The sequence below is a fragment of the Arachis hypogaea genome, chromosome 11 (genome assembly GCF_003086295.3).
Source record: "Arachis hypogaea cultivar Tifrunner chromosome 11, arahy.Tifrunner.gnm2.J5K5, whole genome shotgun sequence".
Taxonomy (NCBI): Eukaryota; Viridiplantae; Streptophyta; class Magnoliopsida; order Fabales; family Fabaceae; genus Arachis; species Arachis hypogaea.
Genome location: NC_092046.1, coordinates 139,524,652 through 139,595,557, shown reverse-complemented (window position 1 = coordinate 139,595,557; position 70,906 = coordinate 139,524,652). Strand labels below are relative to the sequence as shown.

Sequence of the window (70,906 nt, the reverse complement as noted above, 5' to 3'; positions counted from 1 at the left end):
AAATAGTTTTATCATATATTATCAAAGTTTATATAACCAAAAATTTAGAATTTGATTCTTATTGAATTTAAAATAAAGAATTTAAGTATAAGATAAATAAAAAAGATTATGTAAAAGAATTCAAACACAGCAACCTCAAAATGGTCTCTTACTTGAGAGAGATATAATAACATTGTATGTATATTCTTCTATTAGTTTAAATTTAAAAAAAACAATATTATGACATAAGATATAAAATTTAAAATAAATAAAATAATTTAAAAAAATTAACTAATGTTGACTTGGAAAAATAAACTCTTTTCTAATATTATTCTTTGAGATAAAACGTGTTTTAAAATATGGTTTCGTTTTTAATGTGTTCATAATTTATTTGTGTTCAAGTATATTATTTTGTATGTATTGTAGATATTTGATGTAGTATTTTAAATATGCTTTTAGGACCTATTCAAAATAACAAAAAATAAATATAACGGTTTCAAAACACATTTAAAATTCATCTTTTGTTCACACAATCTTGCATGAAAATGTCCAGAAATAACATTCATAATTAAATGAAATAAATAAACACATTCAATATTAAGTATTGACACATTTAAATTATATTATTATTACAAATTCCAAATCAAATAAAATAGTGCAAAAATAATATCAACACAAATACATCTTAAAAAAATACCACAAAAACATCCAATTATATTATGTATAGATTAGAAAGATTAAACTTTTTACTAAACAAAAAAAAAATAGATGAGAGACTAAGAACTCTAATAACACAAAATTTGAAGGAGGTAACAAATTCCAAATCAAACAGAGTAGTTCAAACGAAAATTATCAATACATACACATTTAAAAAAAAAACTTGAAACCCATCCAAAATTAAACATATATATTAGAAAGATAACATCTTTTATAAAATCAGAAAAAACAAAAGAATGGGAGATAAAAAACTCTACTAATCTAAAAAACGTTAAGAATGTGACATTTTACGAGATGGAAAGAGATACGCAAAGAAGGCGAACAAGAGGAATAGTGTATTATTGTGAGGCATTTTCGGTGCAGAGAAAGCGGAAAGAGAAAGACCATGTTAATGAGAAGTTGACGGAGGATGCAGTGAAGATGAGAAGCACGCTAACAGAGGAGTGCAGCGCAGAGCAGGAGCACGAAGCGGGCGAGAAGCGTGATGATTGGCGGAGGAGCGCGATGACAAAGACTCATTTCAGACGATAATGTAGCTGCTAGGTTTTATGGGATCGATTTTATGGATATTTAGAAGTTTGTTTTGACATTTTAAGAATGTTTTAATATTTAGAAGGGTTAAAATTGATTTGATAATCTTAAAATTGAATTTTAATATTTTAATTTTAGTTAAACCATATTTTAAATTTATATTTTAAATTAAAAAATATTAAATTTATTTGAATATGTTTATTTTATTTTTTTAAAATTAATATATTAAAATACCGATTAAAAAAATAATTTTAAAAAAAATACTTAATTGAGTTGATTTATTACTAGCAACAAAAATATTATGACAATAAAGATAGATGTATCTACTTTATGTTGTGATAAAGATGGATGACCAGGTATGGCTTAGGTGGATATCATTCTCAAGATTGAATAAATCACTTTACAAGACAAAATCTAATAAATGAAGGTTGAAAATGGAGTCACTTTATATGTATAAATAGAATGCATCATCAGATGCATTTTACACACACAATAATAATAAAACACTCTTTTCTTCTTCCATACATTATAATAATAATTTTCTCTTTCTCTATCTATTCGAAGGTCTTAAGTTTATAATATATTAGTGATATAATAATCATCTCGATTATATTAAGATAGTAATTGTGGTGAATACTATTACTAGAGTTCTATATTTATATTTCTCTATCTTATATTTATATCTTCCTTATTCTTTTATTTATTTTACAACACATTATCAGCACGAGACTCTAATCAAATTTTTAGGAAGACTCGGGTAACAAATTTTTATTATGTCGAAACTCTCTCATCTTGAATTCAATGCTCTTAATATATCTGGAAACAATTATTTATCATGGATATTAGATGCTGAAATCCATCTTGATTCAATGGATCTTGGAGATACCATTAAGGCTGAAAATAATGCATCCCAGAAGGATAAAGCCAAAGCCATGATTTTCTTTCGTCGTCATCTTGATGAAGGATTGAAAATGAATATCTCACATTAAAAGATCCTGCAGATCTATAGAAAGACCTTAAAGAAATGTATAATAATCAAAAGACGGTGATACTTCCTCAAGTCCGATATGTTAGAGAAAACTTTCTCAGCCTTCTATGTCTTGAATGTGCTCCTGCAGCAGCAGTATGGAGAAAAATGATTTAAAAAAAATATTTTGAGTTAATTTCTTGCCTTCTTGTTGCTGAACGTAACAATGAATTGCTTTTAAGGAATCATGAAGTGCGCCCAGCTGGTGCCGCCCCATTTCTTGAAGAAAATGCGGCAAATTATAACCCCAGAAGAGGTAAATGGCAAGATTTTGATAACAAGAAAAATTATAGAAGGAAGAAGAATTATATTTATAAGAAAGGATCTCACCAGAAGTGAGATAAAGAAAGAAACAATGGGCAAAATAAATCAATTGAGGATAAATGTTTTCGTTGTGGTGGAAAGGGTCATTGGTCGCGTACCTGTCGTACACCAAGGCACCTAGACGATCTTTATCAAATATCTTTGAAAAAAGACGACAAAGAAAAGGAAACAAATTTTGTTTCAAATGATGTTGAAAATTTCCTTACTCATTATAATGTATCTAATTTCTTTGAGGACCCTAAAGGAAATATTGGTCATTTGATCAATGATGGAATAGTTTAATATGTGGGATTGTTAAGTATCCATGTAAATAAATAATGTAAAGAACTTATTGTTAAGTTTTATTTTCTATGTATTTAAGTTTTAAATATGATGTATATAAATAATGAAATATTAATGTTTATGAATTTTGAAATTATTAAATGTGTCAAGTTTTAAAATAAAATTTTAGTATATGACATTATTTTTATGTATAGTGTTTCTTAGAAAAATAATTCCGATCAAGCATTCAATTTAACTGTGCATACTACTCATTTTATTATTATTTGTCTTTGAAGAAAATGGCAAGGATATATAATGAAGATATATGCCTTACGGATAGTGCAAGTTCGCACACTATTCTCAAAAGTGATATATATTTTACCCATCTGGTGTCAAAAGAAGAATGTGTTAATACTATTATTGGCTCAAGCAATGTGATAGAAGGCTCCGGAAGAGCTATAATTTTGTTTCCTGGAGGAACAAAATTTATAATAAATAATGCACTATTATCTACCAAGTCTCTGAGGAACTTGTTGAGTTTCAAAGATATTCGCCGAAATGGATATCATATTGAGATAATGAATGAGGAAAATCATGAGTATTTATATATCACAACTCATGATTCAAATAAGAAATTTATATTAGAAAAATTACCCTCACGCTCATCTGGGTTATATTACACCAAGATTAGTGCAATTGAATCACATGCCATTGTAAATCAGAAGTTTACTAGGCCAAATGAATTAATAACTTAGCACGACCGATTGGGTCATTTGGGAACAACCATGATGAGGAGAATTATTGAAAACTCCCATTGACATTCACTAAAGAACCAGAAGATTCTTAAATCTAGTGAATTTTGTTGTGCTGCATGTTCTCAAGGGAAGTTAATTTTAAGGCCATCACCAGTAAAGATTGGATTTGAGTCCCCTGAATTCCTAGAAAGGATTCAAGGCGATATATGTGGACCTATTCATCCACCATGTGGATCTTTTAGATATTTTATGGTCCTAATAGACGCATCTTCGAGATGGTCGCACATGTGCTTACTGTCTTCTCGCAACCTTGCGTTTGCGAGATTATTGGCTCAAATTATTCGATTAAAAGCACAATTTTCAGAAAATCCAATCAGAGCAATTCGTCTTGATAATGCTGGTGAATTTACTTCCCAAGCTTTTGATGCTTATTGTATAGCTAATGGAATAAGTGTTGAACATCCAGTAGCTTATGTTCACACACAAAATGGGTTAGCAGAATCACTTATTAAACGCCTCCAATTAATTGCTAGACCCTTACTTATGAGAACAAATCTCCCAACCTCAATCTGGGGATATGCTATTTTACATGCCGCAACACTTATTCGTTTGAGGCCAATGAGTTACCATCAGTTCTCTCCTATGCAATTAGCTTTTGGCCAGCAGCCAAATGTTTCCCATTTAAGAATATTCGGGTGTGCGATATATGTTCTCATTGCGCCACCTAATCGCACCAAAATGGGATCCCAAAGAAAATTGGGGATATATGTTGGATATGATTCTCCCTCTATCGTGAGGTATCTTGAGATACAAACTGGAGATATATTTAAAGACCGGTTTGCGAATTTTCATTTTGATGAATCAAAATTTCCAACATTAGGGGGAGAGAATAAGCTTCCTGAAAAGGAACTTAATTGAAATGCATCATCCTTGATGCATTTAGATCCTCGATCAGGGCAATGTGAACTAGAAGTTCAAAAGATTATACATTTGCAAAGAATAGCAAATGAATTGCCTGATACATTTTCTGATACAAAGAGGATAACCAAATCTTATATACCAACGAAAAATGTCCCAATTCGAATTGATGTCCCAGTAGGACAAGTAGCCACTGAAGCAAATTCACGCCAGAAGCGTGGCAGACTTATCGGTTCCAAAGACAAAAATCTTCGAAAGCGAAAAGAGGTAAATACTATTCCTGTTGAAAAAGACATAGGAGAGACACCTGCAGTTGTCCAAAATTCTGATATAATTTTAATGCCAGAAGACGTTCAGGTACCTGAAAATTGTGAAAATGACGAGATTTCGATAAATTATGTCTTTATAGGAGAGAAATGGGACTGAAATAAGACAATTATCAATAAAATATTTGCATATAATGTGACATTAAATATCATGCATGAAAGTAAGGATCTTGAGCCAAGATCAGTCGAAGAATGTCGACAAAAAAATGATTGGCTAAAATGGAAAGAAGTCATGAAGGTTGAGTTAGACTCACTTGCAAAACGTGAAGTCTTTGGACCTGTAGTCCGTACACCTGAAGATGTAAAACCTGTTGAATACCGATGGGTATTTGTGAGAAAACGAAATGAGAAAAATGAAATTATACGCTACAAAGCTCGACTTGTAGCACAAGGTTTTTCTCAGAGGTCAGGTATAGATTATGAAGAAACGTATTCTCCTGTAGTGGATGCGATAACATTGCGTTATTTGGTCAGTTTATCTGCATATCATAAACTGCATATGCATTTAATGGATGTGGTAACAGTCTATTTATACGGCTTATTAGATCGGGATGTCTATATGAAAGTCCTTGAAGGACTAAAGATATCTAAATCATCCGATGAATATTCGCAAGGGTTATACTCAGTCAAATTGCAAAGATCTTTATATGGTCTGAAGCAATCTGGACGAATGTGGTATAATCGTCTTACTGAGTATCTGGCCAAAAATAGATTCAAGAATGATGATATCTGTCTATGTGTTTTCATAAAAAAATCCACATCTGGATTCATTATAATTGCTGTGTACGTTGATGATTTAAATATCATTGGGACTCCTGAAGAGATTCCAACAATTATAAAAACTCTAAAAGAAGAGTTTGAGATGAAAGATCTTAGAAGGACTAAATTTTGTCTTGACCTGCAGATCGAGCATATAAAAAATGAGATCTTTATTCATCAAACAACATACACAGAGAAGATCTTGAAAAGATTTTATATGGATAAGTCACATCCCTTGAGTACCCCAATGATCGTAAGATCTTTGGATGTGGAGAAGGATCAATTCCGTCCTAAAGAAAAGAATGAAGATATCCTTGGTCCTGAAATACCATATCTTAGTGCCATTGGAGCGCTAATGTATCTTGCTAATAATACACAACCCGATATATCATTTGCTGTGAATTTACTAGCAAGGTATAGTTCCTCTCCAACCAGAAGACATTGGAATGGAATCAAGCAAATCTTTCGATATATTCATGGGACAGTTGATATGGGATTGTTTTATCCCTATGGATCCAAGTCATAATTAGTTGGCTATACAGATGCTGGATACTTGTCTGATCCACATAAAGGGAGATCTCAAACAGGATATCTGTTCACATATGAGGGTACAGCTATATCATGGAGGTCCACGAAACAGACGATTGCTGCAACATCCTCTAATCATGCCGAAATACTAGCGATTCATGAAGCTAGTCGCGAGTGTTTTTGGCTCAGAATTCTGATCCAATATATTCTGTCATCATGTGGACTGATTGATCATAAGATATCTCCAACTGTCCTGTTTGAAGATAATACAACATGCATTGCTCAACTTAAAGGTGGATACATCAAAGGTGATAGAACGAATCATATTTCTCCCAAATTCTTCTTCACTCATGATCTTCAAAATCAAGGGACAATTGATATCCAACAGATCCACTCAAGTGATAATCTGACAGATTTATTTACAAAGTCACTCCCAAAATCCTCCTTTGAAAGACTGGTACATGAGATTGGGATGCGCCGATTTCAAGACATTAAATGATGTCGGCAAGAGGGGGAGACTGTACTCTTTTTCCCTTGATCAGGTTTTTTTCCAATGGGTTTTTCTTGACAAGGTTTTTAATGAGGCAGTCCCCATCACTAAAGGATATTGTACTCTTTTTCTTCACTAAAGTTTTTTTTTCACTGGGTATTTCTTTAGTAAGGTTTTAACGAGACAATAATCCTAAATGATCATCATATCCAAGGAAGAGTGTTGTGATAAAGATGGATGACCACGTATGGCTTAGGTGGATATCATTCTCAAGATTGAATGAATCACTTTACAAGACAAAATCCAATAAATGAAGGTTAAAAATGGAGTCACTTTATATGTATAAATAGAATGCATCATCAGATACATTTTACACACACAATAATAATAAAATACTCTTTCTTTCTTCTATCTATTATAATAATAATTTTCTCTTTCTCTATCTATCTGAAGGTCTTAAGTTTATAATATATTAGTAATATAATAATCATCTCGATTATATTAAGATAATAATTATGGTGAATATTATTACTAGAGTTCTATATTTATATTTTTCTATCTTATATTTATATCTTCCTTATTCTTTTATTTATTTTACAACACTTTTGTTATTGTTATTTTTCTTTCAAAATCTTGTGGGCGCAACTGCGCAAGTGCCCCCTTCCCCAATACATGTGGTCCCATTGGTCCGTGCCTGAGTATTAGCAAAGTCTGTTTTGATATTTTCTTTCTTTTGGCAGTTGGGTCAACATATGATGGTGATACACATTTAATTGTTAAATTATATATGTTGTTAAAAAATTATAAGAAATGAAATTTTAGTTAATTAACATTAATTAATTTTTAATTAAAAATTATTTTTTAGAAGATTTAGAATTCAAAAATAAAATTAATAATTTAGAATTTAAGATAAAAAATATATATATAAGAAATAAACTTTTATTTATTAATATTAGTCTATTTGTTTTTCTAATTTAAAAAAAAAATTTTTTTTGAGAATTTAACATTTATAATTTAGAATTTAGAATTTAGAATTAACAGTGTATGATTTAAGATGTGAGATATATATTGTTTATGTGTATAAGAGAAATAATTTTATGATATATTATCAAAGTTTATATGACCAAAAAATTTAGAATTTGATTCTTATTGAATTAAAAAAAAAATAAGCATAAGACAAATTCAAACACACCTAAAAATCTCTTGTTAGAGAGAGTAAATAAGAGATATAATAATAAGGCAACAATTAATATAGCATTTATTAAATGTTTGTAACCAAAGAAAATCAGCCAAAAACAGCCATAACTTGTCTTATTTAGCATTCATTAATTGTTGCGACAATTAATTAATACTAAATAAAGCAAGTCCTGTTTTTTTTGTCTACCTAGCATTACCCCATTCATTAAATGAATTAGGGATGTTCACAGGTACAAATAATTCGACTTCTTGTTTAAAATTGATCTGATTCGATTATATTGGCTGTGGACTTGATGGGTAATAGAGTACAATCGGATCAAACCCAATTAAACCCGATCTTAATTGATTCAGGTATTGGTTATGGGATCACAGAATTTGAACTAATCTGATTAACGTTGATTAGTTTAATATTAATTAAAAAATAAATAAAATCTAATAATATATATACAAATTTATCTCTTAATCTTAAAATCTTTTAAATTATAATAATTATTTACTTATTTAAGTTTGAATCGATAACGGATTATTTTTTTAGTATTATTATTATATATTTATAGTATTTAAATAATTTTTTATTTTTTTTAAATTTTTTTAAATTTTATTTTCAATCGAGTGCCCATTATTCAAACCGATTTAATATGATTTTTTTTTTGGTGACTCGATTTAATAGAATTTAATCTATTTGAATTGGCTCCGATCTATTTACTAAATATTACAAATTCAAACCAATTAAAATTTAATCGATTCGATTCACATTTTTCTCTAAATTTAAACCACGAGACCTGTGAAAAAAAAAGTCGAAACGCGAAGGAATCTGCGAATCACCATTCACCGGCATAAATTCTTACATCACAGACTCACAAGTTGTTACCGTAGGAGCACAATAATTAGTTTAAAAAAAAAATATTATAAACATTTTTTTATTTGTCAATCTATGAAAAAAAAAATGAACTAAATGTTAAGGGAAAGAGATTACTGGTTTCCTTTAACATTAACGTACCACGTGATCTCGAATATAGAAACAAAATTTTAATATTGGCATTCAAAAATATTAATCTGGAATTATTTGAGAACTAAGATGCGCGAATCAAATTGCTTGTTGCTTAAATGACCATTTAATCAAGTCAATTATAAGCAACTGTTTGCTTGAAGCGTGACCTTAAATTCCCATTGGCCACTGGGCTGACACTTGAGAACTTCTCTTGCTCATGCGATTATTATTGCATGAAAATTAGAAAAAAAAAAAAAAAGATGTTTAAGATACTAGTAATATCTTTTGTACAAATTATATATTTATTCCAACCGGTTACTGTTTTATATATTTTTGTTATTACAGGACAATGCTATCTAGCTAATAAAATTTATTAATTTTAATTAATATATAAACAATAAAAATGTTTTTATATATAATATCCTAAGAATATAATATTGTCTGAATTCTAAATTTTAAATAATAAATTTAAAATTTTAATAATATAAAATAAAGAATTTACTAATATTGATAAAAGGTATTATCCTAACATTTTTCATTACTATATAATAAATAATGGATCAAATTTTAAGGCGAGAATTAGACTACATAATAATAATAATAATAATAATAATAATAATAATAATAATACATCTTCCTAATTATATTATTATTAGCATTGTATTCTTCAATCTCCTTTTATTAATCATTATCACATTTTTTCAAGATGCTTCTAGATACTATTTTTAGAAAAATACACATTTTGAAAAGGTATATATACAAATAGCTAGCAAGCTCCAAAAAAGTAAAATAACATATCAATACTCAATGAAGAATTATAATATTATTTAAGGCCAGGACAAACATAAACTAACAGGCTATAAGACATAATACCATAGCATAATAATAGAAGGATATGACAACAAGGAGAACGTGTATATAATCTTAGGGGCTCTCCATGAGTTTCTCAATGCGAAAATAAATAATGATAATAAGAAGATCTGTGTATCTTTATTGATTGTAGAGAATATATATATAAAAATATTATCTCTAATATAATTGGTTCAAATTATTGGCAATAAAATAATAAAAATCATAGGCAGAAGGTGGATATATTAAGGGGTTTAGGGGGAGCTTTCATTCCACAAACACAGCTAGGGTTTGAGCTATTATTCAATCAAACATGGGTTCCAGCATGAAGCTCATTCTCCTCTTAGTGTTGGCCTTCCTCTACTTCGAAGCAGTGGTATCAGCAGTGACGCCACTGCAATTCCAACACCCACTTGACCCTCTAACCAAAGAAGAAATAACTACAGTCCAAACCATAGTCCGAACCAAGTACCCAACCTCCAAGAACAGCCTTACCTTCCACTACATTGGCCTTGATGACCCTGACAAAACTTCTGTTCTCACATGGGAACACTCGATGCTTGGAGCCATAACCATCGCTCGCAAATCCTTCGCGATTGTCATTATCAACGGTGAGACCCACGAGATCCTTATTGATCTGAGGCTGAAGATCATCCTCTCCGACAAGATTCACACTGGCCATGGCTTCCCAACGCTGAGCGTTGAGGATCAGAGTGCCGCCATACTGCTTCCGCTGAGTCACGAGCCCTTCAAAGAGTCGATCAAGAAGAGAGGACTCAACCTCTCTGAGGTGGTCTGCTCTACCTTCACCGTCGGATGGTACGGCGAGGCCAACAGCAAGAGATCCCTCAGGGTCGATTGCTTCATGAAGGAAACCACCGTCAACATATATGTCCGCCCTATCAGCGAGCTCTATATACTCGTTGACCTTGACCTCATGAAGATCGTTGAGTACCATGACAGAGCCACTCGCCCTGTTCCCACCGCCGACAACACCGATTATCGCTTCTCTAACCAGCAACCACCCTTCGGTCCCAAGCAACATAGCCTTGCCTCCCATCAACCTCAAGGTCCTGGCTTCCAGATCAAGGGTCACTCTATTAGGTATTCATTTTCTCATTACATATTGCACTCTAAACCTAACTAATAGTCATATTAATACACATAGGTTTTGATTCACGCGCAGGAGTAGTGTTGTCGCTGGCATCGATCTACGATTTGGAGAAGCACAAGTCAAGGAGAGTGATGTACAGAGGGTTCATCTCAGAGCTGTTTGTGCCCTACCAAGACCCATCGGAGGATTGGTACTTCAAGACATTCTTCGACGCTGGCGAGTTTGGGTTCGGACTGTCAACAGTGTCCATGCAGCCCAACCGTGACTGCCCTTCTCATGCTCAGTTCTTGGATGTGTTCGTCCACACAAATGACGGCAGCCCAAGCTTGTTGAATAACGCTATCTGTGTTTTTGAACAATACGGCGACATCATGTGGCGTCACACTGAAACTGGCATCCCTAATGAAACAGTATGTAATTTAATTAAATTTTTTATGATAACCGTGCAAGTTTGGGCTGTTAATATCTATAGGAAATTAATTAACTTTAAAAACATTTGTGTTGAACATCAGATCCTAGAATCCAGGAGTGAGGTGAACTTGATTGTAAGAAGCGTGGTCACTGTGGGTAACTACGACAACATCATTGATTGGCAGTTCAAAGCCAGTGGCTCCATCAAACCTGCGGTATGTGTCTCATTTCATGCTCAGATTAATTATTATCAGTTTATCACTTTCTTTATTTATTATTAATAATTTTTAACATGTACCACATGAATCATATTAAAATATTTTTTAATAACATAAATGAAAAGAATTTGCATGGGCATTTGCTTCACGTGGTTTTCTTGCAGACCCCAAGAAAAGTTCAGTCCGCATACTAGCTTCTCATATTAGAACACCTTAAATAAAAGGATTAAGCCGTACAAAATTCAAAAGTAGAGATTTTAAATTGGTTTTTTTTTTTTAAATATATTATTGGTTGTTAGATCACATGATTTAATATTAGATGAAGACAAAAAAAAGAAAAAAAAATACAGCCTTTTGGCTTTTTTTGGTATATTCAAGTTAAAATATACACAGCTTGCTTAACATAATATGAACTTTTTGTAAGTTTTTTGTATAAAAAGACACATCAAAAAAATACATCTATAAAAACATTTCTATTAAATTCAATCATAAAAAAGATATTTTTAATAGACACATCTACAAAAATACTTCTATTAGCGGGATCGTTAATTAATTAGTTACATTGTTAATGTATGCAGATAGCACTATCGGGTATATTGGAAATCAAGCCAGTGGAGGCTAAGCACAAGAGCGAGATTAAGATAGACGAACACGGAACATTGGTGTCAGCAAACAGCGTGGGAATATACCACGATCACTTCTACATTTACCATCTTGACCTTGACATCGACGGCGTGGAGAACTCTTTTGAGCAGACCAACTTGAAGACGGTTAGAGTAACAGACGGAAGCTCCAAGAGAAAGAGTTATTGGACCGTTGAGACCAAAACTGCCAACACCGAATCGGACGGCAAGATCACCATCGGTATGGCCCCTGCTGAGCTGGCAATTGTGAACCCTAACAAGAAGACGGCAGTCGGAAATGACGTGGGGTACCGTCTGATTCCGGGAGCGACAGCTCATCCCCTTCTGACGGAGGATGACTACCCACAAATCAGAGGCGCTTTCACAAACCACAATGTTTGGGTCACTCCCTACAACATATCCCAGAAGTGGGCCGGTGGACTCTACGTTGACCAGAGCCGTGGAGAGGACACCTTGGCTGTTTGGACCCAAAAGTATATAAGCCTTTTCATTATCATTTTATTCTTAATTTCTCAGTATGAATCGATAATCTTACTCCTACTCTGTTCTTTAATTGCAGGAATAGAAATATTAAGAACACGGACATTGTGTTGTGGCACGTAGTGGGAATTCATCACGTTCCGGCTCAAGAAGACTTCCCAATAATGCCATTGTTGAGCACTGGATTTGAGTTGAGGCCAACCAATTTCTTTGAGAGGAATCCGGTTCTTAAGACCCTCTCTCCCAACGATCTTACATGGCCTGGCTGCCCCAAGTAGATGAACAAGCACACGCCAATTGAAGACCTCAATTACCCTGCTGGATACATATATTTATTTTGTTGTAACCGCATTGTTACGTTATTGGGGATTGGAAAGTGTGAGAATTGAGATGTCGTTTTATTATATTGGATTCTCCTTGCCACTTGCCAGTATTGGCTTATTCAATCAAAATCTGAATAATTTATTGGCTTATTGCAAGTTTGCAACCTCTTTTACTTGCTTATCATCATTTAATTTGCTCACATACCCTTCGTGTTTTTTCTTCCCCAGAATTAGTTAGCAACTATATCTTCGTTCTAACTTTATTATAAAACCTAAGTAACAGTGGATTTGGAAGAGGAGGAGAAGAACCTATGCAAATTTGGAAGAAGAAGAAGAAAGACGAAAAAGAGGAGAAAGAGAAGGAGAAAGAATGCGTGATTTGAAGAGTCGTTGTAACAACTTGGATAAATTTAGAGAAGTATTTTACTTGGATACAGCACTTTGTTTATTATTTTTAGCTTAAATTATAATTTTTAAATTTTAATTTTAAATCTTAATTACTATAATAAACTTTAAATTTCCCCAAAATAAAAAATAAAAAATATAATTTTATAATAACAATTAATTAATATTAATTGATTAAAAATTAATTTTGATTCTATATTAACTTTTTTTTTAAAAAAAAAATTGCTATTAGACCTGGAATATATCTATTTGCACCTTTATATATGCCATTGAAAGTATTCTTTAGGTGGAGGTATGATTGATAGTTTCTGTCACTTCAATTAACAACAATGCTTTATGGGAATTTCTGAAAGCAAATTCTAGATTGGATCTTCCCCATCTATATTGATTCGTCTTTTGCTTATAGAAATTTTGGAAGGTAATCCAGTCCCGTGATTCCAACTTGCCATTGTCTTCATTAGAAGAGGTAAATGAAATCTGAAAGGTCGCTGTATGGGGCTCCATACATATTTCTTTGAACACTGACATAAGAAGATAAGGATTTGGTAATCATCCACTCTCAGTTAAAAACATAAAATTCAAGATGAAAATTCAGCTGCCGTTTAAAACATATAAATCGAATTTCACATGAAAAACGACTGCATGTGAAGATTGCAAGATAGGCTCACTACATAGAAAGAAGAAGAGTGCTAAAGAAGGAACACATTTTGTTCTCATGTTTCCGTGTATATAGAGATGTTCACGGTACGGTTTGATTCAATTTTTGAGAGAAAAATCATTCGATCCAATCGTTTAATTAAATTGCGGTTTGATTTAGTTCGATTTTTTATCGAAGTCATCCAAATCAAATCAAATTTATTAAAATCGGTTTGGTTTGGTTCGGTTTATTTGGCTTTTTTAATCAATTCGAAAAAATACTACCATACTATTTCACAAAGTCATAACATTGAAATCAACAAACACAAATACACAATAGCTAACAAAATCTTGATCAAATGAAATTTAACGACAAAAGGAATTTAAATACGACAATTAAAGAAGTTTAAAAGTTCAATAGTCAACACAACTGAAAATAAATATAAATTTCCATAAAAAGATAGCCAAGTTATAGTGTCTTCTCCAACATAATAGCTAAACTTCTTTAGGCAAACCAACCTGGGAAGAAGGTTTCGACGGCGTTGCCAAGTGGTGGGAGGAAGGACTTCGAGCTCGAGACTGAGAGTGCGAGAATGCAAGACTGAGAGAATAGACCTAGGTTTACGTTTGGAGCAATTGGGGATTTGGGGCTGGGGAGATTAGGTCACGAGGCATCACGTTGGGCGCGGGGGGATTTGGTCTTTTAAAGTTTTGAATATACAGGTTCGATTCAGTTTGGTTGAGGTTTTTTTTGGTCAAAATCAAAAACCGAATCGAACCGTAATAAAAACAACAAAACACCTTTTTTCGATTTTTTCGGTTATTAATTTGTTCGATTTTCAATTTATTCGATTCTGTTAATCGGTTTAAGTCGGTTCAAATCGGTTTTGAACACCACTAATGTATATATAGAGCAGTTACCTATTCTGCATTCAAGTGCACCAAAATTACTATACACTACTACTGATAGTAAATAAAGACTAGAGCATAATGAAGAAGAATAAGAAGCTGTTTTTTCTTTGATCCGTTTTAAGTGCGTCTCCAAATCATGGCTCTCTCTAATCTCCACACCCAAGTTTGCTATATCACATTTTGAGTTAGCAGCCGAATGCACCAACAGAATTATTTTTCTAGAATCTTCTTCTAATGAAGCTCTATCCATAGACTTAGATGCATTGCTTCATGATCACTCTGCGTCAACAACAACAATAACGCTTACTTTTCCACTTCCCTTACCATATCCTCAAATTCCAATTATAAATTCTTGTAGAGGGTTTCTTCTACTTTGGGATCTTGGTTCAGATATCTACCTGTGGAATCCATCCACAGGTGTTCACAAGAAGCTACCTCTCTCACTTATTGCTTCAAACATAAATGGGGATGTTTGGCCATATCTCTATGGTTTTGGTTATGACTCATCAATTGATGATTACTTGGTGGTTCTAGAATCTTGTGATGTAAATACAGATGATGTGGCAACACATGTTGAGCTTTTATCTCTTAGAGCGAATTCATGGAACAATCTTGAGGGTACTCATATATACTCACTTTCTTTATATGAATTGTTCTGATGACGCGAGAATGGGAACGTTCTTCAACGGGGCTATTCATTGGTTGGCCTTTCGCCATGACGTGAACATGAATGTGATTGTTGCCTTTGATCTAGCGGAAAGGGCCATCTCGGAGGTACCTTTGCCAATTGATTTGAAACTGACTTCAACTTCTCTGAATTATGGGTTCATGGAGAATCTGAGTCTACATATCAGAGAGGCACATATGAGGTTGAGATATGGGTGATGGAAGAATAATATGGAATGCAATGTTCTTGGACCAAGTCCATTTCTGTTGAGCATAATAATAGTCCTACAAGATACATTTCTCCAATTTGATCCACCAAAAGTGGTGATATATTGGTGAAATGCAATGTGAAAGAACACAAGACAGAGCATCGTTCATATCATGCAAGCAAAAGTGAAGAAGGGTTCACTTATGCAGCGGTGTATACAGAATCAACAACAATTAGTTTGTGGAATATATCCAGCAATTTATTCAATATTTCTTAATCTTTGTCCATATATTAAAATGAAAAGACCATTTTCAAACGGGCATTTGGTCTAGTGGTATGATTCTCGCTTTGGGTGCGAGAGGTCCCGAGTTCGATTCTCGGAATGCCCCAATTTATATTTTTCCGTCACACTTTTAATTACTTGAAAGAACATCCTTATGCTTTTCCACTACGAATGCTTTTGCTTTTTCGAATTTTACATAATTACAATTTTACATGACAAGTAAAACAAGCGAATTCACAAAAACCTCGTACTTTCAATACAAATGATGCATTTACATATGCTTGGTGAAATAAATAAAGAAAACAATATGAATATTAACATTAAGATATGAAATAAACAAAACAAAACAACTTCAGATAAAAGTACAAAGAGAATCACGCATTCATATATGACATAAAGAATTCATATATGGCACCAGGCCACCAGTGAATCTGAAACTCATACTCTTCCATCTCTATATGAAATGATTTCTGAGACTCCAATATGGATAATACCCGTGTTTAGCAGTTGGGTTCCACTTACAATTATGGTGATTATTTCCAAGGTACGCTGGGAAAAAAAAAAAGAAGAAGAAAAAAAGTGATTATTAACTTTATGGGCACCTAAATGTTTGACACTTTTTTCCAATGATTGAAATTATTATATCAGAATCCAGAAATAAAGGTTACCAGGTTTGAGTCTGTCCAGCCAAGTTGAATCTCTTTGCATGCAAATCTGCAAGAAAAGAAAAGAAGCATTTAGTCAGCAATGTTTATGAACAATTCAATTAGAAATATGAAAGCAGAGAAGGGTGACCAACCCCATGGCTAGTAAAGTGAGTGCCCATGTTGCCATTGAGGACATGGCTGCTGCATACAAGTTTGAAGCATTCCATTTGGAAATGTTGTGCAATCCAGTGAGTGAGGTTGTGAACCCCACAACGCCGGCAATGAGAGCGAAGATTATGAAGAAACCAGTCGCCATGTTTCCCATTGGGAAGTATATCGGAAACAGGTGTGCCGGAGTGGACAGAACAGATGCTGCAAATTAAAGCAAGATCTAAACCACATGAGTTTGTCTCTAGTTTGTTTTTTGCTTTCATCATCTCATAAAGTAAACCAAATTTACCTGTTTCACGTGTTCTTTGAATCGCATGATTCACTGCCCATGAAGCAATCACAAGCACAATGAAGTACAGAACAAGATTCAGTACCGAGAGGAGGAGAGCTGCTGATTTGGAAGCCATGGCGCGCCTCGAAGCTCAAAAACTGAAAATCAAACTCTGTAATTGCTATGTTCTTGTCTAGCTTGGGAGGTCAACATATATACAAGGAGGTAGTCCAGTTGCATGGTTCTTCTTTGCTGTCACCAATTAAAAAGAACTTTCTTCAATGCAAAGAAATGGCTCGTATTCTTTGATCAATATATGGTTTTCCTCCCTAAGAGGAAAGGAACTTTTTCATATATTTTAACTTAGTATCCCAATGAGCATAATTAATTTTGCAGCATAGAAGGGAAAAGAAACCATGTCTATACAAATCATCATTTCATCATATTGGTTTGTGCTTAGTGACAGCACAAAGAAAATGCCGCAAAATTGAACCTTTTCTTGCCAGAATTTTCTAAAGTTACATATAACATGCGCTATAGATGTTAGCACGTGTACAATAGTTATAGATTCATAAGCTTATTTGTTAAGCCATCCTTTAAAAGTGTAAAACTTCTTTTACATTATCATTCATAAGATTTTTAAGATAGTACAAACATGAGGCTAGTTTACAATTAGTAGAAGGTTTTGATACAAACAGGACTAATAAGGTTTTGATACTCCAGCTTCATGCTTGATTTATTCCTAGACAATTTTGGGTCGATGCGAAAAGGCGATGGCATCACGAAACAAAGATTTATTTTAGACCTTTAAGGCTTGTGTTCTGAGCCGCAAGAGCTTCAGCCTCAAGAGTAGGTTCCCATAATATGGAAGTTTCTGCCAGTAATGCTGTCACAACATATGGATCCATGTTTGAAGCCGGGCGCCGGTCCTCCATGTAACCTATGATGACCAAGAAAATGTAAATGGTAAATATATGACCTTGCTATTACATTGCTTGTTTTGAAAAATCTTTGGAATAAGATTAAGGATTCAAAACGTTTCCACTATTCATCATTCAGTTAGACTTATCAAACACCTGCAAACAAAAAGTATTGTTTGTAATGCACTAATCCTACCTTTCCCATTCTTCTCTGTGTCTCTTCCAACACGGATTGAACAACCACGGTTAGCCACCCCCTGCAAGTTCAATCTTTTTAGTACAGTTCATCACAGTTTCAATCTTCAATCAGAATAGGCATTCATGATTTTGATGCATAGTTTAATACCCAAGAAAAAGTATCAATGTTGGTTGTTTCATGCTTTCCTGTCAACCTTCTCTCATTTCCTTCTCCATATGCACTAATGTGTTCCTTGTGACGAAGCGATAGGTTGATGATCGCCTTCTTTATTACCTCATAACCATCATCTTCTCTCATGCTCTTGGTACTATAATGCAAAAGATAGTTCATCAACTTACTTATTCAGGATAGCTATGATGATTAATGATAAAAGCAAGTCCAAAAACCTGAAATTGGTGTGGCATCCTGCACCATTCCAGTCACCCTACAGGGGAAAAATAAAATTCCATAGCATATCTATAAAGATGGCATAGTTATTGTAGTTGAAATGATACCTCTATTGGTTTTGGATCAAATGAGAGAACAACCCCAGCTTGTTCAGTGATTCTCTGTCATAATACAGAAGAAGTTACATAACAAGTACAATAAGTCATACACAGAATCCAAAGTCCATAAGACATGAAACAGAACCAGAAATCTGTAGTGTAACGAATTAAGTTGTCTTAGCATATCTATAACTGATTATTTTAGAAGCCAGATATAATAAATTACAATTACCTCAAGGATGTACCTTGAGCACCAAATATGATCAGCGGCTTCAATACCTACACAAGGGCCAACTTGATACTCCCACTGCAATGTTCATGGAAGTGATACTGTGAAAAACCGAGTTCTTGTATTTATAACCTCTAAACAGAATCCTAATGTTGAGATCAGAACCTGCCCAGGCATAACCTCTCCATTGGTGCCACTGATATTAATTCCAGCATACAAGCAAGCCTTGTAATGAGCATCTGCTATGTCGCGCCCAAACGACTTATCTGCCCCAGTACCACAATAATAAGGGCCCTAACACATGAAGGCATATTTAAGTATTTAGCTAGTTACTCATCATGAACCTCACAAATTCATGTGAATTGTGAATGATATCTGAACAGAAAATACCAGCATTGATATTACCTGTGGACCAGGATAGCCTCCTAGTGGCCAACCTAAAGGCCATTTTACATTCTTTTGAAGTAAGGTGTACTCTTGCTCTATTCCAAACCTTAGAACAATCAGTGTAGAATATAGCATCAGATTGTTATAGTTATATTTGTGAGTCTGCATTTTAAAAAGACATGGAGAAGGGCTTATAATAGATACCATGGAACTTCAGCTACAACCTTGGGATGACTAAAGATCTCTGCAGCTCTGCGTCGCTTGTTTGTAGGGATAGGTTCACCTTCTTGTGTGTATGAATCACAGATAACCTTCACAAACCATATCAAATTCAATCAACATGCCATTTCCATCAGATTTCTTAGATATATAAGTCCATAAGAGATCTTACCAAGATATTATCACCACCCCGGAAAGGATCTTTGAAAATTGCTTGAGGACTAAACAAATTAAGAAACTAAAATTAACCTGTAGGTCTGTAACTCCAATAGTATATAGCAAAAGTAATGGAAATATTAGTTTGAATTCTTACTACAGGTATACTTCACTATCTACACCTGTTGTTTGTCCAGTGCTAGATCCATCATAGTTCCACTTAGGGATCTCAGAGGGATGTTCAACAGGACTAGGAATTGTCTGAGAAGATCAAGAAAAATTGGATTGCTCATGAACAGCAATGGACTGCATAAATCAAATGCCAAATAATGGTTGTGAATCACATACCCTTGATTTACTCCTCATATCAATTCCTGTCCCTCCAATCCTGTTTTATATAACATAGAGGGTTAGATTACTCAGTATAGAAACAAAACCTGGAGAAGTGAAATAGTTCATACTTCATACCAAATGTACTCAGCAATTATTTTATTGGTGTATGGAGTGATGTCCAAGTTAAGTAGATTCTCAAGCCGGTTGATGGTACTGTTTTCCGATTTGATCGCCAGCACCTGAAACTTATTAGAGCTGGTGGGTGCACCTTTCTTGTTTTGTCTCAACAATAAAGAACTCATTTTTGAGGTAGTGGGGGTATTATAGGTAGAGTAGATTTCTGCTATTTTCATCTTCCATTGTGTAGAGGGTGCCAAAATCTGTGCCATGTTCTGTTTTGCAATAAGTAGAAAGATAAAATCAGGTTACAAGAGAGTTAGCATTCATGTAAATAATAATTAAAAAACATAAAAGCCATGGATGGGCATGCATGGACAAGTTATAGGGGCCATGCCATGCATGCATGTTCCTTAATCCTTACCAGTGTGTCAAGCAAGAAGAGGAAATTGTACTACATGTACTTATTAGATTTCTAATGCCAGCATCCAATAAGAAACTCATCAAGAAATGTGTGTGAAAATGGATATATATCCGAAACCGAAGAACTTGAACTGGTTTTGGTTTAGAATGGCACCCTGTTTTGGGTGGTGTGTGTCAGTGTCACAGACATGAGCCAGGAGGAACTTTAATAGTGTGACTGCATGGAAGCCTCGTGTAAAACAAGCCTCAACTTCAAATTTATTTTGGATTCTCAACATGCATGTATTGTTTTTTGAATTTTTGTATCTTGTATTTTGGGATAGGTGTCACGGTAAATTTTAGAAAATTAAATTTAACAGTGTTTGTATAATTTATTAGAGTGATTGAAAATGCTCTAGATGGTTTCGGAACGTTTTAAAATATTCTAAAAGGTTCTAAAAGGTCCCGAAATACTTTAAGAGGTTCTAGAAGACTCTAAAAGATTGTAGAATATTCTAGAAGAGTGTGGATGTATATAAGAGTATGAAGAATAGTATGGAACAATCTAGAAGTATTTAGAAAAATATTGTAAGATAGATATTTGTAGTGAAAGTTCTAGATGATCAATCTAGACCGTTCATTAGATTTAATCCTAACCAACCATTGAGGAGGTAGATGACTATAAATAGGGAATGAGAGTTAGAATTTGGGTGTGTGAGTCATGTGTGAATCATTTATAACAAACACTTGAGTAATAAAGTATTCTTTCTACCAAAGTTTCCTTTCTCTTGTGTTCTCTTGTGTTCTTAGCTTTCTTGCTAAGTATTGAGGGTTAGGCTGACTTGGTCTTAGCTCAAGAGGTTGAGTAAGTCCGAGTGTCGCCACGGTAGCGTTGGAGAGTGTCCAGGGCTGTGACAATTTGGTATCAGAGCAAGGTTCGAGAAGGAGCACAAGTGGTTTGTGGGTATGACTTCTAGTATCACCATGGAACATGCTGAGTCTGAAAAGGAAAAGGATGCTATTCCTTCTCAATGGGGAGGCAAGAAGACCCGTTCTTCAAGCGAGCCTAGAGGTAAGGACTCTAACTTCTTAGAAGAGAGAGTTTCTATGTTGGAGAATGTTCTATCCTCTATGGATGAGCGTTTTCAAAGGATAGAACATGATAAGGAGACCTTCGAGGCTCACGTGTTAGGAGAACTAGATACTTTCAAAAAAAATATGCTCCAAATCAAAGAGAAGCATGAGAATTCCTTGAAACTATTTGAGGAAGTTCGAGTTTGGTTCGAAGAGGAGAAATCTCGACCAACCATTATAAGGGAGATGACAAAGATTGATCTCCCCAAGTCAAAGGTGTTCAAGGACGTGAGGGACGCTCGAGAGGTGGAGAACTTCCTATGGCGAATGGAGAGGTACTTTGAAGGCTAAGGAGTAGTCGAAGAAGCAATAAAGGTACGCACTACAGCCATCTACCTTTCTGATAATGCTATTTTGTGGTGGAGGAGAAAGTGCGTAGATATGAAAAATGGTACTTACAATATAGCCACATGGGAAGATTTCAAAAGGGAGCTGAAAAGACAATTCTTCCCTAAGAATGTGGTTTATGAAGTAAGGAAGAAGTTGAGGGAGTTGAAGCACAAGAGTACGATTAGCGATTACGTAAGAGAGTTCACTACTCTTATGCTTCAAATCCCAAACTTAGCATCAGAGGATGCATTATTCTTCTTCATTGATGGACTCCAACCTTGGGCAAAATAAGAACTACAAAGAAGGAATGTTAAGGATGTCGATGAGGCTATCGTGGTGGCCGAATCACTTACTAAGTATCATAGGAGAGATTCTAAACCCAAGTCTTCCACCAAGCCTAGTTCTATTAAAGGTGGAGGAGACAAGAGAAAGAGTTTCTCAACTAAGAAGGAAGGAAAATACTCTTCAAAGAAAGAGTACAAAGAAATTAAAAGAAGAAGGCTTTTGTGCCCAAAGGAGGATGCTTCGTGTGCAAGGGACCACACCAAATGAAAGATTGTCCCAAGTTAGGGACTCTGGCATCTATCGCCGAGGAACGAGAGGCTCAATCTCAAGTAACCGAGTGTGTTGGATCTATCCAACTCATGAATGCTGTGAAAGACAAAGAGACAAGCATTGCAGAAAAGAAAGGCTTGAAGTATGTAAAAGCCTTTATCAATGAAAAATCCGTCATGGCTATGATCGACACTGGTGCTACACACAACTTCATCACACCTGATGAAACAAAGAGGCTTGAGTTGAAGATCATTGAAAAGAATGGTTGGTTCAAACCCGTGAATACCAAGTGTGAACCCCTTAAGGAAGTAGCAAAAGGGGTTGAGATGACTCTTGATTCTTAGAAGGGTCTTGTAGATTTCTCAGTAGCACCCATGGACGATTTTAAAATAGTCATCGGGCTCAATTTGGAAAGGAAAGCAAATATAATACCTATGCCATACTACGACATAGTATGTGTCATGGAGAAAGGGTCTCCATGCATGGTCCCTACAATCTCTAAAGTTGGAGGACCATCGATGCTCTCTGCTATGCAACTCAAAAAAGGGTTCAAGAAGGGAGAGATTACATATTTGTCTCTATTACAAGAGGAGTCAACACTTGAAAGAGAAGACGTTCCTCCTGAAATCAAGGAAGTCCTTGAAGAAAATAAGAATGTGATGCCTCCCGAGTTGTCAAAACAACTACCACTTAGGAAGAAGATGGACCACAAGATTGAATTGGAGTCAAGAGCAAAGCCGCCTGCCTCAACACCTTACAGGATGGCACCGCCAGAACTTGAGGAGTTGAAGAAGCAACTCAAGGATTTGCTAGATGTTGGGTTCATCCGTCCATCGAAGGCACCTTATGGCGCACCAGTCTTATTCCAAAAGAAGCATGATAGTTCGTTGAGACTATGCATCAATTATCGAGCATTTAACAAGGTAACCATCAAGAACAAATACCATATTCCTTTGATAGCTGATTTGTTTGATCAACTTGGTAGAGGTAAGTGGTTCTCAAAACTGGATTTGAGGTCAGGATATCACCAAGTGAGGATTGCTGATGGTGATGAGCCTAAAACCACATGTGTCACGAGGTATGGATCGTATCAGTGGTTAGTGATGCCTTTTGGTTTGACCAATGCTCCTGCGACCTTCTGTACCTTGATGAACGAGATCTTTTGACCTTACCTTGATCGGTTTGTAGTGGTCTACTTGGTTGATATTGTTGTCTATAGCAATACTTTGGAAAAACATGTAGAACATTTATGAACCGTGTTTAAGATCTTGCGAGAGAATAACTTATATGTGAAGAAGGAAAAGTGTTCCTTTGCAAGGGACGAAGTCCACTTCTTGGGACACATAATTAGAGATGGAACTCTCTGTATGGATCAAGGAAAGGTGAAAGCTATCAAAGAATGGGAGCCGCCAAATAAGGTATTTGAATTGAGATTATTTCTTGGGTTGGCTAATTACTATCGGAGTTTTATTAAGGAATACTCCGCCAAGGCTGCACCATTAACTGATCTTCTCAAGAAGAATCACTTTTGGAAATGGTCAAAGGAATGTCAAAAAGCCTTTGATGAGTTGAAGGCTGCTATCACAGAAGGACCAGTACTAGCACTACTCGACTACTCAAAGATATTTGAAGTACACACTAATGCTTCTGACTACGCTATTGGAGGGGTTCTGATACAAAAAGGACATCCGATTGCCTTTGAGAGTCGCAAGTTGAATGATACAGAGAGGCGATACACCGTCCAATAGAAGGAGATGACCGCGGTAGTGCATTGTCTGAGAACTTGGCGTCACTACTTGCTTGGTTCACACTTCATCGTCAAGATAGACAATGTGGCTACAAGCTACTTCCAAACTCAGAAGAAATTAAGCCCCAAACAAGCTAGGCGGCAAGATTTTTTAGCTGAGTTTGATTTCGAATTTGAATACAAGTCAGGCAAGACTAATATAGTAGTAGATGCGCTGAGCCGCAAAGCTGAGTTGGTAGCCATTTTCATGGTCGAAGGAGATATTGTGCATACCATCAAGGAATGGTTACATCATGATCCATTAGCCAAGAAGTTGGTGAAGTTGGCTACAGAAGGTAAGACCAAAAGATTTTGGTTAGAAAACGACCTTCTCTACATTTAAGGGAGAAGACTATACGTCCCTAAATAGAAAAATCTAAGAAGAAAGTTAGTGAGAGAATGCCACGACACCAAGTAGGCTGGTCATCAAGGTCGCGAAGGACCTTGGCACTCATTGAATCTTCTTATTATTGGCCTCAAATGAGAAATGAAGTGGAGAGCTATGTGAAGACTTATCTTGTGTGCCAACAAGATAAGATTGAAAACGAGACACCAAGTGGGTTGTTGGAACCTCTGCCTCCATTAGAGCGATCGTGGAAAAGTGTCTGTCTAGATTTCATCTATGCCTTACCGAAGTCCGAGGGGTTTGGATCTATTCTCGTGGTAGTAGATCGATTTTCAAAGTATGCTACTTTTATAGCTCCCCCTACTGACTGCACTGCAAAGGAAGAAGTACGACTATTCTTCAAGAATGTGGTGAAGTACTGGGGATTGCCTAAGAGCATCATTAGTGATCGAAATCCACGCTTCACATGACGACTATGGATAGAGCTGTTCAAACTCCTTGGGTCGGAGCTTCATTTTTCAATAAGCTTTCATTCTCAAACCGATGGGAAGATTGAGAGAGTGAATACCTTACTCGAGTGTTACTTGAGGCATTTTGTAAGCGCTAATAAGAAGGATTGGACAAAACTCCTCGACATTGCTCAGTTCTCATACAATTTGCAAAGGAGTGAGTCCACAGAGAAAAATTCATTCGAGATTGTGATCGGATAACAGCCGCTTACACCACACTCTCTTTCTTCCTCTTACTCAGGAAAAAGCCCAGGAGCTTGTCATATGATTAAGTCATGGAAAGAACAAGCAGATATCACTCGTTCTTACCTCAACAAAGCTGCAAAGAGGATGAAGAAATGGGCAGATAAGAAGAGGAGGCATGCAAGCTATCAAGTGGGAGACAAGGTAATGATTAAACTTCTTTCACAACAATTCAATGCATTTTGCAAGGTTCATAAGGGCTTAATCCGCAAATACGAAGGGTCATTTAAGATCATTGGACGTGTTAGGGAGGTTGCCCGGTCTTCCATGTGAGTATGCTTAAACTATATCATGAAGACCAAGATGAACCGAGTAGAGGTGACTCGAGTCGTGCTCCGCCTATGGTGATTAGATCCTTTGATAAAGAAATCGAAGAGATCTTAGCTAATCGCGTCGTACGACGAAGAGGAGTACTACCAAGTATCCAATACTTGATCGAGTAGAAAGGACTCTCGATAACCGAAGCTAGCTGGGAAGCTCGTGAAGATCTGTGGCAATTCCAAGAACACCTAGAGCGCTATCATGAACAGAACACGACGAGGACGTCTGCGCATTAGGTGGAGAGAATGTCACGGTAAATTTTAGAAAGTTATATTTAATAGTGTTTGTATAATTTTCTGGGGTGTTTGATAATGCTTTAGATGGTTCCAGAACGTTCTAGAATGTCCTAGAAGGTCCCGGAATACTTTAGGAGGTTTTAGAAGACTCTAAAAGGTTGTAGAGTATTCTAGAAGAGTGTGGGTGTATATAGGAGTATGAAGAATAGTATGGAACAATCTAGAAGTATTTAGAAAAATATGGTAAGATAGATATTTGTAGTGTAGGTTCTAGATGATCAATTTAGACCGTTCATTAGATTTAATTCTAACCATCCACTGAGAAGGTGGATGGCTATAAATAGGGAATGAGAGTTAGAGTTTGGGTGTGTGAGTCATATGTGAATCATTTGTAACAAACACTTGAATAATAAAGTGTTCTTTCTACCAAAGCTTCTTTTTTCTTGTGTTCTCATGTGTTCTTAGCTTTCTTGCTAAGTATTGAGGGTTAGACTGACTTGGTCTTAATTCAAGAGGTTGAATAAGTCTGAGTACCGGCACGGTAACATTGGAGTGTGTCCAAGGCCGTGACATAGGGATGACAATAGGGCTGATATTTTTAACACCTACATATGTCTCGAATATTAATTATTTTTTATTTTGTAGATATTTTATTTATTTAAAATATTATTTATATATTAAAATTAGTTATTAATGTATTTATGTATAAATATATATGTTGTTTAATTTATTTTAATATATGTTTATATTTTAATATGTATTTTTTATTAATAACTGATTTTAATATATATCTCATTTTATTATTCTTTTATGATATTTTTTTTGGAATATAATTTATGATTTATAAAAATAAAATATAAAATATTAAAAAACATGTAAGTTTTAATTATAATTAAAATTATTATATTATAATTTCTAAATTAATCTTAAATATTTAATTGTATATATTCAAGATGAATACATTAGTTTAATCATTTTGTCGGTCCTATAGTTTTACTAAATTTTCAATTAGGTCTCTATATTTTTTTTCTTTTAAATTGAATTCCTATACCATATCAGATTTTGTAATCAAATCCCTCTCGTGACAAAATGCTAGAATTTTTTTTTGAATAAAGGGAACTCAACACAATAAAGTGGAGCATAAAGGAACACAGTACAACAAAATACAAGACATAAATATAGATAAAATGGTCGCATCCGTTGTCATCTCTAGCATTGCCATCAACAACCAAACGGATCAATTCCACACCATTCCCTGTAACTCAAGAAGGACCTAATCTTTACTCCTTCAACACTTGTCCCTACGCTCTGGAATACTCTGCTATTATGCTCCAACCGAATGTTCTAAACAACCGCACAGAATCATATCAGCCATTTCTTTTACTCAGACTTGTCACCTAGTACTCCGGTCCAACTCTCAAAGAACTCTTTACCGATCTCCAGAATGACTCATGCTCTATCAAAACAAAATATTTTATTGAATATTCTGTATAATTTAACAGAATATTCTATTAATTTTAACATTTTTGTCATGATAAAAATCTAATTAAAAAATAAAAATAAAAATTTAATTAAAAATTTAGTAAAATTATAAAAACCAACTAATAATTAAACCTAAATACATTGGAAGTACATGATGAAACCATGAAACCATTACTATTCAATATTCATACATGTCTCATATCCAAACAATTATTATGGGGTATTATTAGTATCCGACCAAAATTCAATCAACAATTTTGCCAACCCTGTGTACTGAGCGTGTAGGAAAGGAAAATAAGGGGTAGAGGTGGGAAGATACAATAACAATGTGGGGTCATAAACGAAAAGGAATACAAAATAGGGGTGCTTTTCTAATATTGCAAAACTCAACAAGGGTCAAGGGATACTTTTTGTAATTATTAGTTTTCAAATATGAGCTGAAAAAGCTGGGAGGAGCTGCACCCAAGACATGACAATTACTGGTCGGACTGACAAACCTGTGGTCCGTATGGTGCTTTTATTATTATGCCCTCGAATGTTTATTATGTTCTATTCCTATTTACTATAAATTGGTCATGCATGTGGGACACTCGTAATTAATTACCATCACAATGATTTTACTTTCTAGAGAGCAATGTTATGCAACAGTGCGAGGATGCTGCTATTACCTAGTATAATCAATTTTGTCTCGTTGATCTTAAACCCAAAAATGCAAGTAGCTTGTGTGGTTCGTTTCTCAGGAATAGGATTCTTGAATGGTAGGTATCACTGAATAACACACCATGGTCACATCAACTTTAGTCATAAGAAAGGTCTCTAGTCAAAATATTTAACTCTAAATTCTAATTACTTATTTTATATATAAATAATTACAAATTTAACTAAATAAATTTTAAATTTTATTTTACTATACTTTATATAAATAATTATTTATTTTTTATCTTAAATTTTTTAAAACATAATAAAATTTAATCAATAAATTATAAATTAAATAACATAGTCTCTCCATACTTACCTAAAAAATTAGGTGTTTAAGTTTTCCTACTTATAGGTAAAAAAAAAACGTAGTAGAATTTAATTTTAATAGTTGAAGGTTCATTAGTCGTTATTGGATTGCAAAGTGAAGATGGGGACGTGTGAGGGCGGTCCACTCCGTCGCGAACACAAGCGCCACCACCACCATTGTCCATTTGCAAGTTGCAAGAGCCACCTCAGACTCAGACACTGACCACCAACCGGGTCACGACGAACCACCCCTCGTTGGCACCAACCCATTGGCGTTATCAATTATCATTTGCCCTTTTCTGTTCCTTTTATTCCCCGTGTTTAGAAACAATTAATACAAGAGTAAAGCTAGGAACCAAAAGCATATCAGCTAAAATCCAGCTAAATATCTTTGGATGAATTTAAAATTTCTATGAACTAATATATATGGATGTTTCTTCTACTAAATATCAGAATGTTTCTTTTTCATATTAAATAGATGTTCTTTTATATATTTTTTAAATTTGTGATGTTGGAAGTGGATAGATTAATGTGAGAAAAAAGAAAAAGGTTTTTATAAGTTTTAATTAGATTTACTTAATCAATTTAAAATTTTTTAAATTTTAAATTTGAAAAAATTAAAATTAATTAATTATTAATATAAATTAATATAGTTTTGTTTAATTTTTGGCTGATAAACTTTTGGTTCCTTATACTTTTCCTTAATACAATCATTAGTTTAACAATCATTTTTTCCTTAAAATATATAACTATTTGAATTTAAAAAATGTATAAAATATTAAAATAACATAATTTGTCCTTGCGTTAATAATTTCATTTAATTATTGGGAAACTTGAAAAGATACATGTGTTAGAAAAAGATTAGAAAATATTAACGACGTGCAAGCAAGATTTTGAAGAAAGTTCAACACAAAACACAACACACAAGAGAGACCCACTAAAACAAAAAGACGCTCTTTCTCTCTCTGTTTTTTTTCTCTCTTTCTTTTACTTATTTGTCTGAAAAAAGCTTCATACCACCTTCACCGTCTCCTTGTTCCACTTCTCTCACGCTCTCTCCCGTTACCCACTTCGATTTTAACTTCCATTTATTTTTCTAATTTTCCTATCGATATGTGTTGAAGACATATTTGCTTATAGGACTCAAAGATATCATCTTGATCCAATTCTAATCCATGGAGCAGCTTGTCAACTTCATCATCCGGCCACCAAGGTATCAAATTTTCTATTTGCTTCTCTCACTATCTCTCTTTTCGGACACCCCTTTCAATCAAAATATTCTCTTTCTTCTAAATTCCCCAGATTCGGACACCAACGTATGTATGCTTTATGCTTATGCTTCGTATTGTTCTGCTGGAATAAGACGGAATTCAATTTGAAGTTTTGATTTTTTTTTTGTTTAGTCTTTCCAAATCCCCAGTTCTGCTAGGTCTAATTTAATCTTTAGTTGAATTGTGAATCCTTTAGGCTCTTCTTTTTTCAATAGGGAGGAACCAGAGCAGATTTTAGTAGATTCAAAACCTGATTTCCTCGGCATCTTCATAGAAATCATATTGTTTGTGGGTGCTATGCTATCACATCATATTTACTTTTGTTTACTGTCTCTTTTCTTTTGGGAATTTGAGATCTATTTTTAAGCTGCCTTGGGGAACTTCTTCCTTCTTAGTTTCCTGATTTTTCAGGTATTAGTTTTTCACTTTCCTTTTAAAATATATAAATAACAATAATAAAAAAGAATCTCTTACACACTATTATTTTGTGCTAGTGATCTATTCTTCTGTGTTGTGGATAACTAGATCATGCAATTTTATAAGTCCTGCTCTCATTTAGACAATCTTATGAGGCATGCCGTTTCTTCCTTTTGTGAATGAATATCTGAAATTTAGTCACCATCTGATTTGTTTTTACCCAGTATTCAATTTCTTATTGCTTTCAATTTTATGAAAGTGAGATCTATAGTTTTATATAATGGATAATGGAATAATCTGTAACAAGCAGATCCTAAATTTTGATAACTCTAGTCTTTAGGTATTTGTCGTTTTATCTCTGAGTGGTTGAGTATTATATTGGTATAAATGGAGACATTGGGTTAAAGAAAAGGCTTTTCCAGGCCATAATGCTAAGACATATCCTCTTGAGATGTTGGCCTTGTGACCAAATTATGCATATTATGCACTTGTCTTCTGTATAATTTTCAGAAAGCTGTATTGACTTGTATTACTAGGGTGCTTCCCTTGCTAATTTGCTCTATTTTCATTTTCATTGACGGGGTGCAGAGCTGAATATGATCCTAAGAGCGACTTATTGGATCAAGAGTTCATGCTGAGAGGGAAATGGTATCAACGGAAGGATGTAGAGGTAAACATGAAAAAGTAGATTTCATAATTTCAGTAAAGCTTTTTAATGTTAGCTATGTGAGAATGTAAATCTGTTTCTTCTTTTGTGTAATTTCCCATGAACATAAAAAGTCGTGGCAAAAGAGTGAAATATTAGGCAGCCAATTGTTGGCTTAAATGTGGATCATGAACCTATAAACTTAGTCTAGAGCTAATAAATTTCAGTGTAGATTGGATATTATAACTCGTAAGACATTAGGACCTGTAGATATATGCTTGAACATGATAGTTATTGTGGAGTTATGGCTTTATGCTAAAAGATATACAGTTTTGTAACTTGCTTTTTCATCTCTTGAAATTATATTTGGATGCCACACAATGTGTTCCTTACCTAGAATGTCAGCATGAAACAATTACTTAGTTATTAAGTTTTAAAAAATAAAGCTATAGTAGGATGACACAAATGCTCACATTTAAATTCCAATAGAAGATTTTTTTTTTGTTGGATTTGTATCTTTAAAATGACTGGTGATCCATTTTGTGTACAATACTTCTAGTTAATTTTCTTACCCTTTCTACTTTTCTATTCCGGTTCAACTGAGAACTTCTCTTGTTGATTTTACTCCACTCCCCCCAACAATTAAACCGTAGTCTGTTTTGTTCATATTGGCAACCTGTCATCTTGTCATGTAATATTTGATATTCTGCAGATAAAAAATAGTCGAGGTGATGTTCTTAAATGCAGTCATTATGTGCCTATAATCAGTCCAGAAGGAAAGCCTCTGCCATGTGTAATATATTGCCATGGAAACAGGTGACTCTGGGGATTCTTTTAATTCACGGGCAATTTGACATTAGAGAATGACCCATGGAACATTGTTTTCCAATTGATGTTGCTTAGTTTTTAATTATATATAATCATACTGACTGGTTGACATCTTCATGACAGTGGATGTAGGGCTGATGCAAGTGAAGCTGCTATAATTTTACTTCCTTCAAATATTACAGTTTTTGCTCTGGATTTCTCAGGGTCTGGACTTTCTGGAGGGGAGCATGTCACTCTCGGGTGGAATGAAGTAAGTGCTTGCCCAACTTGCTTCTAAAGGATATTATATCTGCCTGTATCATTATTGACATAGTGTTGTTACTGTATCATTATTGACTTTTCTCAGAAGGATGATCTGAAGGCTGTGGTCAACTATCTGCGAGAGGATGGAAATGTGTCTTTGATTGGCTTGTGGGGTCGCTCAATGGGAGCTGTAACTAGGTAGGCTTTTATCATTCACTTTCTACCTTCGACCTTTTTCTTTGGAAGGAGGGTTAGAAATGGCTTGCTAAGCAACAATGGGTTTGTAGGGGAAAAAAACTTGGGTTTGGTTCACAGTTAATGCATTGTCATAATTAGTTGCCACCGAAGAGATCTCATTAATTTGTTAAATACTTCCTCCATTAAGATTTTGTGGTTATTTGTAAGGAACTAAGGATCATATGAAACGTAAAGGGATTACAGTCCATTATATGGTGGCTGAAATGGCTTGTGAAAGAGGGTGTTTCCATCATTGTGATTCTTGAGAAGTAGATTTTTATATCTCTGTAGCACTAAGGATTTCATATTATATTCATGAGCAGAAATTATTTTAGGTAATTTTATTTGTTGAATTGGAAACTCATGTATGTTTTTGTTCCAATGTGAATCAATTTTTTCTCCTTGTTAAGTGCATGTAATGGTTCAACTTATCATTTTGACTGGTATATCATGCCATTAATTATGTGACTCTCTTCAGCCTTATGTATGGAGCTGAGGATCCGTCAATTGCAGGGATGGTTTTAGATAGTCCATTCTCTGATTTGGTTGATTTGATGATGGAACTTGTAGATACATATAAAGTTCGTCTTCCAAAGTTCACTGTGAGTATATATAGTTGTTTTTATACTTATAACTAATGCTGAATCATGATTTTGTAACAGTTATACTGTTGTTAAGCTGATTTTGTTTGATTTCTAATGTTATAGGTAAAGTTTGCAATCCAATACATGCGAAGAGCAATTCAAAAGAAGGCAAAATTTGACATAACGGACCTAAATACCATTAAGGTTATTTCTCCTTTGTTAGTACTACTGTTTTAACGATCTATCCTTTTATTACTGATAAATTTGTGCTGAAATTCTTTTAAAGTGATGTGGTTTTTTGTACATTTATTGGGTTTTACTCTGAATTGAGATGGGAAATTTATTGGAGACATTTGGGGAAAACTAATAAAACTATATTTCTTTTGGTTTTACACATTATTTATGTTCTCCATCATATTCATTCATTATTTGTTTTGCATTACAGGTGGCAAAATCTTGTTTTGTTCCTGCTTTATTGGGGCATGCCATTGACGATGACTTTATACACCCCCATCACTCAGATAGAATATTTGAGGCTTACATGGTGAGTGTGCCACTAGATGGGTTAGGCTTTTAGGTAGCATTTGTTTTCAGAGACTAGGGACTGAGACTCAATATTATGTTTGGTGGTTAAAGATTGGAACTAAAATTTCAGTCTCAGGATTCAAAATTTCAATCCCTTCAGTACCTCCAGAAAGTGGAGACAAAGGGAACTGAAATTTTTTGTGACTGAAACTGAAACTTTAATAATATTTCTTCTCAAAAATACCTTCATTTAACTTTTCAAATTTCAAATCCACTCCTCAATCTCCATATTTATCTTAAATTAAACATAATACTGAGACATAACTCTGTCCAGTATATTTTATACCAAACACAATACAAAGACTTAATTTAGTCTCAGTCTCTCAGTCTCCGTCTTCCAGTCTTAGTCTCCCAGTCTCCGTCTCCCTTCCAAACGCAATATTAGTGTTTAGAGCATGCTTGATGCTTTTGGAGTTGTAAAATATGCCTTCTAGATATGGATTCCCTATCATGTAATAATCTTTATATAGAATTCATCTGCCTTAGTTTTATCTTACTGGATTGTTTTCTTGCCCTGCCATTTTGATCTCGATAACATGGCTGCCTATGCACTGCAGGGAGATAAAAACATAATTAAATTTGAGGGAGATCACAATTCACCACGTCCTCAGTTTTACTTTGACTCCATAAACATCTTTTTTCACAATGTTTTGCAACCTCCAGAGGATGAGGTTGGGGAATCATTTTATGACAACGTAAATGATTACTTCGGTAAGGTAAAATCAGCAATGCATCTCATCCGTACTATTTTTATCAAATTGCAGTGTTCTGTTGCCAAGTCTTCGAAAATTGATTGTGTTTACATTCAGGATGTTTGGAGATCTGTTCATGAAGTAGCCTACAGCAATGAATCATCTTCTATGAACAAAGGTACTACTCTGTACATATTTTCTCTTAAATATTGCTCCTGTACTAATTAACTTCTTTTTGAGCAAATCTCTTACTTTGTTTTTGTGTGAGTTGCAGAACCATCCTCAAGCAGTACGATAGATGCCATTAGGCAAGTCCGTTCAAGACGACCGATGAGTAGGATGGAGGTTTGTATTTATTAGCTGACTTAGTTTATTATCTGAACAGCATTCCAACACAATGGCTGAGCAAATAATTCTTTTGCCCCAGAGTACTATGTGATGAATGTTAAGCTTTGATAGGCGCATAGCGAAAACATTAAGTGTTTTTTGTGTAATTTGCTAAAATCCTTTGTATTATTATACATGTGAAAATTTGGCTGTTTGAGCAATGTGACTTTTATAGTGTTTTTTTAAGTGATATGTTTTGTACGATTTTTTTCCAGGTTCCCTCTGATATTTCTTCAAAAGATGAACATTGTGATCATGAGGTATCTCTATTTTCTTCCTTATCCTTTCTTCTGTTGTATGCATTGTAACACGAACAATAGGCCAAGTATTGCTGTGGTACATTTGAAATGCAGGATTCGATTCTTAATAATGATAGATTGAGTTGAATATTGTAGTAACTCAATCATCTATGTGTATGTGTATGTGGAATGCCCTTCTTTATCCTTGATAATATGTAGAGTGAAGAGGGCATCAAGATAGATATTAATCGAGAGCCTTACATATTGTATGATATTCTTGCAAATCAGGAAGAGAAGGGTGGTGATCTCTCCCCATCATCATCATCGATGATAAGCTTTGAACTATCTAATGGTAATTCCTATGGTCCCCAAGTTCCGGCCGCATTGGACGATGATCAGTTTGTGGAATATCCACTTGAAGACCTTGCAGGCTTTCCATCTAGTGCAGAGGAGGAAGAAAGAGTGAGTTAACTCAACGGCTTTGTCTAAACACCGATTGACATAAATGCAGAGATTAATTATTGGTTTTTATTCATTATTGACTTGTCCATACTATTCAGATGTTCATGGAAGCTGTGATCCAGTCATTGAAGGACATGGAAGTGAAAAAGCCAGAGACAGAACAAGCACCAGCAGCTGGTAATGTTGGCACCGCATCTTCAGAGCCATCAGATAAAGACGACTCGCATCTTTCTTCGCAGGAGGTTTCTAGATCAAAGGAGACAGAACCCTCTCTAGACAAACCCAGCACAGATTCGAAATCTAAAATGGTCTTCACCTCTTCTGAAGATTGTATACCAATGAAAGCCGAGTCGAATCCCAGTTCAGCGAACCATTCTCAAAGTTTGGCGTCTGTAGGATCAGGTATTTCACTAGAAGTAGCACCAACGCCGTCACAACCAGCACCGGACATTCCATCAGTCAGTGAGTCCAGCAATGCAAATGCCAGTGGTTCCTCTCAAAGTGATAGTTCTACAAGTGTACAAAGTTCATCAGACACTGATGTATCACATAACACCAAAGCCACAGTAACTGTTGTTAAGAATCCAGCGGCCGGCCATGTGATGGACGGCCTAATGCGTCGATGGGATCTTTTCCGAAATAGTAACAATCGATAAGATGTTACCTTCCCTACATATGGTTGGTTATACATTGTTTTGTAACTAAGAAATCATAGTTTGTAACATGTTTGACCAAAAAGAAATAGGTTTCCCGTGTGTAAAGTTAGCATGTTTAGAATTCTCATTTATCAAATCACCTAATATTCTTTGTCGGTGGGAATTTTCATATTTAGTTCTGTTTCTCTTGCTTTTCTTTTCTTGTTTTTCGTTCTGGAAATTCTTGTCTTCAATTTTTAGTATTCTTATATGTTTATTTATGAAGTGTATACAAAAAAGATGTATATGTAGGGTGTTGTAACTAGTTCATATAATCATATTCATCAACTGCAGTTAATGTGAAAGAGACTACGTAACGTGTAAACCAAGCTACCATTTTGTTATTTCTTCTTTTGATTCAAGTCAATTAGTTACATGTATAAAATGGTTGGAGAGTAGTGTGTTTTGATCTTTTAACTAAGTTCCAGTTGTAGCAGTTTCAGTGCTGTTTCTACGAGTGATTGAACTGATAGATTGTGCCTATTGTGTCCAACAGTGCCAGAGAATACTTTGAAGCTTTCAAGCTCTGATGTAGTTTCCAGTACCCTCTCCAACACCTCCTCCATTCCCAGATCCTTGTACGTCTTTATGTTTTCTGATTTGTCATTCATCATCCAAATGGCTAGCTCTATCACGAACCTCCTCATTCTTGGCACCTTTGTTTCTGGACATTCGTATCTCTTGAGAATCTTGATCAACTTCTTTGCGAGTTCACTCTCCGTTATTCCGGCTTCCTCCGAAACGATCCTCAATTCGTCACAACTCAGGTATCTTAAAACATTTGTTGCTAGTCCAATCATTACTTCTTGAATCTTGTTTTCTTCCCACATGATCGCCTTGAGTATCTGCTCAGTGACGAAAGATTTCGTTACAAAATTTGATAAAGATAGAAACACAAAAGTGAACTGTAATAGCGGAATAATACTTACTACGGGAGCTGCAGCTTTTATTCCCTTCAGCTGGTTGTAGCACTCTGAATCACTGTATGTGCATAAATTTCCTAGGATTCTTGCCGCGTTGACGCGAAGTAATGGATCTTCCAATGCTTCAATAAGCCTTTGAAACACTTTCAATTTCAAAATTCGATGACAGTTACTCCTGCTTTCTAGTGCCAGCATTGCTAGGGCCTCACCAGCAATGATCCTTACATGCTTATGTCTTTCTGAAATGCTGCCATTGAAAAATATGTTAAACAATTCCTTAAGCACTCCACCTGTGCCTCCAATCCTCTCAGTTGCTTCCTCTTCCAATGCCAAACTAGTTAGAATTTCTATGCTCAGTTTCTGAAGCGGGGGATGCTTCTCTCCATGCCTTAAGATATCTCTAATATTGCTGATTGTGAAAACTATCTCTGAAATCTCAAGGCGGAGATGCTTCCCGGTGGTGCCTATTGTGCTGGCTAGCATCTTCACCAGCTGCAGTGATCTCTTCACTGTTAGGATTTGTGATGGAGCAACATTTTCATTCTTCAGCAACCATTCTTGGGCGTGTGTGAAATCTATGATCTTTGGGAGAAGGCCTCTTGTGTTTCCAATCTTTCCACAGTTGTCATGATCACGTGCTAGCTTCTTCAGTATGAGTAGTCCTAAATGGTTGAATGTCCAAAACCTGTAATTCTGATGATCAAACATGAGTTTCTTTTCGCCAATCTCATCTGCCGCAGGAATATGATTCCTATTGGTTTGAAGCAGAGATGAAATTGATTCCATAGCTCCTGGTATTCCGGCTATTCGGACCGAATTCTGTTTCTTTCCTGCGAGTTTGGACAAAATCTCTGCGGCCGAGAGCCTAGTTTCTTCTTCATTGTGATCTGTCCAATTCAGCATCTCAACTAGCCTCCCCACCATAGATATGTCAGTCCCAATCTTTTGCAGTGTATCATCCGAAAAGCGCTGGCTGATCGAAAATTGCCGCAGAATTCTTGCTCCAATTAACTGCTCATCAGGTGAATGGGAAGCCAATAAATCCATAGAAAAACTAACCATGTCCATATTCAGTCCATCAAAAATGCATCCATTGACACACCTCGAGTATGCATCATAGAAGAATCTTGTAACGGAAGGCAATTCAAATTTCCCCAACTCACACTCCATGTTAACCTTTTCCAACAATTTGCAGTAACTAACTTGCCACTCCCAATAAGCTTTCTCCATTAAAAACACCAAAGCTTCTGCCAAAGCCAATGCATAGAAGATAGTGAGAGCGGATTGCCGGTTTCTCTCTTGTGAATGTACCTTCGATATTGCTACATAATCATGCTTGATGAGCTTTATCAGTGACAGAACCACACAAGCTGTTGCAGAGAGAATCTGAAGCCAGTAGAGGATCCTACTGACATGCCTTGAGATGAAGAACCACTTGGTATATGGAAGAAGAGGAACATCTGAAGTGATCCACATCCTAGTTTGTGTTCTTGGTGTACCACTACTCGCACTGGCCTCTTTTGTATCTTTCTTGAAACTGTTGCTTGTAGAATCAGTGATGGACCATGTAGCATGGTGCTGCCACTCAAGCTCATGACTCCTGCTGAAGATTCTAGTCCCTTCCACCAAGAGTATTATGGTGATGAACCAGAAATCTGTTTTGTCCAAGGTTATTGCAAAACCGCCCAGGAGGACAACAGTTGCCCAAATAAAACCAAGAGTTCCCAGACCTGTTGCTGCTTTCTCCAGCACTGCTAGCTGCAGAGCAAAGAGGGTGAGGCTCTTCTCCGGTGCCCGAACGGTGGCGTTGCTTGTTGGGGAGACAGAGTTGGAAGTAGTGCTGCTAAGGCCGTGGCCAAGAGGCTCGAATATTGTGATGTCTAGGCTGCATGTGTGGCTTAAATTTTGGAGTTCATCACCTTTTAGATTAATGCTTCCATTTGCATCTCCTTCCATAGAATGCTTATGATCCATGGCAATAGTATATATGTAATGAACTAAGTTTGAGCTTTGAAGACAATATGTAATGATGAGGTTAAAACTGAAAAGTGGGTTATTCCTATATATAGAAGAATGAATGAGAAATGAAAGTTTAGGGGAAGAGGCACGCGTTTTATGTGGCTGACATGTTGGGAGAAGAGTAACGTCAATTTTCCTAAGAAGTTGGTTTATGCTTTTGCAGTACATACCTACTAATACTACTAATTTGTTAATTAACTTGTTCCATCTCTTTAGGCTATGCAGAAACTAGTTTCTTGTTTGAATGAAGCTGCGTGTAGTTCCTACTAAGTAACCCTCTATTTTTTAAGTTCTTATCATTATCCCCATCCCATATAAACAAATATATAACTGTTTGTGAACCATTCAAAACTTGGATAATGCTGCTGCCAAGACATGTGAATTGTTTAGCTTTATGGAACAAGAATGGAAATTTGGCAAGAGATGAAATATGTACATGACTGTTTATTTACGTTTCTTCTAATCCATACACCATTGACTTTGTTTAACTATAAAAGAAATTGGTACATGAGCTTACATAAATAAATGACGGAGCAAACTACTGTACAGATTGAAGTGATATAGAGAAAGAATATAATTCTTTTTATAGTTATTTTTTATTATTTTATTATTATTTAAAATGTGAGTCCTACCTTTATTAATTTCTCTTTCATTCTATTAAAAGAAAAATCTGTAACCTTATATCTTTATCATATAACTCACCATAAATGACACCTAACATAAACAAATTGTGTTGGTCTAATGATTAGCTCACTAGTCTACTTAAGCAAGTGTCGGGGGTTCGAATCCCACCTTGTGCATACAGCAATCCATTGGCTAGCGGCAAATCTTTAAACGGAATTTCGATCTGCGACGGATTAGTCCTTGACCTCCCAGGTTGGATGGGAAACAAAAAAAATAACACCTAACATCCTTGTATTGAACAAGGAGTGATAACTTATTGCCATTACTATGATCATATTATTGACCGGCAAAACATTACTCTAATACCTGTTTCTTTGCACCACAATCTTAAAGTAACTACTAAATAAGCATTTTACTCTTTCTTGCATTTGTAGAACTTACTTGTGTCTATTCTTTTCAAGAAAACCGATCTAATGTGCACGCCTAGCAATTTATTGACATAGTTTATGCATTAGACACAAAGAATGAGGTTGTCCTCTGGGATTGGGATGGGACCACTGTATCTTAGAAGTTCCTGTGCACGCCACATATATCTACACTTTTTGGTGATTGATTTTGAGTAATACACTAATACTTGAGGATACAAGGTGTTTAATATTTCCTCAAGTGTTCCTCTGATGCGTGGGCAGAAGAAATAGAAATGGATAAGGAGGACTTTACAATATTAATTGCAATTAATAAAAAAAAAAATCAATTTTTGTCTACTTTGAACGAGTGCGTGCAACAATGCATGCCCTTACAAAGTATAAACAGCATGAGAATTTATAACTTCTTTATCTGTGAATCCCACAAACTTGATTTAAGTATGATTAAGCTTCTACTTTCTTACTTAAGAAGAATTTAGTGTGCAGCAATCTTAAGTATGATTAAACTTTCACTTTCTCACTTTAAGAGAGTTTGAATACTTCCTAAAAGTCTTAAGCTAAAGCTAACTTAGTTTTAACCAAATTGGGTAGTACTAATTGTAATAAACCGCGCAACAAGTGGTAGTGGACAATTATGGTGATTAAGCATTTCCAAGTTCGCTTAGTTTTATGACCATTCATTCAGCTTATAGAGAATAGAAGACATTTCAAGGGAGAACGATTATTCTGACCAAAAGCAGGAAAGTTAAACGGCTACAATATATCATTGTTACGATGCCCAAAATTTCAAGGCTAATACACTTTATAATTTATATATCTATTCAGTAGAGAACACCACAAATTTGTGGGCAGCAACTGCACTGCTTCCATTTCATGCTTCGTATTCTCTTTTATTAATCAAGTGTAGAGCAACAAACTCATCATAATAGAAACCCCCCTTCCAAACCTCATATTGGTGAAGCATCGTGCTTTAAGATCTGAGAATACTTCTGCCAGTGATTTCAGTACCACCCAGATTCAGTTCAAGGTTTTGCCAATCAAACCTTTTGTTCAATCAAGATGATTGATCTTGGTTCAGGAATGGGACAAGAACCCGGATATCAGCTCGCATGGCATAAGGCAGTGGTTGGCCACAAATTACACGTAAAACCTCTACCAATGACCACCAGCTCCACCTTGAGCGGCTGCAACTTTTCGTGCCATGTATTGAGGCTTCGGTTGAAGTCCGTTAGAACCTTCAATACCATTGTCTTCTGGTCTTTCGGTTTTACAGCTCGGGTTTCTTCTAGGATATGAACAGCTAGAAGCAGCATATTGTGTCGATACAGGTGGATTTCTAACCATCCTCCGCTGAGCAGCCTCTGCTGTCACTGCTACCCCACAGTTGTTGTAATTCAACGCCGAACCAGCAACTCTCCCAGACCGGGCAGCTATGCCTGGAGTGGATCATGGAAGCGAATTTCAAATACTCAATAGAAGAATCCATTAATAAATTTCATATCCAAACACAAGAAATGTTGACGAACAAATAATGCCTGCTGCTATGCATGTAAGAGAAGCAATAAGGAAGAAAGTGTAGGAAGATGTAGAAAAAGAAAAATGAATGCTAAAGCTAGCATCCCACCTTGAATATTTTGAGGAGCATGTAAAGGAGGCTTGGTCAACGGGATAACACCATTCCTATCTATGGCTGGCTTCTCACTTTCTTTGATGCTACACTTGGAGAGATCTTCTGCAACCTCACATACATTCGGTTTCGACTTATCTGAATATAGTACACATGGCCTGCACTTACAGGCTTTAATCACTATGGCTGATAATACAGATGCAGATAAATGGATATCTTGACAACAAAAAAGAATAGTAATCAAAGAAGGAAGTCGATTTCCAGAAATATAACACTGATTACAATACCTGGGTAATGATGCATGTTGCCTTTCAGGTGGAGTAACAGTTCCACCTTTTCCGTAATGCTCCTCGAGATATGCAAATTGCTTCTTGAAGTGGTCAACAGCACTAATAATAGGAAAAAGAAGGGGAAAAATAATCAAGGGCTGATCGGAATTCTGACATACTACACAAATTAAAAATTTAGACATACAAATTTACAAGCAAAGCAAATCATGAAATTGCAGTATAAGTTGCATTGTAACAAATAAAAAACATAGTCCAAGTTTTCAAAAGGATTTATTAACAACATAAAACACCAAGTATTCAAAGGAATGCTTAAGTTTCTGGAAGACATATTCAAACCATGCTAAGAAAACGAAAGTGTAACACATTAGTCAGGTTTGGAAAATACCTCGGATACATGAAACCTGTTGGCTCTGCTCCCTCTAGATGTTCCTTTAACATTTTTGGATGGTACTCCAAAGCCTCTCGGTATATGAGTTCTCGTACATCTTCCTTTGTTATCCTGCGTCTCTCAAATTCAAATTCCATCTTGGTAACTGGCTGAGCAGAAGGCTCTCTCTCAACCTTGGCCAAGCCTTTGAAATATGGATCAGCTAGAGCCTAAAAATATTATACAAAGTATTGCCTATTAAAACCAACCAAGTATGATGGTGAAAAGTGAACTGTAGATGGGTGGAAATTCAACCTCATCAGCAGTAGGTCGATCCTTAGGCTCAAATGCCAGCATTCTTTCTAACAAACGAAGGGCAAGGGGGTCTGCATTAGGAAACTTCTGGGAGAAAGGAACTGGTTTCTTCCTACGCATGCTGCTCAAGTATCTCCGAGCTTTCTCGTTCCTTACCTGTTGATATACTACCCTGGTTATATTACATAATAACATAAAGAACAGAAAAGTACTAAAAGCATGATAAATCAAACAACACACCCTAGCTATGGCTTCATGAGATGGTGTCCCGAGAAAATCAGTCATGAGGTCCAATTGATGGACAACATTCTTCCCAGGGAAAAGAGGTTTTCCAGTTAATAGTTCTGCAAAAATGCAGCCAATGCTCCATATGTCTATTGCTGGTGTATACTGAAAGACAAAATTCATATTCACATACATCAATCAAATGAAGGATAATAATATTGGTAACAAACATGAAATATAACCATCATCATTTCACAGAGATGTGCAACCTACTATTTTAATTGAGCAGTAGAAACTAAATAGTACAAAAACAATATGCATTTCTGGAAGGGGGAAAAATGCTAGTAGAATATTTTTAAAAAAATTATTCATAATTGTAGAGAACACTGAAGACCAACATATTTCTGTCAAAATTGTTTGAGAAAAAAACATTCAAGGGGAAATGTCAGAAAAAGCGATCAATTTTTAATGATCGATTGTAGATAAAAGGTGATAATAGATATTACACCTTGGAGAAAAAGGATCCGCACAACTCAGGAGCTCTATACCACCTTGTAGCAACATAATCCTGAAAGGCAAACAAATTTGCATTAGCATTATGACAAGAGAAGGAGACATGTTTTAAGGTGATTATTTCGGGAGAAAGAGAATTTCTTACAGTCCAGAATATAGCAGTTGGTGTATCGTTGAAAGCCACTCTAGCAAGACCAAAGTCACAAATCTTCAATTTGCAGTCGGCATTTGCTAAAATGTTTTTCGGCTTTAGATCTCGGTGAAAAACATTTGCTGAAAATCCATGAAGAAGTTTAAAATCAGCCAAAAATGTTCGTATAATTTAGCAACTGTTTTAGAAAATAAACCTTAATTCTGAAATGCTGCACTAGGAAATCTGTGTATGTGCAAGTATAACCTGTGTGTATATACTTCAAGCCTCGAAGAAGCTGATAAAGAAAAAACTGGTAATGTTCTCGAGTCAAATCATCATTTGCTTTGATGACCTGATGTAAATCAGATTCCATTAGTTCAAAAACAACATATATATCCTTGAATTCCCTTCTAGAAGGAGGTAACAAAATATGCTTAATCTCCACAATATCAGGATGGCGTAAGAGTCTAAGAAGCTTGATCTCCCGAAGAATGCGAGTAGCATCAGAGACATGTTCAAATATATCATTTATCTTCTTTATTGCAACCTTTTCTCCAGTATGTGTATCATATGCAGAGCAAACAACACCATAACTTCCTTTGCCAATTACTTCCTCTATTTTGTATCTACTCCCTTCACCATACTCTGTAAAGAAATCTACATCTACAGAGGACTGCATAAATACAAAACAATAAACTTGGTGAACAACTGAACATCCTAAACCAAAAAAAAAAAAAAAAATTCCTTATGTTTCAAATATCCAAGGCATATATTAACTCAGGAACACAGAACAAGGTTTCATACATGTTGGATTATGGTCAGGGAAGCACAGACATAGACATAAACATAATTTCCTCTGCATCAGACATGGCGAGAAGTCCACAACGAAATCAAAATAGAAACAGATAGAAACAAATGAAGACAATGAGAAACCTTACCTTTTTTCTATGATCATGCATCATCTTTGAAGCCAAGCATAAAACCAGTCAATGATTTAAGCTAAAAGATAAATTCAGATCACTGTACTCCACTTCTACTCCGAAAATCCAGGGATCAAAAGGGGCTGATCAAAGTGCCACCAACAAGAAAGAGAAATAGACAAAAGAGAGAACTTTTCAATTCAAAGTTGAAGACAGCCGAATATGAGAACAGACCCAACAAAGTTTGGCACTTTGGCGGCTAAAAAGACAAGTGCAATTGAAACAAATGAACATAAAAGTGTGGAAACAAGAACAAGATAAACCAAGACAATTTGGCGGTAGTACCAAAAATGTAGCTGAAAATGCCAATGTTACAGATCACGTGGAAGAACCATTTTTTTGTTATAAGCAATTCAGCCGAGAATCAGCAGAGAGGAAGAAAAAAATTGAAGGATCTATCAACTGTGGCGATGATCACTAACGCCGCTTATAGGAATGAATAAAACAAAATATAATAATACAAAGAAAAAAAGAGGCACAGAAAAAAGCGAAATGCTTGGAATTTCGGAGCAGAGTAAGATTCGATTTTCTTGTGCTGCAGAAAGTGGAAAAGTTGAAGAAGAACACTATAGAGATTGAAACGAAAAATTGGGACTGAAGAAAAACTAAAAAATCGAACTTTCGAATGAGAGAGAGAGAGAGAAAGAGAAAGAGACCGTGTACTTGAAGCTGAAGAAGGCTCTATGGTGTTTGAGTTCTGAAACAGAGAGAGAGACACATAAAGCGAATGAAAATGAAAAATATATATTAATAAATAAATAATAAATTACGAAAATTTAGTTCGATTTTAAAATGGCAGGTATTGTAAAATGACATTTTTACCCACCTGATAGTCAAATTTCATAAATTCTTTTTTGTTTCCCTTTTTTGGGGGTAATTAAAACTGGTCTTGGATAAGGTTGTGTGTGTGAATGTGTGGTGTTATGTGGTACAGAATAGAGTCAATGCAAAGTTACTATAACAATTGGATCTTAGTACATTACTCATTTCTGTTTTGTGATTTAATTTCTACTAATAAAGGAAGCAGAGGAGAAGAAGATAATCCAAAAATGTCAAAAAGCAATTGGGAAATTGAAACTGCATTGCTACTTTTTGTTTTTTCAAGTGCTTTTCTATCGTGCTATTCACTATACATAAATAAAGATAGATAATCGGAAATAAAGGTATCATATTGATTAAATTAAGTGATTAATTTGATTGCTTAAAAGTATAAAAAATTTATATTACTATTTAATTATATTTATATATTTAGAAATAATAAATTTTAAAAATTAATTTTTTATTAATATAATAATATATAATTAAATATTTATGTAAAACATTTTATATTAAATAGTGTATAAAAAGAAATCTTTAAATTAAAATGAAAAGGTTTCTTTGTCATGTGCAAATGTGCAATCTTGTTTGGAACTTTATGTTTTCTTTTTTTTTTTTTTTGAAAGGTTGCTTAGAACTTTATGTTGAGATCGTTTATATAGGTTTTCTTCTTCTTCTCTATAATAGTTTAGTTTATTTTTTATTTGATTCAGATGGATCAACGTTAAGTTCGGTTTTGGCTATGGATAATTCTAACATAATTGGGGGTCGGTGTACTGATCTGCAACCACGAAAGCAAAAACAGAGAGAAATGAATAACAAAGGATAGGGACAAGAATATACGGCACAAAAATAAAAGGAACAAGTTACGAGAAATTTTTTTTTTTTTTATCAAAAATAGAAAAATTAGAATTTGTAATTTTTTAGATAAGTACGAAGAAATTATGTTATTTGAGCTATAATTTATTGATAAAAATTATTATTATTATTATTATTTTTTTATCAAAGATAGAAAGATTTAAACTCGCAATCTTTTAAATGAGTATGAAAAAATTATGTCATTTAACTTATAATTTATTGATAAAAATTATTTTTTTTTTATCTGTTAGAAGATAAATACTTATATTTTATATAAAATTGATAGTCAAATATATTAAATATATATTTAATTATTTTTAATTAATACATGATAATTATAAGTTAATTTTTACGTTTTTACGTAAAATTAATAGTTAAATATATTAAATATGTATTTAATTATTTTTAATTAATACATGAAGATAATTATAAGTTAGTTTTTACGTAATTCAGACCAGATTTTCTGCGAGTAACTATGCGTATACAATTAAGCCGTTGTTTAAACTAGAAAATCCAACTGAGAAAGTTGATGAAGTGAAACTAATGTAATTTTTTATTTAAATGGCATGTGCGTCACATGGATTGTGAAAACTGGTGTATGAAATTTTATTTTTATAATGAAACAATCATTTATATTACAATGACTATGAGTAATAGCTCAAATGGCATAAACTCTCCATATTCATTTAAGAGATTGCAGATTTGAGTCTTCATATTTTTAGTAAAAAAAAATCATTTATATTACAATATTGGATAATATTTTATACTTCAAAATAATTAATAAATACATCATAATTATAATAAAATCATTTAAAAGTTTTTTATATTTTTCATTTATTTATCTTAAACTAATTATACTTCTTTTTATGAGTTTCCAAAACTGTCATGATATTCCACGCGCTTTCTTAATGATTTGTCATTTGTGTGTGTTAAACACTAAACAGAAAGAAAACAGCTTAATAGCTTACAGCTAGAGAACAGAGTAGTTAAAGCCTTAAAGGGCCCACCAATCTCTAAGTCTCTAACCACAAAGCCACACGCGTCTTGCAACTGTAGTGCGTGTCTTAAACATGCTTCCATCAACGCGTCCTATCCAATCCTACTTCGTTGATAATAAAGTAAACCACCATTTTTATCTATGAAAATTGAAAATACTGATATATTTATTCATAAAAGATAGAAATTACTATTTGTATTCATACAAAATGATTTTTGCAAGTAAAATTATTTAAATTTTAAAAAATTAAATAAAAATTTTAAATTATCCTACTCTCCATCACTACTATCATAGTCTCACTCCTCCTCCTCTTTCTTAATATCTTAACTACTCTAATCCCAAATTCTGCCACCACTTACTTCCCTAACTACCACCATTACGATTGTCATTACCATCACCACCCTTCCTCCTCCCTTCACCTCTTCGATTCCAATCTCAACCGCAGGTTCCGCTTCCTCTTCATCTTCCACCTCTTCCGAAACTTCAACTCCGTCGCCTCCTCTCCTACCAGCTTTGAAAGGAGTTGGGAGAGCTTGAAGGAAACCATTAACCAGCAAAGATCCAGCCACTGCAAACTTCAAGCAATTTGTATAAGAAGAAGACCCATCACCCTTCTTATCCACCTCGTCATCATTCACATTCACATTTCCATTACCACAAACTGAGTTTTGTGAGAAAATACACAAGAAAGTCTTCAAGAAAATTTTCATTAACTCTCTCTTCTTCTTCATATCGCAGATATGAAATTCACCACCTTGCTTCACCTGAGCAATCAAATAAACACCTTTCGTGCCCTTATTCTTGTGCCCTAACAGGAAGCAGCGCTCAAGATCCTTTGCAACTTTTTGAATACCCACTTCCAAAGGGGATAGCGATTCCTTCACAACCTGAATGGAATTGAAGAAGGACTTAACTGGGTCGTTCCCAGATACCATTTTTCGATCAACCCTTGAAAAAGTCGTAACCTTTGAGCGTGTGTGCAGATCCGAATCCGATTCTTTAGAATCCGATCCGAATCGTCGAATGGTGGAAGCAAAGATGCGTAATGCAGAAGCCTCTTCACGTGCTCTATAAATTCCGTTAAGGTGTTGAATTCTAAGGCCAGACAGTTAAGCTTGACGGTGATGGAAGGTGGCGAGGATGATGATGTTAACGGTAAGGACGGTTTACTCATCCCAACGGATCGCTCACACTGCTCACAGCGTCCTTAGATCTAGAGGCTGAGCTTGCGTTAGATGATTATGCTGGTGATGGTGGTGCTGGTGCTGTTGAGTCGCGACCGACACCGATGGGGGAGTGTGTGGCGAAGGGGTTAAGGTGACGGTTGAGTAGGAGGGCGAGACAGTGGTACTGAGTGGTGATGTGGTCGATGTTGGGATTAGGTCACTGAGAACATTGAGAGAGAGAGAGAGAGGGGGAGACGATGATAGTAGTAGTGGAGAGAAGGATAGTTTAAAAATTTTATTTAATTTTTAAGGGTTTGGATAGTTTTGCTTGCAAAAGCTATTTTTTATGGGTACAAATGGTAATTTTCGTCTTTTATGAGTTGATATGTCAGCGTTTTCAACTTTTATGGATAGAAATGGTAGTTTACTCTTGATAATATATGAAGTACGAATACTTTTTTTATTTGTTGTGTTAACAGATGATAATTATTAACATTCATCCAACACATGTATTTTTTGTATTTTATAGTGTCTTAATAAAAAATAAAGAGTAATAATTCAAATAGGTCCCCCAAAAATTTATAATTTATCCCCAAAAATATTTAAATAGAATTTTAGGCCTAATTTTTTTATTATACGTCAGATACGTTCTCAGTCCAATTTGAACCGATTAAAACTAACGGCAGTTAACTCGCTGACGTATCACGTGCAGGACAGTTTGATCCCTGGCCACGTGGACAAAACGACATCGTATCATATGAGAACAGAACGACGTTGTTTTGAAACGAACAAATTAATCCCTAGTTTGGAAGCCAAAACAGCAAAACGGCATCGTTTTGAAGGAAGGACCAACTCCTTCAACGAAAAGCCCATCATGACAGCGAGAAAGACAGTAACTACGGTAGAGATCTTAGTCCTGAAGGGGTGGTTGGCACCAAGTTCATTTTCCATCCGAGTGGCGACTGCGAACCCTAAAGAGGAAGGGAACACATAGACGAAGGAAGTGGGTTGGATGAGCATGTGGGATGGTGGAGGCCAGAGAATCAGACACATCCGACGAGGGCGAGGAGGATGGAGAGGTTACAGGTGATGGAGGCAGCGACAACACCAGCAACACGGAGGCACATGACGAGGATGTAGTTAAAGGGGAGGTGGAGGAGCGTGTCAATGAAGGAGGCTTGCGTGAGAGGGTGGGTGATGCTCTGCACGCAAAGATAAATGCGGATTGGATAGAGGAATGAGTTTGTTACGAGATCCGAGAGAGAGAAGATGAGGTAGATGTGTGCCATGGTGGCGATGTCAAGGTGCTGGTGGAGGGAGCGGATGATGGCGAAGATGTTGAGCTAGAAGAGGGAGATTATTAAGGAGGAGAAGAGGAGGAAGATGATGCAGCGATGGAGTGTTGGCCACTCTAGGGACTAATTTGTCCACTTCGAAAAGGCCAGGGACCAAATTGTCCTACGAGTGACACGTCTCACTTAACCAGACACGTCAGCAAGTTAACTGACACATAGGACGTCGCCATTAGTCTTAACCGATTTAAACTGGGTTGGGAACGTATCTGGTGTATAATGAAAAAAGTCAGGCCCAAAAATCTCGTTAAATTTTTTTGGGAACAAATCTGTCAGATCATGAATTCTTTGAAACCTATTTGGGGTATACTCAAAAATAAAAAAAAAATCTTTTCCATATACACTTGGACATAACTAAATACTATCACGTATCAGCATGTCCAATTTTATTCTTAACATGTATTTTTGAAATGAGTTTAGAAATAATATATATTATTAATTATTAAAATAAAAACTATTTTAAATACTTTATATAATTAAAAATATTAAAAATAATTACAAAATTAATTTATATTTTAATATCAAATAAAATATCAAGATATCATTATAATTTATCTAAAAAATTCTTTATATTTTATATATATATCGTGTTTCTATATTTTATAAAAATTTTAAATTCGTGTGTTTATATATCCCATACTCATATTATGTCGTGTTTGTATCAGTGTCAGTATCCGTGTATCATATTTAATAATTGACCACACACTTCAACAATATGAAAATATTATTGTTTGATCTAATATATGTATTGTTAGTGTAAGAAATTTGTACGCAATCATCTAATAATCTATTATCACATAAGCAAAATTCTAAAAGCTTTATAGATACAATCATCTAATTATTATAATGCATGCTATGTTGTTAATGGTAGGTTACTTGCTTTCTATCTTTTAGCTTTTGGGGTCGTATTATGGTGGGTCTCTTTTACTTGGCCGTCGAAGCATGTAATGGTAGGTTTCATTTTCTTTTTCTTCCACCTTAATTGGTTTTGATAGATCTCAGGTTTAGTCTATTGGTTTATTCAAATCATATTATCATATTAGTCTAAATAATTGACTTCTGATGGGTCCCCCTCTGATTTGGATCTTTATGTTATTAATCATTCTCAAACCAAAATTAAAAGGATTGTAACATGTGTTCAACTGATGGACTTCAATTATTTTGTCTAGTCTTTGTTCATCTTCCATAAATGAAGGTGAAATGTATTTAAATCTCATTATATAATGATCAAATAATACTTCACTGTTACTGTGTTGTGTTGGTTAATCAAGCAATAATTCATGGTATCATATTGTTTTTCTTTTATGAAGACAAATATGTCACAGTCACTATTTTCAACTAGTACTGCATGCTTGTATCTCTCTCAGTAAGTTTATAACCAAATTTATATTATTTTATTTTTGACTGAAAATCGATTTCTCTTGCTAATTATATAATATAGTGGGCCAAGACAATACTTGGTAATGGATAACTGAAAGACGGTTACAGAGTACTTCAATCATCAGCTATAAAGAGGCTGTTATATTGCTCTAAATGATTGATCTAGTTTTTAGTTGAAATAGCTTAAAAAATGTTTACATTGAGGTCTCTCGTTAAATTATGTATGTTCCATTTCAATCTTGTTTACCTTACTAGGAACCTCATGAATTCGTGTTGATTACAATTTTATATTTTCTTGTAGAAATGTATGATATTAATTATCATCACAAGGTTAGAATTATTTATGCAGCATACCATTATGAATTATGATAGAGTCCCCACACATGCTAAAATTCTTGTATTTGTTTCCTTTATTGACGATGACAACCACACACTTGCATGTGTATTCATTTTCAACCGAACATTAAGATGATCGCTGTCCCGTGCACTATGAAAACTATACTTCTTTAAGTTCCCACCTTGGAGGAAATATAACTGCAGCTTTTACTCAAGGCTAGGCTAGAAGAAAATAAAGGGTAATGAGCCCAAAGTTGAAACTTCAAACCGCAAATTTTGTTTCATCCGTTTGTTGTCTTTGTACAAAGCCAAACTACATTGTCAAGACAGCATATTTGAGCTGTGGATGCAATACCAACATTTTTTTTCCCACATAGACAAATAGTGGTGGACAAATTCTCACGTGACGCTTTCCAACCATCCTTATTTTTCTCCTCCTTTTAAGATATTAAGAAAGCAGTTTTGTATTCTTATCTTCTTTTTCAATTGAAAGCTATATACATATGGGTGGCTGCAATGCAAGAGCTAAACTACCTTTTTAATTAAGAATCCAGCGTTACATCCATTCAACATTCATCCACATTCATATACAGGTGACGAATGGAATGGATTTGTTCAAGATTAAAAGGAAATATAAACAAGGTTGCAAAGTTTAATTACGACCAAGGGATAGAAGAACAAAATTGAATATACTCAAGACCGTAGAGTTTAATCTTGTTCTTGTTCATACATGAGAGCATGAGTTTAATCTATTTTCTTTGTTTCAAATAATTCTTGTTCGACAAATTTGGTTACAACTTTAATTTCCAGTCTTACAAATTTGATGCTAAGAAAATCTCCCACCCGTACTAAACCAATTCGGTCAAATTAGATTAGTAGTATTCAAAATAGCTCAAAGTCCATAAGGCAACGTTTGGTTTTAAAGACAATGCACATGCTAATACATATCCATTGTTTGTTTGTTGAGACTTGAGACACATCTTAGATGGACTCCTTAGCACATAAATGCATACAAAATAGATGTATTTAGTGTTCCTCCAAAATATTTAAACAAGACACAATCAATTTGACACAATTTTTTACACTTTTATATCCTTTATTAGTTTTTACACATTTAATTTTTACACTTTTATTCCTTATTAATTTTTTAAACTTTTATCCCTTATCAACTTTTTATATTTTTATCCTTTATTAATTTTTACAAAATATGGATTTTTTTAATGTCAATGTCTCTGTGTCGTCTCTGTCTCAAAAAAATACAAACCAATCGCGGCCTAAAAGAACAGCCTTGGGCAAAGTAGACATAGATTAATCGATTATGGCATTTAAACATCAATTTCTTTTCTGAAAACCACAAAACCACTCACTTGAGAATTTATGCAAAATATCAAACATCGCTAATGCTCCCATTTTGTAATCCAAGTCTTCAAAGTTTAAAACATAAAACAATCCTGGAGTACATTTTGGTATAAGGAAAATAATGATAAAGAAGCCATACTAAGCAAACAAAGTGCACACGAAAAACACCTCTCAGCTATCATACTACCATGAAAGTAAAAGAATATCATCCACTCCAGCCGGTGAGCCTCATCTCAAAATTGAAATTCAGGGCAACAGTTTATCAAAAACAAAAATACTCGCCTAGTAGAAAAACCCAAGAACTTTACCACCAGCATTCTTTCTCCTGGCCTCTTCGTGATCCATGATGCCGGCAGAGGTAGTCAACACAATATATCCAAACTGTACAAATTGAGGGATCAATTTCAGAAGTTATGCAAACAACATGCATTCAATAGAATGGAGTAATGGATCTCATAAGGTTCAATGATACAAAGTTTAAACCTACTACCTAAGCAACCCAAGTTTTGACTTTTGACTAATCTAGTTCACACATTCATAAGTCTTGAACAATATCACAATATGCAAACACAAAACTATGGAAACATTGCTGACCTGTCTTGAGGGGAGGAGTCTAGCAGTCCAACTTTCGATCTCTTTAACGCCGACATCGAATCGGGGACTGATTACACCACACTTGTTAAGCCTGCCGTTCAATTCAACTACGATTTTGCCAGCCCTATGGTCATCAACATACTCAAATTCTCCAATGTAACCTACATCAATTAATTAATTAATTAATTACAAAGCACTGCACAATAAGATTTACCAAAATGTCACACAGTACAACACAATTAAGAAAGTGACAGATTAAAGAGTGTATCAAAGTTACCGTGCTTCTGCATGACAAGAAGGAACTTGATAATGACTTTGGAGGATGGCCTAATCATAACTTGGCGCTTCCCTCTTTTCTCAGCATTGTACATGCTCTTCAGAGCATCGTTCAAAACACTAACCCTAACCATATTCGCTGAACCACACACACAATTAAATCAATCAATCAATCAATTAAGAATTGAGCATAAATTGATAGGTTAGAAACCAATTATATGTTCCCTATATATTATAAGCAACAATTAGAATGGTAGTACTAAGCGAGCAACAGGGAGGATCGTGAATACAAAGGGAATAAAAGATCTCACTCTTACCAACAGAAAGAGAAGCTTCGAGGGTTTGCGCAGCTGCAGAAAGCTTCTCCCTTTGTGAGGAGAAGAATACGCAAATAAAGAGGCTTAGGGTTTAGAACAACGGCACCTGGGAATGGACCTTTATTTCTCACCCACTGGGCCCAAACACGTTCTCCTAACATGGGCTTTTTTCTTTAATTTCACCCTTTAGCATTTTCCATAAAGAAAAAAAAAATAAAGGGTGGAAAAATTGAGCTCTCCAACCAAATTAAATTGGTTGAGTGGTTAGCTCTTTCGTCCGTTTAAACAAGTGTCAGGAGTTCGAATTGCGCTTTGTGCATGTTATAACCCATTGACCAGTGATGAACCCTTAAATGGAGCTTAAATCCACAACCAATTAGTCATCGAATCTGAGACTTTTAGATGAAAATAAATAGATTATGTCATTTGAGTTATAACTCGTTGGTATATAAGCATCACTGTTGATGCTGTATTTGACTAATTGTACTATTGTAGTGGTTAGTTATGGCTAAACTGATGTGGCTAATTGTTATTAGTATAGTGGGCTATTTTTGGTAAATTACATCCTTGCCCAATTTGTAACCCAAAATCAGAAGGAAAATAACCATTTAAAGAAAAAGAAAAAGAAAAAGAATTCAAAGACCAATATGGAGTAAGCTAAGGGTGAGATGAAAAATCAAAGGGGATCTCTGTTGCCAACAGAGAACATGAACTCTAATAATAATAATAATAATAATAATAATAATAATTCACACCCGTCACATTTTCTTTCTCTGGATGTTCTCGTAATTACTATATAATCTCTAAACTATAATTTTTTAAAACAAAAATACAGTTTGGAGTACTGCCACAAAAAGAAATATTGCCAGTGAATTTGTTACAACAAAAGTCACGGTTGAATTTAGGTGAAAACATGAATCCAAACCAAACAAATAAACAACAACAACCAGGTAATGTTGTAACATTGCATGAGTTACAATTATATAGCTTTAACAGGTTTAGGGAATAACAAACCTCAAGGAGAGATCGATTTGACTATGCATGTGGTAATTTTCTAATGTATGGTTGATGTAAATAGATGAAAGTATTATTGGATTTTATTAACATATAGTCATATACTTGGATTATTATAATTTCTATTGACAAGTATTTGAGTTAATTAATATATTTGTTTACTTATTTATTATATTAATGGTAAGTAAGAATGGTAAACGGGCCTAAACTTACCGGGCAACCAGTTAAAAAAGGCGGGTTGGGTTGAAAAATTGAGACAGCTAAATAGCAAAAGTCCGCCTAATCCGCACCACTTAAACCGTGGGTTTTGGTGGGGCAGGGCGGGCTTTTCCGCTGGGCTTAGTATTTTTTTGACAATGGGTATTTTTACAATTTTTTTTTGCCAAAATCCAACTTCCTGCGACCCAACTTACAAGAGAATGAAGATAAAAATTGAGTGTTTTGGATTATGTTTATTTTGTTTTAGAGACAATATTTATAATTATGTTTTGGATTATGTTTATTTTGCTTTGGGAACAATATTTATAATTACAAAGATTTTAATGTTTGTGAATATAAAATTATAATTTGTTTATACTTTTAGAAATTATAATAGTTAAAAGTTAAAAACAATAGAGATTTTTTATACCTTTATATATATTATTTAATAGTTAAAAGTAAAAAAAAAAAAGAGGATATTTGGTGGGCTTAGTCCGCCGGCCCGCCAGTTTGCCGGTAGGCGAGGCAGGACGGGCCAGCCCACCAAAAGGTGGACTTCTGGCGGGGCGGGGTGGGGCGGACTTCCCCGCTTGCCACCTCTAATGGTAAGGATTATTGGTTAGGTGCAGACCGCAGTAAGACTCTTACTTTTAGTTTATTAAAATTAAGAGTAATTGCCCAAATCAGTCCCCAAGGATTTTAGAATCAGACATTTTAGTCCCCAAAAAAAATTAATACACAGATCAATCCCCAAGGTTTTACTCCGACAGACAAATCAGTCCCTAGTTCATTTTTCGGTAGAGTAATTACCCAAATCAGTCCCCAAAGATTTTAAAAACGGACATTTTAGTCCCTAAGAAAAACTAATGTACAAATCAATCCCCAAAATTTCTCTCTGTTAGACATAGGGATGTGCATGGACCGGGTGAAATCAGGTTTGATGTGACCCAGACCCAACCCGAAATATATACCGGGCCTATTTATTAGACCCGAACCCGACCATAGACCCGATGAAACCTATACACTTTCAGGCCATGATTATACCGGGTGAAAATCGGGCCGTTAACATTACATTACCTTGATACCTTCTTATAAGCTAGCATGTGAAAATATCCAAATTTCCAAGACTCCAACTATTATTTGACATGGTAAAATTCACTTAGAAAAATATAACAAGAACCAACTCTTCTCTAAAATTAAAGCATAACCATAATCAATACTAATATTGTCTAATAACACCAAATATTTAAATCAATATAAATAACACAATATTATGCATTAGTCTAAAATCTTATGCATTTTAAACATAAAACATTAACTTATAGTCTTATAATAACTAATAACACAAAATATTAAGGTTTACAATACTTAAATTCCACATAAGAATAGCCATCATCCATCACTAATAACACAAAATATTAATTGTGTATGATGACCGGGCCACCGGGCCGACTTCGGGTGACCCGAGTCATAGCCCAGACCTAACCCGAAATAATGACCGGGTCTATTTTTGAGACCCTTACCCGACTCTAGACCCGGTAAAATCACACAAAAATAGCCCCTAAAGTGTTCCGAGCCGGGATGGGTCTTCAGGTCAGGCCGGGCCATGCACACCCCTAGTTAGACATAATAGTCCTCCATCCAAAAATAAAATAAAATAAAATAATTATTATTATTAATTACACAATAATATTGTACTATATTTTTTGTATTTTTTGGACAAAAATAATAATAAATTTATTCATTAAATTCTTATATATATATATATATAGTCACTCAATAATAATAATAATAATAATAATAATAATAATAATAAAGATTATTTTACAAAAAATTTAAAGTTAAAACCATTTAATATTTTTGTATTTAATATAATCAAAAGATGTCCTATGTAAAAAAATATATATATATTTGTATTAAAAAATATGTGTCCAAAAAATATTTTAATTTGGATTTATATTAAATATATATTTTTTTAATACAAACATATTTTTTAAAATAGTACATCTTTTCATTATATTAAATACAAAAATATCAAATAATTTTAACCTTGAATTTTTTGTAAAATAATCTCTAATAATTTTATTTATTATTATTATTATTATTATTAATTACATAATAATATTGTACCATAATTTTTTGTATTTTTTAGATAAAAATAATAATAAATTTATTTATTAGATTCTTTTATATATATATATATATATAGTCACTCAATAATAATAATAATAATAATAATAATAATAATAAAATTATTAGAGATTATTTTATAAGAATTTAAGATTAAAATTATTTGATATTTTGTATTTAATATAATCAAAATATGTACTATTTTAAAAAAATATGTTTGTATTAAAAAATATATATTTAATATAAATCCAAATTAAAATATTTTCTTTTAATACATATTTTTTAATATAAACATATTTTTTTTTACATAGCACATCTTTTAATTATATTAAATATAAAAATATCAAATGATTTTAATCTTGAATTTTTTGTAGAATAATCTCTAATAATTTTATTATTATTATTATTATTATTATTATTATTATTATTATTATTATTTATTATTATTATTATTATTATTATTATTATTATTATTATTATTATTAGACGGAGGACTGTTATGTCTAACAGAGAAAAATGTTGGGATTGATTTGTACATTAATTTTTTTTGGAGACTAAAATGTCTATTTTTAAAATCTTTGGGGACTGATCTGAGTAATTACTTTGCCAGAAAATGAACTAGGGACTGATTTGTCTGTCGGAGTAAAACTTTGGGGATTGATTTGTGTATTAATTTTTCTTAGGGACTAAGATGTCCGATTTTAAAATTCTTGGGGACTGATTTGGGTAATTACTCTAAAATTAATTTTTAAATATAATTTTTTAAAAATTATAGCATATGGTAAATTAAAACAAGACATGATTTAATAAAGATTTTTGAGAAGATATTTGTACTTGTAAATACATCATTTTTATACTTGATAAATTAAAAACGATTGTGTATATGTATCTGTAGTTTTAAAAAAGAAGAATGTTAGGGGCAGCAATTTTTGTGATTTGTAACTATCAAGTAGCCATTAATGATATTTTTAATGGTGTGAAATTTTATTCAATAGTGTGGGATTACCCATTTTTTTTGCGAGTAATTCTTGGCATACAAGCGATTAAGGCTTGTAAGCCTTACAAGTTCAATTAAAACTAACGCTCAAAACACGCTTCGAACCATTCTTCTTCCTCTTCGTCTTCTCCTTCTTCTTTTCTTTCGTTTCTTGCCTTCTCTTTCTCCTTCTTCTTCTTCTTGCTGCACGTTCTTCTTCCTCTTACTCTTCTTCTTCTCCTTTTCTTTCGTTTCTGCACCTTCTTCATCGTCTTCCTCTTCTTCTTCATTTACGTTCTTTCTCTCTGTTTTATCTTTTTTTTTTTCGATTTTTCATGGTGAAATCGTTTTTGAAGAAGAAGAAGCAGTAGAAGATGAGGAGGAGAAAGAGAAAGAGTTCTGAATTATGCATAAGATGTATTTTAACAAATTTTGGGTGTATTTCTTTAAATCCTTTGGGTGTATTTTCTGTAATCCTTTGGGTGTATTTCTATAATCGTTTGGGTAAATTCCTGTAACCGTTTGGGTGTATTTCTGTAATTCTTTGGGTGTATTTCTGTAATCATTTTGGGTGTACTTCTGTAATCGTTTGGGTGTATTTCTGAAGTTCCATTATCTTCAAAAGGATTACAGAAATACACCCAAAGGATTACGAAAAATACACCTAAAGTATTTAAGAAATACACCCAAAATTCGTTGCATAATTCAGAACTCTTTCTCTTTCTCCTCATCTTCTGCTGCTGCTTCTTCTTCAAAACGATTTCAAAGCTTGATTTCAGAAACTATGAAAATCGAAAAAAAACGAAGAGGAAGAAGAAGAAGAAGAAGAAGAAGAAGGAAAACCGTTATGAGTGTAGCGCTTTGAAAATAGGAAACGTTGAATAACGCATTAAAAGGCCTAGTAACTTGTAAGACTTGTAAGTCAAAAAGACTGGTTATATGCTGGTCAGAATTTAATAAAGTTGCTGGTCCTAGACTTTTTCTTTAAAAAATTAAAAGTTTTTGAAAGTACGTAAGAAAATTTTTTAAAAAGTAGTTTATAATTATTCAAAATATTAAAAAGTCTAAAATATATAATAAATATTTAAATGTAAAGCTCCGTTGAGAATCAAAATTTTCTCTCATTTTATGATTATTATGGTCATTATATATTAAAAATTATTTTATTAAGTATAACTATTGTTGTTTGTGTTTATTAAAAAGTTATTTTTAAGATCAGTTTATTAGTAAGCATTGTTTTTAATATAAATATCTTGTTTTATATTTAATAAATAAAAAAATATAAAAATATTATTTATATACTAAAATTAGCCACTAAAATTAAATGGCGAATATTTTATCTTGGAGATCTTTTATATTCAAGGCAGGTTGTTCCATTGGATTCAATAGAAGGGAGGGAAAATCCTGTTCTGATTGTCTAATTTTATATACATTAAATGTTATAAAATTTTTCTCTGTTATCCATAATTTTATTTAATTGTTATACATCAACTTTTGAACCTACAGTGAGATAAAATTAATTTATGAATGTTATATAACTATGAACAATTATAACTATAAAATATGTAAATTAACAAGTGTAATTATTCGTGTCATGTACGTGATAAGATTGAAATTATAATTTTAAATTATTTTTTTAAAATTAATTTAAATTATAATAATTTGATTAATAAAAAAGTAACATGTTATGCATTATTTATTTTTTTTAACTTAGTGTTAATTGAATTAACTCTAAAATAGTTATTAATCAGTTTTAATAATCTATTTTTTTCAATAAACCAGACATATATACTGAATGTGATCATAAATAGTATAGTAATAGTTAAATTCACCAACAAATATATTGGCTATTATCAACTTATAAAACAAATTAAATATGAAAGCTATTAGCACTTATAAATCTATAAAATCGCACTGTTTTTCATTCGTGCAAGGGTTTACTTATCAAATAAACTTAAAATATGAACAAAAAATATTTATAAAATGGACTTAGTATCACTTGAAAAAATCATGAAAAATAATAAACTTACCTTATTATTAATGAGAACCATTTTTATGTAAGTCGTCTTATTCTTGTCAAATTTGGATGGGATTTTCGATGACCTTATATATTAATTTTGTTATATATATATATTACAGTAATTTTTCTTAATATATATACATATACATAAATAAAAAAATATATGAATTATATTTTGTTAAACTCTATGTTACCAATTATTAAAAATATTCAAATAATATATATTAATTATTTTTTTGTTATAATTATTTTGTTTTATATATAGGATTATTTTTTATTCTATGATTGTACAATAATTTTTTATTTTTTATAGCCATATATATTCCTCAATCTCGACCCCATTCATACGCATATTAACAGTTTTTTTCTTAATAGTGATGTTTTAATTTTTCGTTTTTCTTTTTTTCACATCTTTCTTTTTTGTTTAAATAGTGACATTTTAATATTTTTTTATTTTTTTTAAAAATATTTTTTTAAATAATGTAATTACTAATCTGAAATATAAAATGAAAAAAAAAAAGGTGATACATATATCCAAGAAAGAAAATAAACTTAAAAATCAGAAAAAAAAGAAATTTTATATTAAAAAAATGTAAAAATAATATATTCAAAAAGAATAGTCGTAATATATAATTGAGTCAACAATTTAAATTTCTCTAAAACTAATTTAATCAAATACCAATATTAGAAATAAATTACTTAAATAATATTTAATCTATTCTAATCCTTAGACGCATATAGATTAGAGTCATTCTCGTAACGACAACCAACTGAAACAATATCGTAAGTTCGAACATTTAGAATTCATGCAAATTCAGACCATTCCCTTATTATTTGAAAACCTTTTGTATCCCTGATCTGATAGAGTTGAATCGCAATTCCTTTTATGGAAAAAGAGTTACGGAGGTGGCTTTGATATGTTTGAGACCAAAATTCGGAAGTCACTATTTATATTTGAGTGTGACATCCATTAAACCCTAAAGGCCAAATAAAATAGTATCTCTGATTTTATTCTCATTTGATTCTAAATCAAAAGTAATAATGATTTATTTAATTCAACATTTATGATAATAAATGAGATGACCATTATATAAGTCATTTAATGTAAATTAACTTAATTTACGATTATAATTAATATATGTATTGCTCATAAATGGATTAGAAAATAATAATTTCGTAACAAAATAATCATTCAATTTGAATTACAATTAATTGATTGATAGAAATTATAATAAATTCTATGATATTTAAATAATTAAATTATAAAATAATAAGATAATAAATTAAATTAATTGAGTTTATTTATTTCATTACTTTATATATTATTTATTAAATAATTTAATATTTATCTCATCAATCAAATGTTATAATTAATTTGGTCAAATAAAATTTAAAATAATTTGATATTTACTCTAATTAAATTAAATATTTGAAGTTATGAATTATGATTAATGTAATTTAATGAATCAAATAAAATATTAAATGATGAAATATTTATCCTAATCAAATCAAATTACATAATTGATTAGTTGTAATTAACACAATTGAATGAATCAAACACATTAAATTGAAAAATAATTTACTTAATAATTTGTGTCTTAAGGACACATTTTAAAAATATTTATTTTTTAACAACTTTTATAAAATATTTTTTATAATATTTTTAACCTATGGTCTAAAGGCACAGTTATAATAACCCATTAAAAAGTACTTAATTAGTTAATACAAATAATTAGTATAATTGATTTAGTTTAATAAATTAAAAGAAATAAATATGAAAGGAAGAGATAAATGGAAAGTGAAATTATAATTTGGTGTGATTTTGATGGGTTTAAAATCGGGTAAGAGTCTCAAAAAATAGACCCGATCATTATTTAGAGTCGCGTCCGTATCAAGGCGAACCCAGTTTCACCCACTCCATGTGCACCTTAGAGAGACTAAAAAGGTATATATGTTTTAAATTCATTTTAATAGGACAATTATATGGTACAGATTTAGGCATACATATTAAAGGAGATGTTGACAAGTGTCGAGGATGGTGGATGCAGGGAACAGGCTTGGCAGAGCTCTGCAAGCTTGCCTGCCATGGTTGTTGAAGGGGGAGTCGGCTAATTGAATAAGGCTATGAGGAGCCAATGTCTGGGAGGTGGGCTGAGCCTTTGATTTCTTTTTTTGGTTTTGGTCTTCAATGCTGGACTTGTTTAATATAGTTGGGCTAATGCTTGTTGTAGGCTTTTTCATTTTGTAATGGGAGCCATCTTCTTTCTTTCTACATGTCCAAAGCATAGCAAACAAGAGTAGGATCTGGAAGAAAACAACCACAAGCACAACATCCATTTCATATTGAGATAAGAAGAGATCCACATCCAACACCACTATATCCAACACCAACAGAGGGTTCTAGATATGGCCTGATCATCATCAACCCTGCTACTGCTCCTTCAGTTTATGTCCGTCAATTGAGAGAAACACAACCACAAACCTAAATGACGACGTGTCCTTCTCTTTCCCTGATGCGTCGGAACAGAGCAGGTTCACCGTGTTCTGATCGTTGCCATGTCGACCGGGTCTTCAATGCGGCACAACTTGGAAACGCCGTCTCAACATCTCCGGAGGATCTTGGTGCCCGGATGTCGCCGGTGGAGACACCTGTTAGAGTTTAGGGTTAAGGAATCAAATCTTGACGCCAGACCCCATCATCAGTCGGAGGTAAGAGCTGTGATGGTTGAGTGGAGGCAGACATGGAAGGAGGATGCTCTGTGCGGCGGCTTATGGTAACAGGACGATGAGATGGGGATTGGGTCCGGCTGGCTGGGTGTCGAATCGGTAGGGTTATTTCGGCGGACCCGAAAACTAAGAAGCACAATAGAGGTTGAGCCGAGAAGGTTGTGGTCACGGGTTAGAAATGATAGAAACCCTAATTCCACAACTCAACACAATTAGTCCCAGTTTCATTGATCCCTTGTTTCCTGTCACAGGGTCAGTTGTTTCTTGCTAAATCAAAGATATTAGATTGTGCATACGATGGTAAGTTGTTGTTGGATTATCAATTAAATTGTAAAGTCATTATATTAGGTTGTGCATATGATATTATCTTGTTGCAGCATGGTTGTTAATATATATAATTGCCTTGATGAATGCCGTATTCAGTGTTTTATTGCTGCTGTGTCTGTTTGGGATTTCAGAATATGTTGATGAAGCAATGTTGATTCCAAAAAATAAGTCAGTGGTAATTCGCCGGGTTCTTGGAAGGCCACGTTTACCAATTGTTACCGAACTAGAGTATTATCTGTAACCTTTAATCTTAGTGCTTTTGTTGTTGGTTGGACTATTGTCATGCATCATGCATGTTGGTTGTTGAAATTGGCAGCCATGGGGTTGCCGTTGTCATGTTGATGCTTGACGTTGTAGTCACAGTTGTCGCCAAAAACAACCCGTGTGATTTGTGGGAATACAACTTGTTAAGTTGCTACTTTCCGTGGCATTGGTAGGCCGAAAAAAGGTGGAAACTAATGGGCTATGGAAGCCAAACCTGAAAGCAGCAGCTTTCCAACTTAAGATGGAGCTGGTGTAAGATATGTATGTCCTTTTTTGCTGTTGACGTGTTTTATTTAATAGAAAATTCTACTTCAGTCCTATTTTATTTACCTTCCCGTAACATGACAGGTGGAAGATTCAGATTGGGATGAATTTGGAAATGATGTGTATGAGACTCCCGATGTACCACCTATTCAATCAAGCAACTCAAATCCCGAACCTCCTGCAACCAACAAAGCTGATGAGGAAAGTAAGATAAAGGCGTGAGTTGATACTCCTACCTTGTATTGGCAACGGTGGGGAAACTATCCACTCTCCTTCAGTCGTCTTCATTTATTCTTGGAATCAGCATAAAAATGGGTCATGACTGTAAACATGAATAAGAATTACGAATAAGTAACCTCTTATTCTTTTTCACCTGCAATAATACGGTCAATAATCTGTGTTGGAAGTGAATGCGCAATCTGGAATCAACACCTGCACTAGAGGAGCAGTGTTTTGTTATTGACCATCTTTCATGCATAAGGATTTCTACGGACCTATTATTTCACATGCTGAATGTGGTTTAGTTTGGCGAAATCTCGTTCAGACCTTGTACCACCTTTTCTTGAAACACCCCAGGAATATCCATCCATACTTTGCTACATGTCTTACGCTCTTGTATCGGTTTGGCTGTTATTCACCTATATTTAAATAGTAATTAATCACAGAATACAAGAAGATACAATAAAGACCAGAGGTAAAATCTCTAGTATGTATATAGAAATGTCATAAATTAGGTCATGCTGATAGAAGACTCTAGTAGTCAAGTAATTAATGAAGGGTAGACTTGGGTTTAGATAATGGAACACAAAAATGAAGCTTTTGTGTGGGGGAAATTGAACTAATGAAGAGGTTCTAGTGAATCATGATTGTTATTCGGCTTGGGTTTTGTCTTTATGTTCATCAGGTATTTTGTAATTGATTGTCTGTTATAGTTCAAGTAGCATATGTTGACAACTGTTGTATCAAAACATCATGACAGTTAATATCATTATTTGTGCTAATTATAGACTGGGTGCGATTATTCTAATTTGGAATTTGTTCTCAGTCGTGTCCTTTTATTTCCTGGTTTTGTCAGGGTCAACCTGAACCACTGTTAAAAGAACCTGATTTTTTCTTTTTCCAAGTGAAAATTGTAACAGAGTTACTAGTGGAACAGATAACTGGATAAGTGTTCCTGTTGTGTGTATTCGGTGAAGGTTGATTAGTCTGATTTTCAGATAAATGTGACTCTTATATCTAACCGATGGATTCTTTTTGGTTCTAGCTTTTCAGGCCCTACTACTGCCGCCACACCCTGCAGTCTGGTCCCTCTGTACTGTTAGGGTTGGTGACCACTGACGTTAGAATTTTTGCTAGTAAAGAATTTTAATAAAACAGTCGCGTTGTAGATATAGTTTCTAAACCAACAAAAATCCCTTCGTACAAATGTTTTGGTTATCACAAGTAACAAACCCCTTAAAAATTGATAACCGAAGCATTCAAACCTCGGGTCGTCTTCTCAAGGAACTGCAGGGAAGTATGTTCTTATTATTGGTTATGGAGATTGTAAATTTGGGGTTTCAAGAATGAGGAACAAATATGACAAATAATTTAAATGGTAATTAAAAATAAATAAATAACTGTAAAATAAACTTTTGGCAAGGTATGAGAAATTGGAAGTCCAGACTTAGTTACCCTTATCAATAATAATGAAAGTTGAATCTTAATTCCACTTAGTTAACCTTTACTAAAGCAAAGGAAAGTCAAGGGACTAATTAGTTTGATCTTCGAATCCTATTTATTTCCTAAGAAAAGGTTGTGATTATTGAAGTTTAGTTCAATTAGCACAGATAATAGTTATCAATTATGTTGAGCTGAGGTAACTCCTGAGTTACTGATTTCTTAACCAAGACCAAAAAGGGAAAAAGTAAATTTGCTGGAATAAAAATGTCTTCAGATTGAAAGCAATGGTGACATAAATAAAAGAAAGCAATATTAAACTGAAATACCTCAAATAACATTAATTCAAAAGAGTAATCTGTAACATGGAAGAATTCATAAATTAAATGGCAAAAGTAAATAATCTACTAAAGTAATGGAACGAATAAAAGTGAAAGGGAAGCTTAAAGTAAAGGAACATTAAACCTGGGATTGAGAGTCACTCCTAAAACTAAGAGAAGTCCTAAATCCTAAGAGAGAGAGAGGAGAGAACCTCTCTCAAAACTAAATCTAAATCATGGAAAGTAACTAAATTGGCGAGCTCTCTCTGAATGGATGCATTCCCACACTTTATAATCTCTAATCTATGCCTTCTGGACTTGGATTTGGGCCAAAAAGGGCTTCAGAAATCACTGGGAGCGTTTTCTGCAATTTCTGGTGCGTGGCCTCTGTCACGCGGTCGCGTCATTCGGAGCTTTTCTTGTCACGCGGTCCCGTCAGTCATGCGGCCGCGTCGCTATTGATTCGCGCTTGGCATGCGTCCGCGTCGCCCATGCGATCGCGTGGATGCCAGTTTCTTTAGAAACTCCATTTTGTGCTTTTCTTCCATCCTTGTATGTTTCCTTTTTCATCCTTTAAGTCATTCCTGCCTTAGAAGATCTGAAACTACTCAACACACTAATCACGGCATCGAATGGAAATAAAGGTAATTAAAATAATTAATTTTAAAGCATAGGAAACATGTTTTTCACATACATCACATAATAAGGAAGGAAAAGTAAAACCATGCAATTAATATGAATAAGTGGGTGAAGGATTGAATAAATCACTCAAATTAAGCACAAAATATATCATAAAATATGGGTTTATCAACCTCCCCACACTTAAACAATAGCATGTCCTCATGCTAAATCCAAGATAAAAAGTAAGGTTAAAGTGGTGGAATGTCATGCAATGCAATCTAATCTAAATGCAACTACCTATATGAATGATGCATCATGCAATTCTAATTTTTATTCACTTGAATATAAAGCTTGCATGTAGTTAAATTAATTCACATTCTCAAGGAGTCATGTATATATATATAGCCAAGCCTTAGATAGTGATAAAGTGCCTTTACAATTGAGATGGGAGAGAAAAACATTTTAAAAACTTGCAAGATAATTAATAATTTAAGCAGAGATATATGTTAATGAGCTATTGAACCCTCACTGGATTTTGTGTTTACTCTCTAATCACTCAGTGTTTATTGGGTTAATCACTCTATTCTTCTTTTTATTCTTTCTTTCTATAACTTTGTTCTTCATCTAACCAATCAACAATCATAGAATATAGACATACCAAAAATCATGAGGTCTTTAATTAAGGTTGTAATGGGGCCAAGGTAAAGGTAAGGGTATATGTATAAGGCTAAGTGAGCTAATTAAGTGAATCCTTGATTAGTCTAAGATCTCACCTAACATACATATGTTGTAAAGCCAAGCTTCTTTACCTAATTTCCCATGTTTTTCTCACTTTTGATGTTACATGCTCATGCCTTAATATTTATTTTCATCCCATGTGCATTGCCTTATTTTGCATTTGGGGGATTCTTTTGTGTCCCCTTTATTCAAATATTGAAAAATAATAAAATAATAAAATTATATATATATATATATATATATATATATATATATATATATATATATATATATATTTTAATGCACATGGTAATTTAATTTCTTTAACTTCACATGAGCATGTTTCCCAAAAATTCTTATTTTGAAACATCTTTATTCTTTTTTTTTTCAACCTTCTACCCTTTGTTTCTATCATCCATGTTCCCAATAGGTTTTCCCACATTTAAACTATACATAATTTTCTATCTTAAGCTGATCAAGGATTCAACTTGGGATTTTATTTTGTTTTTCTGCTTAAGGCTAGTAATGTGGCTAATAGAATAAAAGGGGATTTAAAGGCTCAAGGGGGCTAACAAGGGTGATGTGAAGGGTAGGCTACTTTGGGATAAGTGAGCTAAAATCAAATAATGGCCTCAATCACTCTCTTGGCTAATCTATAATCGGACATATAGATTAAAATAAAGTAAAGAACACCAGAATATAAAAGAAGGGCGGAACACACAGGAATAAAAATTATGGTTTGAATGTAACCATACAATTAAGCTAAAAACTCACAGGCTGTGTGTTCTCTAGCTCAAAAATTATTTATCAATTATGTATGTCATGCAGGTTTAGTTAAAAATTCCCATTATTCTCAATGTAAAACTTAATGTGGCCTTAAAGTTCTAGTGTTTCTCCTTGATAAAATATTGTTTAACTAACTAACATGTAATGCTATATATATAAGGTGTGGGTTGTTTTGATTCTGTTAAAGTCTCTAGTTTACTTCCTTTTTCTTTTCAATCTATTCCGAGTTATCTTATGCTAAAAGGGTAAACTATACTAATCAATCCATAATTTCTATTACTAATTAGTTAGAATTGCAACTAAACTAAGTGGCTAAAATATGAACTAAAAATGCAAAATGCAGAAATAGAGTATAAATACATGAAAATAGCAATGTATAAGTACTGCAAAATAGAAATAAAAAGAAAAATACAGAAAAATATCAAAATAAATAAAAGAGTATGTAGTGGTTCACCAAAAAAAGAATGCTAGAGATGGCGACCTCCCCACACTTAAAATGTAGCATCGTCCCTGATGCTCAGTCATGCAGGGTGTGAAGGAGTGTCATCGCTGGAAGGATGTGTGGCAGGGGTCTCTGTGGTGGTGGTCTAAGCATCTGGCTGCTGTAGAGGAGGGGCTGTCTGAATAGGGATCTCAGGGTCTACAGCCTGAATCTGAGGCAGAGCCTCCTGAAGGTGTGCTGCCTGCTGGGTGCCTGCCTGCTCGGCCTCGCTCTGTGGATGGGTCTCTGCCTCGGGATCATCCGCCTCCTCCTCAGATGCCTCGGATGGTGTGTCAGGCTCGGAGGGGATGTCGCTAGATCGTATCATCAGCTTCAGGTGCTCATAGCGTCGCTTGTTGCGACGCTCCATCTGGTCAAGCCGTCGAAACAGGCAGTGCACTAGATGATAGATGGGCTCTGGGGCAGGTGGAGGTGCAGTGGTGGTGGCAGGTGTAGCTGTAGAGGAAGAGGGGCCGGTAGATGGTGTGGCAGTGTCACCAGGAGCAGTGAGGACTGGAGGTCTGTAGCCCAAGGCCAAAAAGTTCCTGCTGTGCAGGATAATCTTCTTGCATTTTGCAGCAGGTGGCCTCTCATCGGCATCCTCCCAAGGCACGTCAGCTCGACGGCCTAGCTGTGTGATCAAATATGGAAAGGGAAGAGTGCCGCAGACGTGGACCCTGGCCATGTAGAACCGGATAAAGCGTGACAGGTACAGGTCCTTACCCTCCATCACACACCATAGGAGGGTGATCATATCGGCAGGTATATGGGTCTCGTGAGTACTCGGCATAATGAAGTTGCTAAGTATCTGATGCCACAGCCGAGCCTCATCATTCAAGTATGCCCGCTTGATTCCCTTGGGCATGGTGGTGTTCTGACCTATAATCCAAGGAACGGTCGGGTCAAGGGCTATCCGGGCCTTGACTGCATCCCAAACAAACTTCAGAAAGCGCATGTCTTCCTCAGCTTTCTGATAACCATCTGGCTGATCAGATTTAGGCAGAAGCTTTAGAACATCTTCAATTGCCTCTTCAGTGACCAGAATCTGCTTCCCCCTAAGGTTCACTGCATCTAGGGAAGTCTTGAAGTAATTGCAGTAGAATTCCCTTACCCAAGATGCATTGACCTCAGACAGGTTTCTCTCCAGAAAGAACCAGCCTCTTTGTTTGATCTGATCAGAGGTGTATTGATGGAGTTCTCCTGGGATCTTCAGAGTCCTCTCCAGGTATAGGTTCTTGGAGTTTGAAACACCGGATACTTCAGCTCACAGTATCGGTTTGCAAACTTCACTGGGTCATTAGCAAGGAGCAGCTGGTCGGCCTTCTCCTGCGGGGTGAAGTTTTTCTCCCGCTAGGAGGCATCATGCATGAGATCTATGATAGACATAGATGATTCTCCTCTTTTACGTTTGCCAGTGGTAGCCTTTCCTTTTCCCTTTCTCTGGGAATCTGACATCCTGAAAAACAGAAAACCAGGATATAATAAAAGTAGGAAAACAAATAGGCAAATAGTCAAAAGAAACACAAAGTGGCAAAGGAGAATTAAAATGAGGTAAATGAGTTAAGTAAATGTGCATTAAGGATTGTATAGGAGTTAAAAGTTCGAAAGGGAAAATTCACAATCCAAAATATAATAGAAGGCATGTTAAGTAGGAAAAATTATCAGTATGCCATGGTTAGAGGGTTAAAAGAAAGTGAAAAACCAGAAAAAAGATTTTAAAAGGTTAGTTTGGTGAGAATTAAAAAAAAAAAGAGTTCAGGAAATTAGAATTAGTGAGTTAATGAAAAATGGGTTAAGGTAAGTGGCATAAGGATAAGTTTCTAAGTAACAAGCATTCATAATTAGAAGCGATAGGTAACTCATAACCAAACAAGGAAAACAGGTTGATGATGATTCAAATAGATATAGAAATAGCAAAAATTAGAATCAAACATCAAAAATGCAATATATGAACCAGGAAATCAAAGAGAATAAGAATGCGTGCCTGGCATTCATGAATGGGTTTGGGTAAAGCAGAGGAAAGCAGATTTCAAAATGCCAAAACCAAAACATGAATGAAAACATTTTACAGAAATTTGGACAGCATTCCGGCTAAAATTGGATTGTCCCGGAAAATAAACAGCAATCAAATAGTTCATATGAATTAAAATTAAAGCTGTACTTACATATAAGGAATATAAACATGAAAATTCAGAGTAAAGAGCAGCATGAAACAAGAAATTATAGCATATGAACAAAACTAACAGCACAGCAGCAACAGAATTGCGAAAATAATGAAACAAGAAACAAGAACAGTGCAATTAAACAGACCTAAATCCACTAACCACATCCTAGGCTACCTAACATCCTAAAATCCACTACAACATGCATATCTAACTAGCCTAAAGATGAACAATAACAGAAAAAATATGAACTAACTACGAATGGATAGAAGGGTGGCGCGGCGGCGGTGATGCTGTTCGGAGGGGCAGGGAGAGAAAGTAGGGGTAATGGGGGTAGGGGGAAGAGGGGAAGGGGTGGGTGGCAGATGGGGGCGTGGCTGAGAGGGGGTGACGGCGGTGGGTGGTGGTCGTGGAAGGGGGCAGTGGCGTTGGTGGTGGTTGGAGGGAGGAGAAGGAAGAAGAAGAAAGAAGGGGGAAGGAGGAAGGGGGGTGGGTGGCGGGGGGTTCTGGGTGGTCGGCGGTGGCGTGGTGGTGGCTGGGTGGTGGTGGTTGGATTGGAGGAGAAGAGAGGGAGAAGAAAGGCTTTGGGGGGGGGGGGGCGACTGGTAGGGTTCGCGTGGCTGGGAG

General features: G+C 34.4%; 7 protein-coding genes and 1 non-coding gene across 10 annotated transcripts; 3 read left to right on the top strand and 5 right to left on the bottom strand.

Moving 5' to 3' along the window:
* Positions 1–9,697: 9,697 nt before the first annotated feature.
* Positions 9,698–12,992, top strand: LOC112723000 (primary amine oxidase). Its single transcript, XM_025774217.3, has 5 exons — positions 9,698–10,775; positions 10,814–11,176; positions 11,279–11,392; positions 11,974–12,512; positions 12,599–12,992. Exons 1-5 carry the CDS (start codon positions 9,966–9,968, stop codon positions 12,795–12,797), a joined length of 2,025 nt encoding a protein of 674 aa, XP_025630002.1. The 5' UTR covers positions 9,698–9,965; the 3' UTR covers positions 12,798–12,992.
* Positions 12,993–15,986: 2,994 nt separating this feature from the next.
* On the top strand, positions 15,987–16,058 carry TRNAP-UGG (transfer RNA proline (anticodon UGG)). The gene has a single exon. It is a non-coding gene; the product is annotated as a tRNA-Pro (tRNA).
* Positions 16,059–16,185: 127 nt separating this feature from the next.
* Positions 16,186–17,215, bottom strand: LOC112722999 (membrane protein PM19L). Its single transcript, XM_025774216.3, has 4 exons — positions 17,060–17,215; positions 16,752–16,971; positions 16,621–16,666; positions 16,186–16,501 (listed from the first exon to the last, which is right to left on the bottom strand). Exons 1-4 carry the CDS (start codon positions 17,175–17,177, stop codon positions 16,391–16,393), a joined length of 495 nt encoding a protein of 164 aa, XP_025630001.1. The 5' UTR covers positions 17,178–17,215; the 3' UTR covers positions 16,186–16,390.
* On the bottom strand, positions 17,153–20,685 carry LOC112722997 (glutamine synthetase leaf isozyme, chloroplastic). Its single transcript, XM_025774215.3, has 15 exons — positions 20,511–20,685; positions 20,105–20,361; positions 19,985–20,024; positions 19,794–19,897; positions 19,653–19,701; positions 19,466–19,572; positions 19,280–19,367; positions 19,040–19,168; positions 18,878–18,952; positions 18,655–18,708; positions 18,547–18,584; positions 18,308–18,467; positions 18,158–18,218; positions 17,847–17,981; positions 17,153–17,293 (listed from the first exon to the last, which is right to left on the bottom strand). The coding sequence occupies exons 2-15, from the start codon at positions 20,356–20,358 to the stop codon at positions 17,235–17,237; spliced, it is 1,353 nt and encodes a 450-aa protein (XP_025630000.2). The 5' UTR covers positions 20,359–20,361; positions 20,511–20,685; the 3' UTR covers positions 17,153–17,234.
* Positions 20,686–29,236: 8,551 nt separating this feature from the next.
* LOC112722996 (uncharacterized) lies at positions 29,237–38,745 on the top strand. 3 transcript variants are annotated; one of them, XR_011867938.1, is made up of 16 exons: positions 29,237–29,648; positions 30,712–30,793; positions 31,482–31,585; positions 31,721–31,847; positions 31,944–32,038; positions 32,556–32,679; positions 32,785–32,865; positions 33,107–33,205; positions 33,804–33,962; positions 34,056–34,116; positions 34,213–34,283; positions 34,541–34,585; positions 34,853–35,026; positions 35,125–35,704; positions 36,218–36,488; positions 36,726–38,745. XR_011867938.1 is itself a non-coding variant. In XM_025774212.3 (15 exons), exons 1-14 carry the CDS (start codon positions 29,611–29,613, stop codon positions 35,680–35,682), a joined length of 1,818 nt encoding a protein of 605 aa, XP_025629997.1. In that variant the 5' UTR covers positions 29,237–29,610; the 3' UTR covers positions 35,683–35,704; positions 36,218–38,745. The 3 variants fall into 3 exon arrangements, 2 of the variants coding, with proteins under 2 accessions (XP_025629997.1, XP_025629996.1); XM_025774212.3 differs by having other exon boundaries at positions 36,218–38,745; XM_025774211.3 differs by lacking the exons at positions 36,218–36,488; positions 36,726–38,745 and having other exon boundaries at positions 35,125–35,853.
* Positions 36,039–38,831, bottom strand: LOC112722995 (uncharacterized). The gene is made up of 2 exons (XM_025774210.3): positions 36,651–38,831; positions 36,039–36,566 (listed from the first exon to the last, which is right to left on the bottom strand). Exons 1-2 carry the CDS (start codon positions 38,829–38,831, stop codon positions 36,135–36,137), a joined length of 2,613 nt encoding a protein of 870 aa, XP_025629995.1. The 3' UTR covers positions 36,039–36,134.
* A 1,586-nt stretch (positions 38,832–40,417) lies between these two features.
* On the bottom strand, positions 40,418–45,268 carry LOC112722994 (mitogen-activated protein kinase 15). Its single transcript, XM_072207553.1, has 12 exons — positions 44,989–45,268; positions 44,819–44,859; positions 44,121–44,245; positions 43,447–43,855; positions 43,195–43,322; positions 43,045–43,104; positions 42,552–42,701; positions 42,312–42,467; positions 42,015–42,226; positions 41,627–41,728; positions 41,337–41,497; positions 40,418–41,148 (listed from the first exon to the last, which is right to left on the bottom strand). Exons 3-12 carry the CDS (start codon positions 44,142–44,144, stop codon positions 40,865–40,867), a joined length of 1,686 nt encoding a protein of 561 aa, XP_072063654.1. The 5' UTR covers positions 44,145–44,245; positions 44,819–44,859; positions 44,989–45,268; the 3' UTR covers positions 40,418–40,864.
* A 7,173-nt stretch (positions 45,269–52,441) lies between these two features.
* On the bottom strand, positions 52,442–53,759 carry LOC112722993 (small ribosomal subunit protein uS8z/uS8w). Its single transcript, XM_025774207.3, has 4 exons — positions 53,614–53,759; positions 53,298–53,435; positions 53,021–53,181; positions 52,442–52,807 (listed from the first exon to the last, which is right to left on the bottom strand). The coding sequence occupies exons 2-4, from the start codon at positions 53,428–53,430 to the stop codon at positions 52,709–52,711; spliced, it is 393 nt and encodes a 130-aa protein (XP_025629992.1). The 5' UTR covers positions 53,431–53,435; positions 53,614–53,759; the 3' UTR covers positions 52,442–52,708.
* Between the last annotated feature and the right edge of the window lie 17,147 nt (positions 53,760–70,906).

Coding starts and splice junctions, on each gene's coding strand:
- LOC112722999 (XM_025774216.3), bottom strand. CDS start 17,177: ATGGCTTCCAAATCAGCAGCTCTCCTCCTCTCGGTACTGAATCTTGTT. Junction 16,667..16,751: donor CTCACTTTACTAGCCATGGG/GTTGGTCACCCT, acceptor CTTTTCTTGCAG/ATTTGCATGCAAAGAGATTC. Junction 16,502..16,620: donor GCTGGACAGACTCAAACCTG/GTAACCTTTATT, acceptor TTTTTTTCCCAG/CGTACCTTGGAAATAATCAC.
- LOC112723000 (XM_025774217.3), top strand. CDS start 9,966: ATGGGTTCCAGCATGAAGCTCATTCTCCTCTTAGTGTTGGCCTTCCTC. Junction 11,177..11,278: donor CTGGCATCCCTAATGAAACA/GTATGTAATTTA, acceptor GTTGAACATCAG/ATCCTAGAATCCAGGAGTGA. Junction 11,393..11,973: donor GTGGCTCCATCAAACCTGCG/GTATGTGTCTCA, acceptor TAATGTATGCAG/ATAGCACTATCGGGTATATT.
- LOC112722995 (XM_025774210.3), bottom strand. CDS start 38,831: ATGTACTGCAAAAGCATAAACCAACTTCTTAGGAAAATTGACGTTACT. Junction 36,567..36,650: donor TAAAAGCTGCAGCTCCCGTA/GTAAGTATTATT, acceptor GTCACTGAGCAG/ATACTCAAGGCGATCATGTG.
- LOC112722994 (XM_072207553.1), bottom strand. CDS start 44,144: ATGATGCATGATCATAGAAAAAAG. Junction 41,729..42,014: donor ACAGGTTTCATGTATCCGAG/GTATTTTCCAAA, acceptor TCCTATTATTAG/TGCTGTTGACCACTTCAAGA. Junction 41,498..41,626: donor CAACATGCATCATTACCCAG/GTATTGTAATCA, acceptor CTGTAAGTGCAG/GCCATGTGTACTATATTCAG.
- LOC112722997 (XM_025774215.3), bottom strand. CDS start 20,358: ATGGCACAGATTTTGGCACCCTCTACACAATGGAAGATGAAAATAGCA. Junction 19,702..19,793: donor GATAGTGAAGTATACCTGTA/GTAAGAATTCAA, acceptor TAATTTGTTTAG/TCCTCAAGCAATTTTCAAAG. Junction 18,953..19,039: donor GAGAGGTTATGCCTGGGCAG/GTTCTGATCTCA, acceptor TGAACATTGCAG/TGGGAGTATCAAGTTGGCCC.
- LOC112722993 (XM_025774207.3), bottom strand. CDS start 53,430: ATGGTTAGGGTTAGTGTTTTGAACGATGCTCTGAAGAGCATGTACAAT. Junction 53,182..53,297: donor TCTTGTCATGCAGAAGCACG/GTAACTTTGATA, acceptor TAATTGATGTAG/GTTACATTGGAGAATTTGAG. Junction 52,808..53,020: donor GACTCCTCCCCTCAAGACAG/GTCAGCAATGTT, acceptor CAATTTGTACAG/TTTGGATATATTGTGTTGAC.
- LOC112722996 (XM_025774212.3), top strand. CDS start 29,611: ATGGAGCAGCTTGTCAACTTCATCATCCGGCCACCAAG. Junction 29,649..30,711: donor TTCATCATCCGGCCACCAAG/GTATCAAATTTT, acceptor GACGGGGTGCAG/AGCTGAATATGATCCTAAGA. Junction 31,586..31,720: donor ATATATTGCCATGGAAACAG/GTGACTCTGGGG, acceptor TCTTCATGACAG/TGGATGTAGGGCTGATGCAA.